A 69898-nucleotide genomic window follows, 5' to 3' on the forward strand; every position below is an offset into this window, starting at 1 on the left:
CACATTTGCCACAGGAAGCCAAGCCAGGCCTGCCAGCTCTGGTACAAAACAGAGACCCCCCAACCCGCATTAGACGAAATAAGAAGGACCGCCTCTTTGGGGGCTGCCTGTGGGGCTGCAGCTGGAGAAGAACCCCAGGGGCAAGAGCGGAACACGTTTGGCCCTGTGAGACCCTTTTCAGCAACACCCCCAGAAGGGCACTACAATTGGATCACTCAACTTCAGGGCAAACACTGAGGCCTGCTCAAGTTTCCCAGAAGGGAAGTGGGTAGGGGCCCGGACCTTCTGGGTGTAGGCTCTGAGATGTGGGTCCCTTTGCAAAGGGCTCAATCCCACACTAGAGAGGGGGTTATCTAAGAGGGGACAGAGGTCTGACATCCTCCCCCCCAGCATTTGCTAACTTTCGCTCAGAGCTGAAAGTATTTCAGAGTAAGAGCCTAGAACAGTTTTCAGCTGGCCTCAGTGTGCGTTTGGGGTGGGGGGGAGCTGGCAAAGCCCGGGGCGGGGGGCGGGCTGAGGTTAGGACAGCTTCCTAGTCCTCTTCCCAGGGTCTTCCTCCAAAGGGCAGGTCTCCAAGGGAGGCAGCCACCCTGGGGAAGGGGAGCAGAACTCAGGGGCCCGAATGCCCAGGCAAGAGGGGTGAGCAGGTTCAGGGGCTGAAAACTCCCACCCGCAGCCTCTGAGCCCTCAGCAGGGAACAAAGGCAGGGGAGGGGGAGGGGCAGAAAAGGGAGAGAGGGGTGGGACTGGGGGCTTCAGAACACAGCTTTCTTGCTTGGCACAGCCAGAGACAAGGGGCCTGGGAGGTCCAAGAGGGAGACCCAGACCCTTGCCCAAGCCCTGTCTGCAGCTTGTAGAGGAGATGGGACTTTGGGGACGCGGCTGCTGGGGAAGACCTCTGTCCCCCACCCAGCCCCCCACAACAGTGGCTCCCTCTGCTCAACGCCCCCTTTATTTTCCTGAGTCTGATTCTACTTTGTCTTCCGGCCCTCTCCCTTTCCTCCCTTTCTCTTTTCTCTTTCCTCTCCATCACTTAGGGGTTTCTTTTTGGTTTTTGTTTGTTTTTCATCTCCTCTTTCCCCCTCTCTCCTTTCTCCTCTCCCAACATCTTTCTTCTCTGTCCTTCCCTCTTCTTCTCTGCTCCCCCCCACCCTCGCCCGTGTCCCCCTCCCATGTCCCGTCTTCCCCTGTTGTATCCCCCCCCCACCCTTTCTTTTCTCTTCTTAGCTGTCCGTTGTCCCCTGTCCCCAGCTTCCTCTCCAAGGGCTCTCCAGAGCCTGGTGATGGGCGAGACCCTGAGAAACCTTCTCCCTGCGTGGGGACCCTGTCCTGGGGAGTGGGCCTCCAAACCGTCTCAACCAGGGGCTCGGCTGGGGCTCCGCCAGAGCCCACTACAAACAAGGAGGAGCGGGGCCCAGAAAGGGCGCCAACGAACCCGAAGTCCCTGAGCACACGCGCGGGGAGGAAGCCGGGCCCCAGCGCCCGGCCCCCGCCTCCCGCGCCCTCACTCACTGTCGGGGCTGAGGCCGTCTCCGTAGCCTCCGTGCGAGCGCGAGTACCAGCGCGTGGCGACGCCGCAGCCCAGAGCGTAGGGCGGCCCGGGACCGGGGGGAGGGCGGGGACCGAGGCCCAGCGCGCCGGGCCCCAGCAGCGCCCGGGCCCGCGCCTCCCCGCCCGGCCCGCAGCCCGCGCGCGGCTGTCTCCGCCGCTGCAGCCGCCGCCGCCGCGCCTGCTCCGCGTCCTCGTCCTCCGGGTCGTCGTCGTCGTCCTCCTCGTCCTCGCGGCCGCCGCCGCCGCCGCCCTGGGCCGCGCGCCCGGCGCCCTTGGCCTCGGCCGCCAGCAGGTTCTCGATGAGGAAGGAGGAGGCGCGGGCCGGCGTGGCGCGCCCGGGCTCCGTCAGCTCGTCCGGCATCGCGGCCGCGGGTCCGTCGGGCTCGGCCGGGCTCCTCGGGGGTCCGGGCGGCCGGGGCGCGGCGGGTTCCCGGGCCCCGCCGGGGACGGGGGCGCGCGGCTCCCCGGCGCACGCGCGGGCCGGGCCCGGAGCCGCTGCCCGGAGCGCTGGCGTCGGGCCCCGCGGGGCAGGCAGCGGCCTCCGCGCCGGACGGGGCTGGGCCGGGAGCGGGTGCGCGCCGACAGCCGGCCGGGCAGCCGCCTCGCTCGCCTTTCACGGCGCCGCGCTGGTCGCCGCCAGGGCCGGCCCCGCTGGGGGCGGGGAGGCCGGGGGAGGGGCCAGCAGGGGCGGGGCGGGGCGGCGCGGGCCCGGCGGGCCGCCCGCTCCGCCCGAGGAGGCAGCGCTGGCCCCGAGCGCGGCCGCCGCTCCGAGACACCGCTCGGACCCGGGCGCGCAGGCGGTCGCGCGGCCGAGGGCGGGCGGGCGGCCGGGGGCCCAGGCGGGGCTCGTGGCCGGCCCGGCCCCGCGAGGTCCCTTCCCGGGGCCCAAGCCCAGCCGCGCCGGGGAGGGGGCGGGGCCTCGGCCGCGGGACCGCCCATTGGCTGCGGAGCCCCCCTGGGAAACAGACTGGCCAATCACCGCCCGGCGAGGGTCGTAATTGCCTCGCGGCTGGGAGCGCGTTGGACCGCGAGCGTGAGGGGCTGTGTGCGCGCGCGCGCGCCAGTGTGGTATGTGCGTGTGTGCACGTGTGTGTGCGCTTGTGTGTACTGATATTTGCGTGCGTGTGTATACCGGGGCGGTAAGACCCCGGGGCTTCCAAGAAACCGCGAGAGAATGGGTTCGTCATTGTTTTAAGGACCCCGGGTGTCAAGGCTACAAAATTGTGGTCTATTGTAACGTTTACACCTAACGAAATACGCTTTTAATGCCAAATGTAGAGCGACAGAACTCTCTAGTTCTCAGGTTCAGTCTCAAGATGTAAGAAAATGCCAGCCCCACCCCCCACCCCCGTGGCCTTGTCGGCAGCGCGCCCGATGTCACGCTGAGTGAGAGCGGGTCTCCGCCGTCCCGCTCCCTGGGAAGCCGGGCCTTGGCGGGGAGGGAGCCCCTGCCCCTGGCCGCGGAGGTCTAGGGGGCAGGCCCGACTGGCAAGCGGTGGGGAGTCCCCTCCCACTTCTGCAGCTGCGAGTGCGGGGACAAAAGTGCATCCCGGCGCACGCCGTCGCCCTCGGAGCTGTGGCCACTCCAGAGGAACCGTCTCACCGGCTCCCTCCGGGAGCGGGCGACGGCCGAGGCACCGGGCCGCGGCGCGGACGCACGGGCGCAGCCGGCTGCACCCGCCGCGGGTCATCGCAGAGAGAGACCTCCAGCCGCCCGGTGCTGGCCAGGCGCCGCGTCCATCCGAGTGCCGCCCGCCGCCTCCCTTGACTTTTCAGAACAACCACGGTGGAAGGAGCACCAACCCCATTTTCCAGAGAGGAAAACAGAGGCGAGGAGACTACCCCAGATGGTAAGTGGCTCTGGCAGGCCTGGAAGTCCCAAGCTCTGGGCCTAGGGCCCTTCCCACAACTACAGCCCCCGGAGTCCCGAGTCCAATGGGAGCGGGGAGGAGAGCCCAGCAGCGGGTCCCGGAGGCCTGGTGGGGCTGAGGCCTCGCACAGGGACCTCGCCAGCCTGTGGCGGCAGAGACAAAACCGTGGGCACTCAGGGCTCGTCTTCTGGCTGCTTTGGGAACCACCCCCTTACCAGCCTGAGCTTCCTACCCGCGGCTGCCGGGAAGGACCTCTGGTGCCCAGGGGCCTCGAGACCTCAGGAGGGGAGGCGGGCTTTTCTGTAGACTCAAGGACCCGATGCTCGACCCGTCTCTGGCCCTCATATCCCGCCCCAGGAGAGGCAAAGATGACCAACCACAGGGACTCGCAGGGTTGTTTAACTCCAGCCTGGAGACAGACAGAGATGGGGGCTTTCCCTCCGTTGCCTGGGTGAGGACACAGTGGGCAGGCTGGGGTCTTAAGGAAGAGCTGTGGTCTCCCCAAGTACTGCTCCCTGGTGCTGCCCAGGGTCAGAGGGACTCCAAGGTAGAGGCACCCCAGCCAGAGGAGGGTGGGTCAAGGGAAGACATGACTGCCCCAGTCTGTTGCGGAGAGAAGCGCCGGCCTCAGGCTAATCACACCACCGAATTTGAGGGTGCTTCTGAGAGATGGAGAAACTGAGGCCAGAGAGGTACCCGGATGAAAAAAACAAGGGGTGGGGAAGGTGCCTTCCAGATGACCACCTGCTATATGCAGGTTCCCTGGGCCTGCCCAGGAGGGGCTCCTGAGCAGTTTCTGGAACCACAAGCCTGCTGCCCCTCCCATGGTTTCTGAGCACTTTCAGAGTGGGGGTTTCCTCAGAGCCCAGGTTCGAATCCTTCTCCTCCAGGGCTGCGTAGCCCTGGGCAGGCTGCCTCGCCTCGCTCATCCTCCGTTTCCTCTCCTGTACACCGCGGGTGCCAGGCACCCCTCCCTGTACCAGGCTGTTGGGAGTGGAGACCGGGCTCGGCCAGGCATCGTGCTGCTGGATGTCTCCCACTGCCTCTGGGGAGCACGTGGGGGGTGGGAGGCCAGGGGACAGGCCGCACCGAGCGGAGGAGAGTAGGCCTTCCTCCCAGGCACCGGTCTTTGGGGGCTCGGAGGGTGCCTTCCCAGGCACCCCACGCTGGGTCCCGGCACTGCTGGCCCCGGGACGACGTGGCGGCAGAAGGGAAGCCTCAGCACCGGGCCTTGGCGAGCGGACAGAAGGTCACTGCGGAGGTGTAGGTCGGTTAGGGAGGCACGAAATAGCCACCCTGGCGTTCACCCTGGCCGCCACCTCTGTGCTCCGCGGGATCCCGGAGCCAGATCACCGTCCCCCTTGGAGGTGACGGGAGGCCGAGTTCGGAGGCGGGATTGTCGGCAGAGGCTTGGCGCGTTCGGACCCGGCTGGAGGCTCCAGCTCCCAGCAGCCGGCTGGCTGCAGCCCCAGGGTAGCATCTGGCGGCCGGGATGCTCTCCGGAGACTGGCCCTGAAGCCTCGCGGCTCTGAGCAGGCTTCTGGGGCTCCCAGGACCAGAGCCCAAGCTTCTGGTCACCTTTGGGCACTGGGCAGAGGGACTCCCCCGGCAGAAGAGTGGCGCCTGGAAGTCAGCAGGCTGTCACCTCTCTGTGTCTGCGTCTCTGAGGCACCCCGCACCCCCCAAGCCACAGCCGCCCTTCCTTCCTGCCCCATCCACCCTCGTCTTTCCTTAGGCTTCGTCCACTGCCGCCTCTCCCCTCGGTGGCGGGACCACCAGAGAAATCCCCAGCGAGCAGGCTCTCCTCAACTGGACAGTGAGAACCTTGTCACCTGTGTCCCCAGAGCCTAGCTTAGCGCCGGTGTCCAAAGATGCCCCATGAGCCAGGGTGGGGGGACGAGTTTGCGGGAATAATCCCAAGAGCGTAGATCAAAAGGCAGCGAACAGCAGCAGCCGCCGCCCGTTGTGTATTTTTTAATAAACTTTTTCTTTCGGAATAATTTTAGAGAATGCCCCACTTAAAATTTACATTTGATCTTCCTTTTGCTTCTCTTGATCCCTCATCCCAATTCCATGCATCCTTACCTCGCCCCCAGGCCACCCCACATAGCTGCTCTCCTGTATGAACTTACAGGAGCACTTTTCCATGATACACCTCTTCCATCTTGCATTTTTTCACCTTAAAGCAGGAATTTGGTGCTGATGAGTGTAGCAATGATCTTCTCACCACCCGCCAGGAACCCAGCAGTCACAGATGCCTTTGTTCCAGTTACTGTGGTCAAATCACACATTTCCCCCAAACTCAGGGTGTAAAACCACCGTTTATCGCTGTGCTCCTGGGATCTGTGGGTTGGGGCGGCTCTCTCCACTGCAGGGTGTCTGGACCTCAGCTGGGGGTGGGGGCAGGACTTATCTGAAGGCACTCCGGAGCCTTTATCTGGGGGCTGATGTTGATGTCAGCAGAGAGACCCCGCCTGGGGCTCCTCTGGGTGACCCGGGCTTCCTCGCAATGGGTTCCCAGTCCGAGTGGGTGTGGAGGGGACATGGAGTGTGGCCCGGGGATTCTGAGCCGTGCTCTGCTCTGTCAAGTATATGCAGCTCCCGTGGGGTGCAGAGGGAGGGGCTTGGACCCCATCTCTCAGGAGGGGGATCGTCAGATTGTAGGATGAGCAATCCAGGGAGAGACATGTGCCCCTAGGGTGAGGGACTTGCAGGTTGCTGGCAGCTCTCTGCTAGTGCAGTGTGTCAGGATGAGCAGGCCTGTGGGCGGAGAGTCATCTGGCGGTGACGCCCCCAGAATGGGACTTCTGGGGGAAGGGTCTATGCGGAATCTACATCACAAGCACTTCAGAGAGACTCTCCAGAACAGCTGCAGCAGGTTCTCTTTCCTCACCTCTTTGCGGGCACCTGGTTTTATCAGACCTGCATATGTGTGGCACCGTGATGTGTGTGAGAAGGAAATCAGGGTGTTTTCGGTAATGATTCTCTGGTTGCTAATAGGGTGAGGTTGGTGCGCTGTGCGGCCAGAGGCAGAGGCAGGGAGATGAAAGGGCGGCGGGGGACACAAGAACAAGGGTGTGATTGGATTGTGATGCCTGCGAGCTAAAGAATACGGTTCTTAGTTGGCAAGGCAGTGGGGAGCCACTGAAGGTGATTGAGCTGGGGAAGTGCCAGGACTAAAGTTGGGCCTTGGAAGGAGTAACCTGAAAGCACTAGCACGTGCAGGGTGGAGGGAGATGGGTGAGGTCCAAGGAGGGTCTCGCCACCATCCTAGCCCTGAGCAGCAAAGCCCCAGGAGGGCAGTGGCCATGCAGAGGGGCTCCGTCTCAGGTGTCCACCTGGTGGTGCACAGGCCAGGGCAGGGGCGGGGCGGGGCAGCCTCAGGGCATTCGTACTGGCTTGTCAAATGGTCCGCTTCCCACATCACAGCCATGTGACGTGTCCTTGCAGCTGTCCAGATGTGTAGTCAGGCACCAGGCTCCGTCCTCAGCCCAGTTGCCGAGTCCACTGTGGTCATGAGCAGGTCACTGTCCTCTGGGGACCTCACTGTCCTCAGTAGTAAAGTGAGAATAACAAGCCCACCCAGCGCACAGGGTGGTGTGGGATTGAGTGGATGTAAGCGTGCGGGCAAATCTTTGGCATATATTTAAAATGTTGGCTTTGAGAAAGACCAAATGTTTGGAAGTTATTTTGGCTGCCTTTTGAGAGTCTACCCCCTTCCTTCCTAATGAGTCTCCCTTCAGACCCTGAAAAGAGGAGGAAGGTTTTCACTAAGTGTCCAGTGGATGCTTCCCAGAGTTCCACTCCCTGGGAGCGGGAGGGGGGAGGCAGGGGATGGAGAAGGAGGAGGAGGAGGGGGAGAGAGGAGAAGGGAGGAAGAGCAAGGAAGGGAAGGTGAGTGCGGGGTGGGGAGATGGCTGCAGAGGAGAAAGGGAGTGGGGAGGATGGGGAGGGGAGAGGGGGAAGAGGAGGAGAAAGAGGAAGAGGAGGCAGGGGGCAGGAGGGAGGAGGCGGGCAGTGAGAGGAGTAAGATGACGTCCTCAGCATCCCTGGCGCTCAGGAGGGAGGAGCGAAGGGAGCCAGCCAGGAGCCTGTGGTTCTGCCGCGTGCGGTCTCAAGCACCCGGCGCACGGCGCAGCGTGTGCGCGTCGCCGAAACCGCGTTCCCTGAACCGCGTTCCCCCGAAGCGCAGGCGACTCCTTCTCAGCCAGCACGGCCTGGCCAGCCGAGAAGACCCCTTCCCCGTGGGAGGGCCCGGGAAGGGTCCCAGCTCAGAGCCGCCGGGAGGCTGGGGCAGAGAAGACGTGCCAACCCCTGTCCCCTGACAAAGCCACCCCCAGGAGCGGCAAGCTGTACCAGGGAGGCTGCTCCCACTCCAACCCTCAGAGCCTTTGCCAGGAGCGCCTGCCCTGGGCCAGAGCCGGTCTCTCGCCCTCTGCTCACCCCCACCCCAAGCTTGATCACTGGGTCAAGTCTTGTACCCGCTTGGGGCAGGCACCCACCAGACCCCTGTGTGCACGTGCTCAGCCAACATTGGACCTTGCCAGGGGCTCTCATTGGTAGAGGGACCCTTTCTTTCTCTGCATGTATATTCCCCGCTCCAGCATTTTATTTTGAAATGATTGGCCAGGGAACACCCACATACCCAGCATCTAGATTCTTCCATGAGCATGTTGCTTTCTGTGCTTTGTCACGTCTGCCCATCCCTGCATCTCTCCATCCATCACAGTAATGCGTGCATTTGGTCCCAGCCCTGCCGCGGGCCAGCAGTGAGACTCAGTGCTGTTGCTGTCCCCAGTCTCCACCTCCTCCTCTGGAAATGGACATCATAAGGCTCCCTGCCCTGGAGGGCCTGCCTGAGAAATCTGCGCCATGGTTGGACGCTCTCAAGATTATTTTTTAATGTGATGATACAACCTCACACTTGATTTCTTCATGTGACGTCCGCACCCTGGCTCTGCTTTCTGGATGCTGTGTTTTCCTGTCTCAGGAAAGATATGCAAAGTTGTGGTGGCTGAGGCTCGGGGTGCAGGAATGTCTGGCTATAATGTGAAGGGCACCTCGAGGTGGGGGCAGGTTTTGCTTTCCACAATGGAGCACGGATTTGTGTTTGGAGTTATCCAAACCACTGGGGACCCTCAGACAGCTCGGGCTGCCTGTGACCTTGATTGGAAGTGACTTGGGGTCGGAGAAATGAGGCTGGAACAAAGGGCTGGGGTGACCACAGCGCAGGGAACCTCTACCCAGGAGCTGGAGGGAAGTTTCTGGAAACCTCGTCTGGCCGTAACGGGAACCCTGCCAGTCTGGCCCGGCTCACCCCTCTAGGTTTTGGAATGGATGCCTGTGGCCTAGTGGGGCGTGTTTGGGGGGAGGGGGGCAGCTCAGGGTGCCGGCTGGAATGTTTGGTGTGGGAATGGCAGCTGCACTGCTCAGTTATCCCTGCCACGGGCGGGCGGGGCTGGTGGGGGCTGAGTGAGGAGGCCCCTCCCCCAGAAACAGCTGAGTCCGGACTCCAACAGGTTCGGCCAGCAGCTCCCAGCCTGGGGCTTGCACGGGTGAGCTCATCGGACTCAGAAGCCCTGTGAGGACTTCTGGGGAACGACAGCACTGAGCGGATGCGGCTGCTGGACTCGTGGCCGGGAAACCCTGAGCTGCCCTCCCTGCAAGCAGAGGGCAGCGGGTTACGTAAACAGGGACCCATCTTCACACTGCCTGCCATGCAGCTGGGGAAAGAGTGGGCTGCTCTTGATAGGGGCCTCCCGAGGGTCGAGGGTGGACCGGGAGAGGCAAGCAAACGGGTGCAGGATGTGTGCCAGAGGCGTGTAAGGCGGGGATGAACAGAAGCAGGCGTGCTACCACACACGCACGCTGTCCTAGTTCATTCATTTGTGGTGGTGTGTGTCCACGTCTGTGTTGGGCGGAATTGTCTCCCCAAAATTCGTATGTTGAAGCGCGAACCCCCGATGCCTCAGAATGTAGACCGTCTCTGGAAATAGGGCCACTGCAGATGTCGTGAATGACCACGGTGAGGTCACCCTGGAGCGGAGGGGCCCTAATCCAGTATGACTGATGTCCTTATAAAAGGAACGCCCTGCACAGAGACCGCATCACAGGGGAGAACGCAGGGCAGCGGCGGGGAGGTGCTGCCACGTGACCCCACAAGATGGGAGCGGACCCCCGACACTGGGAGAGAGCCTGGGACAGACCCACCCAGCACCTTCAGGGGAGCACAGCCCTGCCCACACCTTGGTCTTGGACTTCTGGTCCCTGGACAGTGAGATGATTAGCTTCTGCTATCCTGAGCCCCTGGCAACCCCAGGACGCAGTGCAGCTTCTGCATCTGTGGGAGGAGGCCCGGGGGCCTGGTGGGAGGGTTCCTCCGGAGAGACCTGGGGTGAGAGGACATCTCAGGTCCATGCTCTCTGCACTGAGTTTTGTACCCGGTGCAGGCACTACTTAATTTAAAAAAATGAGGTGGACAAACTTAAAAATCCTCAGAGTGATGCCCTGGGAGAGAGGAACGTTAAGAGCATTTGGCAAAGAAGCCGACTGAGGCTGGGGGACCGAGGCTGCTGGGCTGTGGAATGAGAGCAGAGGGCTCGGGGGGGGTGTGGAGGGGACGTGGAGGGAATATGGGGGTCCTCCTGGGCTCAGGTGTGCATGTGATGGAGGTGGGGGTGGGAACAGCAAGTGGAGAGGGGCAGGCTGACCCTCTGAAATGGGGGGATGGAGGGGAGGTCCACGTGGGCAGGTGGTCCCTGGAGGCCGGCATGAGGTCCCAGGGTTGCTGCCTCCCTTACCCGAGGCGGCAGGGAGGCTGGACGCTGCCTGAGGCCCACCCTGGACCACTCTCAGCCTCGACTCCCTCATCTGAGGGAGAAATGAACGGCGCCCAGGCCAGAGAAAGAGATGCTCACGGACCACGCTGTCCACAGGCATCCCCTGAGGGCACCCCTGCCCAGCCCCCAGCCCAGGCTCAGCTCAGAGTGGGGAGAGGTAGCCAGCACCAGACAGACTGATGACTCAAGACTGTCACTTCCCTGCCACTGGAGCTGGCCATCCCAAACCAGTGAGCCTTTCAGCAGGTCCTGGAGGGAATGAATTCTTTGCCCCATGGAGGGGTGAATTTAAAGCAGCAGGTCATCTGCGCTGAAACCTTCTCCAGAGCTGCTCAGCCAGGGAGGGTTGGCCTGGGGACGATCCTACAGTCCAGCGTGCTGGCACCCCAAGGCCCTCGCCCACTCGGCCACTTCTTATCACAGGGCATGAAGAAAACATCTGTTCTGGCATTTGTGGGATAAGTTTGATAACTGAAGTGGGAGAAGGAGTTGAGGGGGACTAGACAAGGGGCAACCTTTGGCTTCCTCCCTGCCCCCCCAAGCCCTGCCCCCCAAACCCTGCCCCCTGTGTTTCTGTGCGGACCCGAGGGAGGGGAGCAGTCCTGCGGGGGGGCCCCAGACCCCAGCAGGGACCCAGGGGCACCAGAGCGAAGGCCTTTCTGCTGGGCCCCCGCAGCTGCAGCCTGGGCTCTGAGGGTCTCCAGGACACTGAGTTTTGTCTGTGAAACACCAGGGACCGATCCACGGATGTCTGGTCCTAGCACTGCTAAATCAGCACACACTGGGGAGCTTAAAACCACAGAAGTTTATTCTCTCCCAGTTCTGGAGGCCAGAGTGTGCAGTCAGTATCACTGGGTTGAAATCAAGTGTCTGAAGGTCCCGGCTCCCTCCAGAGGCTCTGCGGAAGGAGCCTTCCTGCCTCTTCCAGCTCCTGGTGGCTCCAGGCCTTCCTGGGCTGGTGGCCTCCGCCTCTGTGTCTGTGTCAAATCTCCCTTGATCTCTAGCTCATCAGCATACCTATGACGGCAGCTAGGGCCCCTTGGATAACCCAGGATCTTCTCAAGGTCCTTAAGTAATCCCAACTACAAAGACCCTTTCCCATATCAGGTCACATTTATAGATTCCAGGGATTAGGACCTGAAGTCCTTGAGGACATTATTCAGCTCATGACGCCACCAAGTCCTCAGCAGCCTCCAGTGCAGTAGCTCAGGCTCGGGTCCCTCTGTACCTTTTGGGGGCATCAGTCGTGTGCTCTTGGGGCCTGGGTGAGGCAATCCCAGGGTCTGCAAAAAGTGGGATTTTAAGCCATAACTAAAATATTAGTTCGCCTGGAAATCAACCTGGGAAATTAATTCAAAGGGAGGGTCCCAAACAATGCCTCAGTGTAGAAACCTCCTAACGGGGATCAATCTAGTTGCTGCTTGCACACCTCTCCTAACAGGGAACTCACTACCACACAAGATAGCTCATCCCATCTTTTCCTGCTCCTTCCACCCCCTCCCTTAACTTACCCATGTAACGATGTGCAGAAAGATTGTGCTTCTGAGAAGCTGCTAAGATTCCAGCTTTGAGAGAGGCTGGCCAGAGCCTCCTTTGTGTGGTCAGGGACAGGCAGGGTCCAGCAGGGAGGGGGACTCTCAGTGGGGGAAGCAGTTGGGTCTGGCACGCTGGTCACCTGACTCCACACACACCCCAAGCCTGTGTCATCGAAGAGGGTGGGGTTGGGTGGTGGCAGTTCTTCTGAACGCTCTGTGCCTGAGGGGGTGGGTGGGTGGTAGTCTCACCACCAGGTTCCAGGCCGCCTGAACCTCTCAGAGAGAGGTCTCTGTCTACACACACCCTCTTGCACAGACAACAAGCCCAGACATCCAGCCCCCCATACACACACCGCTCTCTGCTCCTTCGCCTGTGGCGGAGCCCGTTAGAGAGAGGGTCCTGCATCCTGGCGGGGCTCTGACTCCGTTTGGCCCCTCGTGGCCTGCATGGCCACTGTGACCGATTGTTAGCCACTGGTGAGGTTTCTTTTTGCCCGCGCCAGCCTGTTCTAAGGACCCCGGAAGCATCTGGCCAGAGTCACGAGGCGGGAGCACAGTTGACTGTCCTGTGTCGTAATAAGGCAACAATCTCTGGGAGCGGTTTGCAAGGTGGACCCTGGCTCTCAGTGCACGAGCCCCCAGTGGTCCCCAGCACGGACACGGTGAATACAGATAGCAGCTTAAAATCACTCTCGAGTAACTGTCCCAAAACATTTAATGTTCAAGGCATCCAACACTCCATTCTTGGGACCAGGGGAGGATGTGCGAAAACAAAACATCTTCTTGGAACTGAATCTATAAATGAGCCAGATTTCGCTGGAACGCACTTGCCTCTTTCGCAGGGAGCACAGTGGAAGTCCTCATCCAAGGCTAATTCATTCTCAAGGCTTGAAAAAGCAAAAGCAATTGGGATCCTGGCCCAAGAGCGCCACCGTGAGGAGACTTCTGGAACTGTCTTGAAGTAACAACCCAACACCCTCCTTGGGCAGAGAAGTGGACATGTTTTGCCCCTTGAAACTCCCCTGCACCCCCACACTGCACACATGTTATATGACAAACGTGATGTCCTAAAATAACATCTCCAGGGTGGTTTCAGGCCTACCATGAGGCAGAACTGAAGTGAGGTTTAAAGATACCTCTTCCCCCTTCCCCCAAATGCTTGTTAGACTCTCTCCAGGAGAACTCCACACACACAGTCTGTCCCCGACACGTGCCACTGACGCCAGACAGTGTGGCTCAGGAAAACCGTCAGGGGGTGGGGGCAGTGCGGCTGCCTGTGCCTTCCTGGCCCTCCCCACCCGGGCCTGGTGAGCCTCCGCCCACAGACGGGGGACTCAGGCACAGAGACGTGCAGGCACTTCATTTATCTCCTCAATCATTTGTCCAGCCACTACTGGTGTGATGCAGTCGAGCACCCAGGCCCAGTTCTGGGAGACAGCCCGACAGAGCCACACCCATCGTTGCCCACGCAGGAAGACAAGACAGGACCCTGTCCACCTATCACGGTGAAACGTCACCCAAGTGAAGGCTGTGATGGACAAGCTCAGGGTACTTCTCCTGAGTAGGGGACCTACCCCCACGTCTCCTTCTGGCCCACGCTCTGTGGTCCCGCAGAGCCGGGGAAGACGAGGATGCCCCAGCCCCCAGCAGCTGAGGCAGCCTTTAGAAGCCATCAAGGATGGTGTTTACTGCCAAGTCAGACCCAAGTTCAAGGAGGCAGTGCCCAGCCTGGCCTTTCACATAGACATCTAGGTGGAATTAGCTCACTCCCTCACACCCCTTTCTCTATCTGGAATATTTCCCTGATGCCCTCATGGGTCTGAGGATAAACTGGGCCCCAGCCGTCAGGGTCCGTAGGAAGAAAGGTGCAGGGAAGCACAGAGAAGAACATGCCTCCTCAAACAAGAAACAGGCGCAGAGGCTAGAGGACTAAAATGTTTCCCCACCAGGGCCCGACTAGCCAGGAGTCACTTGCCGGGGCCCTGGAGCACCTGTTTCCTGAACTCCGCTCTTTCCCCTTTGTATATAAGAGGAGTGTCACTTAATGAAATGACAATTAAGAAGGCAGGGGCTGGAGAGGCTCAGAATCAGCGAGGGTGGGAGGTGCAGGGGTCCCTGAGACTTTAGTCCAACACGGTCCGTCTATGGGAGGGGAAAACGGGCCAGGGAGGAGCAGGGGATGACCGGCCAGTGCCTTGGAGGGCAGACTCCCTGTCCCGCCTGGGAAGCAGCCACTCACTCTGCCCTGGACACCCGTGGGTCTGCAGCAGGCAGCTGATGCCTTGACCGAATCCAACTGTAAAGAGTAATTCCCATCACAACGTTGTAAATTAACTATACTTCAGTTATAAATTAATAAATAAATAAATTGTAATACCCAGACAGGGAATGTGAGCAGATCGCCGTCTCCTGGGCGGTTCCTTCTGGTCTGCCTGCTGATGGGGCGGGGCTTCCACCTGGGGGCGGGGCTTCCACCAGCGGGATCAGCCTCCGCTGCGCCTTTCCTTGATTCTGCTTCATTCAAGGCACCAGGACGACACCAAGAGGTAGGTGTCCGGAGGAGTGTGCTGAGCCGCCATTGGGTCACAGCCCCACAGGGCATCACAAGGCCAACTCAGCGTCTCTGGAAGCAACTCAGGTCCCTGCCCCTGCCCGCAAGAAGTCTCTGTCCTTGGTGGGAGATACGATGCCTTAAGCTACCAAACCACCATCCATTTGGCCCCTCCGCTGCCCGCACTGCGTATCAGTCTCGGGCTTCAGGATACCCCAGGTTGGTAAACTCCACACCCAATCACCTCTTTAAGCCTCAGTTTTTCAATGGAAAAATGGACACGGTAAGAAACCGACCTAGCCAAGTTGTCGCGAGAGTGATAGGGCAGGAGGGGACCGGGACCCCCAAGAGGAGCCAAGATGAGGACCGGCGCCCGCCCCCTCCCGGGCAGCCGACACACCAGCAAGAAGGTCCCGGATTGCCTACGCACTGCGGGCCGCGCACCCCCACTCCTGCCGCAGCTCACTGGAGACCCCTGGCTCTGCCGCTGTGGAGACGTCAATTTGATCGTTTCCCTGAAAAGGCGTTTCCCAGCGAGAGCAGGGGACATCTTCCCTAATCTCAGAGGAGAGAGAGCAACAGAAATCCCCCGAGCGGCAGGCCTCGGGCGCGGGGGTGCGCGCTGTGCCTGGCGGGGCCGCCAGGCTTCCTGCCCCACCCCGCGGACACTGGGGAACCCGACTCCTTCCCGTGCCTTCTCCTGGCCAGGCTGACATAAAATGACCAAGCCAATCACCACCTCTAGGAAGCAACTGGAGAGCTGGCCCCTCTGAGTGAAGGACCAGGGGCAGGGAACTTCCATCACCCAGCCCGGGCTGCCTGGACCCGGCGTCTGAGTCCCAGGCACCCCTCTTCCCATGGACCTTGGGGGGAAAGCTGAGCCCCTGAGAGGAGCTGATGGCCCCACCGTGGAGGCAGAGCTGGGTTGACCTCACACAGCCACAAACTCACCTGGAGAACGGGAGCCTCAGTTTCCCCAGGCCACAGTGGCGGGAAACCCACCTTTCCTCGTGGGGTTTCACCTAGCATTTGAAGGGAGACAGCTCTGCAGAGCAGAGTGGAGAAAGGGGGGGAAAGACAGAAAGGCAAGCCCTGCAGCACGCCCTTGACCGGGGACTGACCGGCAGCACCACTTCCTCGGCTCCAGGATCCTTGTCTTGGGCCACGTGCTCTGTCCTGCCCAAGGAAACAAAGGAGTTTATTAAGTTCCTAGGAACAGTCCGGAGCCTATAAGGATCTGGGGGCCCCTCTTCATCACTTCTCAGATGTACTTCCCTCTTGCTGCTGTGGGGCCTGGACCCCCAGCAACTTGCCTCTATTCTGGGCCCTGTGGCACAAAGCTGGTGCAGGGAGTGGGCTGTGGGGGCAACCGCTGCCCACACAACCCAGAGCCCCCAGCATCCTGGTGGACACCTGGATGCTGGGTGTCCCAACCCTGCGGCCGCTGTTGAGCTCAGTTTTCCTTGAACTCTCTCTGTTGGGTCTAGTGATGGGTAGGGATCCTCCCCACCCCTTCCTTCCTTCCTTCCTTCCTTCCTTCCTTCCTTCCTTCCTTCCTTCCTTCCTTCCTTCCCAACTTGTCTGAGCCAGGCCAAGTGTGACCTGTTGGGGCTTTAGCTGTGTACAAGGCAGAAGGGTCTGCAGACCTGAAAAGAAATGAGAAGCAGGCACACAGGATCGGGCTACCTGTGGCCAACACGCAGTCTTGGGCGAAGCCCAGGCTTTGCCAGGAGAAGCAGAGGCCTGGGAGGTGGTGACACTCCCTCACCCAGGGCCACCCACTGGAGGTAGCAGCGCTGCCTCGGGGGACTCTGAGGCCATCCCCCTGACAGCTTCCAGGGCCAGACAGTTCATCCCCTTTAAAAGTAAACAAGAGCCACCCACCAGGGCGGGGGGAGGAGGCCATGGAGGCCAAGAGGACAGGGCCAGCCCCATGCCAACTGTCCACCGAAATGGGAGGGAGAGCAGATGAGCTAAGCCCCAACCCAGCACACCCACCACGTGGACACGCCCCACAGGACCTAGCTGCTGAGACAGCCCAGCAGAACACCCTTCCCACGGATAAGCTGCCGCTGCCTCCACTTTTACAGGCGAGGGGCTCACAACATGCCCAGGCAGGGCTGGAGCCCGAGGAGGGAGGGGCATCTGGAACCCCACACACCACACCGTCTCAGTTCAACAGGCTTCGCCCGCTCCCCCGCGCGGGCCAGGCGGCTCTGCCAGGCGCCCTGCAGGCTGCCCTCCCTAGACGTGCCCGTGAGGCCAGCCAGTAGGGGTGTGGGATCCCAGGCTTCCCCCGGGGTTTTCCCCAGGGCTGTGCCCAGCGACAGCCGTGGCACCTCCCCTTCCGAATCGCCCACGCTGCCAGGCTGCGCCAGGGCAGAGGCCACACTCAAGCTCACTTTGGGCAAATGCTGGCCCTGGTGGGGTTCAGGCTCCCCAAGGTCAAGCTGCCCCTTGGACGAGGAGGCCTGTCCCAAATGGTTCGACCTTCTGGTTGACCCCAAGGTGGCTGCACCCCCTTCCATTGTGGTTAACCCTATTGTGCTGAGTGGATCCTCCGTTTCCGCATCTGGAAACAGGTACGACAATGATCCTGACTTCTCAGGGCCGCTGTGGGGACCACGTCCCCACCCCCCCGCACCCGCACCGACCTAGGGGAGGTTGTGGTCAAGGGAAGGGCGAGGCCCGGCCGCCCCACAGCCACAGCCTCACCGGCATCTCCCTCTAGGTGGTGGCGGGGCAGCCAGGGCCTGGGCTTACTGAGAAAACCCTGCAGCAGAGGCGGTCCAGAAGCTGGGTCTCAACCTGCCCCCCCAAAGCCTGGCACCCACACATCCTGGTCACAGGGACCACTGCCTCTTCCCAGGTATTCTGACCACAAACCCTGTGCTTCCTCAACTTCTGTCCTGCAAACCCCACATCCACTGGGTTCAGGGCTATCATGTCTACCCCCATCACCCCAAGCAAGAGAATAGCTTTCTTGTGCCTCCTCCCAGCCGCCTTCCTGACCTCAGAGGGTACAGGGTACATTCACCAAAGTGCCGACTGCCCCCCCAGCCCCCCCCACCCAGCTCCCTGGTGGCCACACTATCCTGCCTATCCCCAGGGCCTAGAACCCTGCCCCGCACAAAAAATGTTTGCTGACTGAGGCAGTGAATCCCGGTTGGCAGCTTCACACGTTAACCCCACAAAGCCCTTTCCCACTGGGGGACCCGGGGGGGACACTGGAAGGGTGGATGGAAGGAGGAGACACACAGCACCGCGATTAACCTTCACAACGCAGCCTGTGTGTCACTTCCTCCGGGCAGCCCTCCCCGCTGCGCCCCCGCCCCAGCTCTTCCATCCCAGTTTCCTTTGTGGCGGGGCACTAGGCTGCGCCCGCCTCCAGTATGGTTGGAGCTGTTCCCTAAGCGCCCGGACGCGCAGAGCGCAGACCTGTCTCGGTGAACAGATCGGGAGACTGCAGCCCGCGAAGCTGCGGCTTTGGGTCTCAGGCCCTCCTGGGGCTGCGGGCGGCTCGGCGAGAAGCCCAGCGAGGCCTCTGCGCCCCGCGGGCCACCCGGGTTATCGCCGGGGACACTGGGGCTCGGCCGGTGCTCCGGGCCCGCGGTCGCACCGCGAGCGCAGGCGCTTTCGGAAGGCGCCGTCCCTTGCCCGGCAGTGCCTGCAGCGCGGCGATCGCGGTCACCGGCCCTCCCCCGACACCGGCCCGCTCGCGGTGGAGAAAGGCGCTCGGCGGGCAGCCAGGGACTCGCGGTGCCCGGCGCGGGAAGCCAGGCCGAGCAGGCCCACGCCGGCTTCCCGCTCCGTCCCGGCCCGGGTTCCGCGCGGGACGCCGCTGCCTGGGTGCGGAGGGCGGTGGAGGTCCCACCGCGCGGCTCCGAGCGCGGGCGCATCCCGCGCGGGACATCTCCGGGGCTTCCGGCAGCCTCACCCGTCCTGCCTGCAGCCTCTGCGCATTTTAAGCTGCATAAAGCGCCTCCCCCTGGGTGGCCTAGGTTTCTTTCCCGATTTCCTTGGGCTTCGTTTGATCTCTCCAGGGGGGACACTTATGGCCGCGCCCCACTCCCCGACGCTGCAGGCGCAGGGACTGCATGCTGCTCGGGGCTGGCGAACCGAGAACCACCCCCAACTCCGTAGGAGATGCTTCCTTCCGACTCTTGGAGCAGATCGTGTTAGCGAGGGGAACCAGGCAGTTCGCTGATGCGACGCATCTGAAGAGACGCAGGCCGGTGGCCTCGCGCTGCTGCGGGCGCGCAGGGGGTTGAAGGCTCCCCGGGGGACACAGCGCCTGTTCCGAGACCGCCTGCCCTGGAGGGAATCGGCGTCCCTAGGCCCGAAGCCCCCAGCCCCACCTGCCGTCCAGGATAAGGCCAAGAAGAGAAGGCGCGGAACCGAGCGAGCAGCCCCAGCGCCGGGTGCGGGCGCGAGTTGAGCTTTAAGCCGGTAGAAGGAAAGCGCGCGAGCCGGGTCGGGCTTCCGCGCCAGCGCCTCGGTTCCCGCCGCCGCCGCTCTGCAGGGCCGCTGGTTTCGAGGTGTCCACGGTCCCCGGGGAGGTCTCCTGGCCCTGGCGCCCGCCCTCCCCGCCAGCCCTGGAGGATCCGGTGCCCCCAGTGAAGCACACGCTGCCCCACGCCTTGGCCGGCACCCAGGCCCAAGGGTCCCGCCACTGAGCTTTGGGGGCCTTCCAGAGCAGGGATTCCTGTCCCAAGAATGGGTGCTCCCCTAGCGTCTTGACCTTTAAAACTGGGGTGCGGGGCCAGAGCCGCGCGGTCTCGGGGAGGCCTCGCAGCAGCTCTGCCAAGAGCCACCTTTGGTCTCCATTTCCCGGACGGAGAACCTGAGCCTTAGCCGAGGGGAGGCTGAGCGGTGAGCGCCGCAAGGCTGCAAGTGCAGACCCACCGCCCGCCTCAGTATCCCCCAAAGACCTCGGGTAGCAATACCGACTTTAAAACGGGCGCAGGGCAGGTCCCCGGGCGACCCCCGCCTACGCTCCCCGGCAGCAGCGGAGCGCGGTGGGCGGACCCCCCAAGATGCCCCGAAGCCCAGGTGGTGGGGAGCCCGGGTCTCCCCGACACGGACAGTCTGCGCGCCACGCGCCACGGCGGACCCGGTGGAGCCCGCGCTGCCCTCGCCCAGCGCGTTACCAGCGAGAACAAAGTCCCACCTTAACCCCCGACGCCCTGCTTTTTGCCCTTGGGTCGCGGCTGTGGACTCAGGGCTCAGGGGCCTCTGCTTCTCCCCTTGGTTTTAAATCCCCCAAATGAAGCCACTCCCTCCCACCCCGGCGGCCCCGCAGCTTCTCCGCGCCTGGGCTCCGCGGGCCCTGGTCCCTCCCCGCCCGGCCAGGGTGGTCCAGGTCCTACCGCTGCCGGCCCTGCGCTCCCGCCGCTCCGCGCTCCCCGCTCCCCGCTTCTCGCTCATCACCCCGCGGCCCCGAGGGCGGGCGGCCGACCCGGCCTCCCGACGCGCTTCTGCCCCCGCGGATTACTTCCCGTCCCCCATCTGGCCCCGGCGGAGGACACCGACTCGCCCCAAAGCTGGGAACGCTGGATCTCCGCCGCCCAGCGCCGGCCCCCTCCGCCGCCGCCGCGTCTGCTTGTTTAACCTTCCCACCGAGTCGTGACCCCGCACCCCGCCAGGCGCTGCCAACCGGGTCAGGCGGGGGTTGGGGCTCGCGGAGGGCCGAGTCCCCGCGGGGAGTGACAGACCCTCCTCGCGTCCCTCCTGCCCCGCCTCTGAAGCACGGGGTCGCGGTTGGGTCCAGGCCGGTGGCGCCCCAGGCCCCTGGCGCCTGCAGCAGGGCGGCAGCCGCTCCCCCTTTGACATCTTGAGGGGAACTGAAGCTCCCTCCCCATCTCACTGCCCACTGGGGTGCCCAGATCCAGGCAGCTCTGCTTACAAGTTCTGTGGCCCAGTCACAATGGAAACGTGGCCTCTTTTCACAAACTTGAAAGCATTAGGACTTTCAAGGCAGTGACAGCCAAGAGAAGCCTTCCTGAGCGCAGGGCCCCATGTGGCTGGACAGGCCCCCACAAACCCATGAAGCCAGCCCGGCCTCCAGGACCCGGGCCCTCAACAGGGCCCCACCTGGGCCTGTCTCAAAGCCTTTCCCTCTCCCGGCACTAGAGCTCAGCCCTGGGGCCCTCTGCTCCCGGGGGCGGGGCGCACGGTGGATGACCTCGGTGAAATTGGGGTGAGACAAGGCAGGGCAGGGGGGTGGGCTGGACAGAGACTTGAAGGCCAGGCCCAAAGATGCACCTGTGAGCTCTTTCAGGTCACCGGCACTCGGACACCGGCACTTGGACACCGCCAAGCCGCCCCCAGGTCTCCCCCAGCCCCAGCCGGGGTGGGGGGGGGGGTGGGCAGCTTGGCTGAGCACAGACTGGGAGTTCAGTCTTAAGGGACAACGCACTACACACAAGCCACAGGGCGCTGGGCAGCGCTGAGGATCCCGGGGCTGCGGCCATGGCCAGCCCGAGAGCCCCGGGCAGCTCAGGTCCAGCCTGCTTGCTCTGAAACCCCAGTGCCCCAGAGAGCTCTTCAGGCAGGGGCTGGCAACCTATATTCAAGGGCAGAGTCGCTGTGTGCCCTGAGGCCCTGGAGAGGCTCAAGTTGGGTGTTCACCAGGGCCTATGTGTTGTCAAAAAAGTGCTATAGTCCTATATTTTTCAAATGAGAGCCCAATGAGTGGATAAATTTTAGGACCACCTGCACCCAGCCACTCCTGTGCATTTCTGGGTGTTTCTTGCATGCTAGGAGCTTCAGTCTCTGGACGATGGGGACATAATGTGGCCTCCAGGTGTGGAGGGATGAGCGGGGCTGGGGACGCTGGGACCTCTTGCATCCCCAGGGGCAGCCTGTGCTCAACCACGTATTGATTTTCCCATTTTAGCCTCAAAGTACTGCCATGTCCTTTCAGGAGACCGAGAAATGGAGGCCCAGAGGAGCTGGGAAACATGCCCCAAATGCTTGGCTGAAGCTGGGCTGTGGCCCTCACTCCGTGGTCCACACCAGCCAGCGGGTGGACAGTGGGTTGCGTTCAGGCTGGACATCTTAGACTTGGGGACCCAGTGAGGCTTGAGAAGCCAGAGGGACCCAAGACAGGGTCTGTGGAGACCCGCAGCCAGGCCCCTTTACCAGCCTGGGTGGAAACAAACATTGCTTCTCTTTGCAGACAAGCCTGCCTCAAAGGAAGGCGGGAGACACTTTGGAAGCAGCTGAGGCCCCCTCCATTCCCCCACTCCCGAGCTTGCCCCGACCCCTCAGCTGTGCCCGCAGAGCTCACATTGCTCCTGCGCCAGGAGGTGCTTCTCTTCTCCGGCCCCTGGGATCACATCCCAGCTCTGCGGGGGAAACTGGCCCAGGCGTGGGCCCCTCTGGGCGTCAGTTTCCCTCACTGTAAAGGGGCTGTCAGTTTTCTGGAAATTGAGTTGAGGCAGCCACAAGAGGAAGCAGACGTTTTCCCTGATATGTTTCCCAATCCCCCTCTAGGGAAAGGGTGTGTGTGTGTGTGCCTAGAACCTTCCACACCCCACCCCCTGGCGGACAATGCTCCCCACACCTCCCCTGAGGGATGCAGATGCGAAGAGGTCTCTGGGTTCATGGCGGTTCCAGGAAGTACCAGCGGCCTTCGACAGGTATGTGCCAGGGCTGACAGGGCCCGGGGATCTTGGAATCCGCTGGCCCAGCCTGACACTCCATCCCTGCAGCCAGGAGCCTCGGGAAAAGCTGGGTCCCCACTGGCGGCTGGCCCCTGACCCAGCCAGCTCTCCCAGCCCGCCGCTGAGCTGCAGGAAGTTGATGGGACAGGAAGGGCTGTGTGTGCACCCGGACCTGGACTGCCTCAGCGACACCAGTTAGGGATGGAAAGTCCCAGGGATAAGCTCCCAGGATAAAACATCATTTTCCCACTCTCCATGGGGAGGTGGAATGGGGGGTGCGAGGAGGATTCTTCTGCAAATCTGGTGACTGAGTTTTCTCAACAACCTTGTGAGGTAACAGGCTACCCACAGTCCATTGAGTAGGAAACAGAGGTGCAGAGAGGTTAGGGAACTCATGAAAGCCACACAGCAGCGGGGAGGGTGGATTTGAATCCAGGACACTGGACTGTTCTCAGCCACCGGCCTCTGCGCGGGTGCATGAACCCAGAGATCTTGGAAGTGCAGGCAGAACACCCATCCCAGAAGATGTGAATGCGAACACTTTTCCTTTGAGCTTTGACTGATTTCCCTTCAAGAGCTCCTGCGTTCTGCAAGGTCCAGGCTCTGAAGGGTAGCCGATTTAAATGGAAATAAGTCCGGGAAAAACAAGTCAACACAGCCCCAGGTTCAATTCTCTGGAAAAGCGCTTCCCAAGCTCTGATTAAGTCAGGGCGTCGTAATAGGACCAATTTAGAGACAACTTTGCAAAGCTGTTAACCCTTCTTCCAGGGGTCTCAGCTTCGGAAGATGTCTCCAGCATCACTGGGTCCTTCATGAGATCACTTCCCATCCCAGATGAAAGCGGATGTTACCAGGGAAACTAGAGGGTTTTAAACTTTTCCCCCAAAGGAGTCTGGTTTTTTTCAAATGAGCACTTTTAGGCATATCTCACCCAGAATGGCTTGGGGGTTTGGAATCTCAGGCAGCATTTTCCAAGTAGCTCCATTTTCTCTGCAAAAGGCAACACATATACCCCTCTCCCCCATCCATACATCTCTTCCTTTCTTCCTTCCTGCTTCCTGTTCTTCCTCCTTCCCTTCCTTTCCTCCTTCTCTCAAAGCATCTTTCCTGGGTGCCTGGGATAAGCCAGTCACTAGTGTGGCTGCTGGGCAGTGAGCACGAGCTCACCGCAGTTGGCCTGTGAGGCAGCTTGTTCACTGTTCTCCTTTTAGAAACGCGAAAGCTGACTCCCAGAGTGGTGAGGTGATCTGCCCCGAGTTCACCCAGCAAGTGCGTACGTTCCTTAACGTGACACCAAACCCTCCGCTCCACGTCCTCCTCTCCAGCTCCTCTTGCAAACCTCCCCTCCCCCACTCTGCGCTCCGCAGGTCCACCACTGGGCCAGGCTGACCCCACCTGCTGTGCCTTTGCTCCCACGGTACCCCCTCCCCCTCCATCTTAGGAATGTTAAAAATTTCAGCGTCACTGAGAACATGTGCATCCTCTGTGCATGGAGATTCTCCAGCCTCGCACCTGCTCTGTCCCGTCGTGGTCTTTGTGTGTCCCTCCCTCCCTCCCACTCACCTGCCCACGGCCCCAGGGCTGACCCAACTCTGTGCTGGATCCCAGCCCGGAGCAAGCACAGCACCAGGCCCACATGGCTGTCGTCACTGTAGACTGACCAGATGAATGAAAAACTTTTGAAGCAGAAAAGGACAGGTAAGGGATGATGAGAAAGAGGAGGCGTGTCTGCTGTCCTGTGGGGACCAAGATGGCATTTAGGGGTCTCAGGAGAAGATGACCATGGAAAGGTATTGGGGCCACCTGGGGCAGGCGGCTGGCTGGCGGCTGGCTGGCTGAGGAAGGAAGAGAAGTGGGAGCCAAAGATGGAGTTTTAGCCAAAGAATGACATTCCCCTGTGTCGACATCACCCACCGTGTTTTTAATTAGATTCTGGCACTTCCCAGCACCCCTTAGGAGCTAAAAGTACTTTGGTTTACATCTGCTGATCAAACGTGGGAGGAAACCCAGAAAAAATGACATCCATATTGTTGTCAGAGCACGTTCTTGGCTCTCGATTAGCATAATATTTGTCTAAGCTAATGACAGTAAATCTTTCCTGTCTGGAAATACATTAGCGATATTTAGGAGAAAGTGTCTTTTGATGGAGGTGAAGCTGGTTCCTGCACGAAGGTTAGGCTTGCTCAGAGCGATTTTATTTTCATTCGTTTTCTCGGAGGAATCACAGGGAGACATCTGGGTCCTGTTTATCATCATTTAAAAAATATTTTTAAAATATTTCTAAAATATGTGCTCCCCCAACCCGAGAGCTGCGGAACTGTGAGGACTGTATAGAGCCAGCACATTGAGGGCTGCTGGCATCTTTCTCATCATGAGCCCTTGAAACCCGGTGTTCAGTGACTTAGCTCTTCTCTTTCCCACAGGTGAGGAATTACTGAGCCCATTTTACAGCTGGGAAGATCAAGCCTGAGGCAGAGTGGCCGGTGGACCCTGGAATGGTAGCCAGGACCCTGCTCTGTCTTGACTTCACTTCCAAACCAGTGTTGAGTGTTTCCTGTCTTCGCTGGAAGGGGGCCAGCTCTTCTGGGGCTGCTGGGTGGTCATCCAGGCTTACTGGACTAACAGACATTGGGTCTAGAGCTGGAGTTTTGTTTCCGTGAAACCAGCTGCCGTGAAGGTGCTGGTGCTCAGCTTTTCTGAACCTTGCTATTTTCTCTTGGGAATCCTGCCTGGTCCACTCTCATTCAGGAGGGAGGGGAAGGGGAGGCCCCTCTGACCATATCTGACCTTGTCCTCCCTGTTGGCCCCAGAAGGAGCCCAGGGCTGGGGGTCGGTGGGGGGCACGGTCCCTCCCTACCTCTCTCTCTCCTCCCCGTGGTGGGCCTCAGTTTGCACAGCCTCAGACAGAGACTCACCATCCAAGGGTTGGAACAGACGTCCACAATGGTGCTGGCCGCACGGCATCCAGGGAACAAGCCCCGCGACAGCGCAGGGGTCCAGGCACCTCACAGGGAGACAGAGGCCTCAGCAGGAAGGACCGTGAGGAGCCTCTCTCCTCACAGATGGCAGGTGCCCGTGGGTTGAGTGACCCCTGCCGGACTCAAGGCGGACCCTTGGAGGTGAGATTCCCATTGCTTCCCGACTCACCCCAAACTCGGAGGGGCCCCCTTGACACCCCAAGTCTCGCTTTGCGGAGTGTTGTCCCACAGGGCTCCTCGGAGAAAGGGTCTGGGAGGTGTGCGGTGCCGGACGTGCCCACCCGCCATCCCCCCGTGCCCACCTGTGTGACGTAGGCTGAGTGAGCACCCTTGTCCTGAGCGGTTGGGGTCCACTCAGGAGCAGAAAACACACTGCCTCTTTAACAGAGAATTTCCTGTAAAGAACTGCGAATCAGGATTCAGAGAACGGAAGGGGCAAAAAGAGACTCCAAGATGCTGGGAGGGGACGTGGATGCACCTCCGGGGCTGGGACAGCGCGGGGAGAGGAGGAAGGGGCAGGGGTGAGGTGGGGGAACCCGCAAACCGGCCTGGGGGTGGGGCAGCGGCGGGAGGGACTTCAGGGCAGCGGTGCAGAGCACGGTGGACACAAGGAGCAGCTTTCCTCTGCATGGACGTGGACGTGGCCCCTGCAAATTCCACCTAGAAGCTTCCATCACACGGTGAGCTGCCCGGCACGCATCTGGTACAAACCCAGCATTCGCCAGGTGCGTTTGGTTCCTGAGGCTGCAGTCACAAATTACCCCAGACTCAATGCCTGAAGCAACAAAAGTTTCTTCTCTCACAGCTCTGGAGCCAGAAGTCTGCAATGGGGGTGTGAGCAGGGCCGAACTCCCTCCAGGAGTGCTAGGCGAGGAACCTTCCTGCTTCTTCCAGCACCTGGCAACTCCAGGTGTGCTCTGGCTCTGCTACATCCCTCCAATCTCTGCTTCCATCACAGGCCTTCTCCTCTGTGTGTCTCTGTCCAAATCTCTCTCTCTTTTCTCTTAGGACACCAGCCACTTTGTTTAGGTCATACCTTACTCCAAGATGAACTCATCTCAAGATCCTTAATTCCATCTGCAAGGACCCTTTTTCACTCACAGGTTCTGGGGGTTAGGACATAGACCTATCTCTTTTAGGGGCACCAGTGAACCCCCAAAAGAATGCAAAGGACCAATGCAGGATAGCTGCTGAATTTGAGGCCCAACTTGGAAGTCACCTTCACCATGAAGCCTCCCCTCACTCCCACTAACACCAGTCCCCCTCTTCGCACTTCTTTAGAGCATTGCACACACCTCTGTGACGATACTCATTCATCCACCCATCCTTCAATCCATCCTTCCTTCCATCGCTCCTTCCATCCATTCATCCGTCCATCTATCCATGCATCCATCCATCCATCCATCCACCCATCCATCCATCCATCCTTCCATCACTCCTTTCATCCACCCTTCCTTTCATTCATTCATCTATCTTTCCATCCATGCATTCACTCATGCAGTAGCCTCCATTCCACACTTACTAAGTGCAGCCTCTGCTGGGCACCCAGCTGCTGCCAGCTTGAGCCAGGAGCCCATGAGTCAGGGTGCCTTAGGAGTGCAGGGTGGGCGGCACCTCCAGTCCTCTGGCTGATGGCTACAGACAAGGAGCCCAGGGCTGTTCTCCCCTCCCTATCTCCCAGCTGTAAACATTCAGCTTCTCTGGGCTTCTTTCCTTTTCTGTGAAATGGGTTGATGATGTTAGCCCTCCTGGTTGCAAGTGACCCTCAGGGGGGTAGTGATTGGTCCTAGGTGCTCAACAGGAGGTCCCCGTGCTCCCAGCCTCCCCTGTGCTCAGCCTCACCCCCCCCCACACCCCACTATGCCCTGCGGTGCACCTGGGGCTGGTGCGAGCATGCAAGCAGGGCTTCCAGGGTGCGCTCGGTGGGAGCTGCGACCAGAGAAGGGAGGAAGAGGAGGACGATGCCTAGAGCGGCTGCTCTTCTTCTCGGACCTAAGGAAAAATCTCAGACACCCTGAAATTTCTTTCTGTCTCAACTTTGAAAAGCATCAAGTCTTCAGGCATCTGCAGCCATTTCAGCCCTAAAGGCCACTCCCATCCCAGGGACTGCACGGGGAGAGGCCTCCCCCTCTCTTTGGGTGAGTGGTCTGGACCATTCAGAAACAAATGGCCTGGAGCGAGAATCCCTGCTGTCCGAGGGCTTTAGGATCAGTGGGAAGCCGTGCCCAGGCACGGAGCCTGAGGGGCCAGGCAGGGGTGAGGCTGCCATCACAGAGGCTGGGCTGGCCTCGGGCCAGCACCCCACCCAGCCCAGTGACCTCAGGAGCCGAGCCAGGGGCTGGTGGAGGGTGCTGGGGGAGGGGAGGGCTCCCCGCTGAATTCCATTCCAGCTTTCTTTCCCAAAGGCCCGGGTGGGGGCTGCTGATGGATGGCTATGTAATCTGTCCTGAATGGAGTGGAGAGGACCCAGTGGCCCGTGAAGAGTCCCTTTCCGCACCCCCTCCTCCCCACCCTCCCCAGAGTTTGCTTTACAAATTAGAGAAGGGCATCGGGGTCACATCCGAGAAGCCAGCTCAGGGGCAGAGCAGCCCATGGGAGCAGGACTCAGGGCTCCGTCCCCGGTGGGACAGCCTGGACCAGCTAGGACCCAGCCTGCAGAAGGTTGGGAGAAAGAAGGGGAGAGAGTGCATGGTGGTGGGATTGGGGGTGCAGACGCTGTGTGGGGGTTGGTCTTACCCAGGGTGTCGCTAAACAGGGCTGGAGAGCGGGCTGGTCTGACCCCACGGCCCTGGCTCCTCCCTCTGAGTGGCAGCTACCTAAACTCAGGAGGCTCTAAATGCTGAAACTTTGATGCAGACTCTTGTGTGAGATGGAAAAATGTCTGCCGTTTCCTGCCACCCCTGCACGCACCCCTCTGGCCCCTTTGCGCTGTGACTTTGACTCTCTCCCTTGGGGGTGGAGCTGGCCTAGTGACTTGCTTTGACTGACAGGCTACAGAGGATGTGACGGTGAGGGAGTTCTGGCCCTCTTGGACCCTGAGACCATCGCATCCAGGAGCCTGGCCAGACCCTGTTGCCAAGGAGAAGCTAGACGTACTCAGACCGCGCCTGGGGAGACGGCCCCACCAAGCCCACGGACTGTGAGTAACAGCGATCACAGCCTCGTGGCACCAGGTGTGGGGGTGGTTTTCCTGCAGCAATAAGTGACTGATAGACCTTCTCTCTTGGTCTTGGAGACTGGGAGAGTTTTCCTCCTGTTCCCAGGGCTCTAGGAGCCCTTTGGACTGGAAGAGAAATGTCAGGGGTGGAATTGTGTCTTCCAAAACTTCATGTTGAAATCCTGATCCCAAGTATCTCGGAAGTGACCTTATATGGAAATAGGGTTGTTGCAAAGGTAGTTATTGGGTTAGCCAAGAAGTTTGTTCAGATTTTTCCATAAGATGTTATGGAAAAACTCGAACAACCTTTTTGACCAACCCAGTAGTTAACACGAGGTCATGCTGGAGCAGGTGGGCCCCTACCCAATATGAATGGTGTCCTCATAGAAGGGGAAATTGGGATGCAGACATGCACACGAGGAGGAAATCACGTGGAGATGAAGGCGGAGGCGGAGGTGACATAGCAGAAGCCAAGGAACCCAGAGACTGCCAGCGAGCACAGACGCTCAGGCAGAGGCCTGGAAGGTTCTCCCTCAGCCTCAGAAGGAACCAGCCCTGTGACTCCTTGATCTTTGACTTGTGGTCCCCAGAATCACGTTTCTACTGTGGAAGCCACCCAGCTTGTATTGTGGTATGTTGTCACAGCAGACCTAGGGAACTGATGCAGGAAAATTCAAGTGATCAAGGACATTTTCAGGCCCTGGCTTCCTGGTATGTCTGTTGGGAGTTCCCACTGTCTTAAAGAAACTGTCAGGAGAGGACTCCCCGTTCTGGGAGGCTCTCTCATGGCCAACCACCGGATACTAGGTGAATCAGAGCAGTGCTGAATTTCTAGCAAAATTACATGCATTTACGCTTTCACTCTGCAAGGCTGCTTCCAGGGATCTACTCCAGAGACACGCAGGCAGTTACAGAAAGATCTGTGCCACACGGCTGTTCTTTGCAGGACGCGTCTTGGTGTCCGGGCAGAGGACTGTTTAAGGTTTCTCATGAGTCGTTACGTCTTTGGCGGGAAAATCAAAGAAGTGATGCTTGTGCGTTGTCATTGCATCTGACAGTGTCCATCACTGGGGGACACTCACTTTGATCGCTTGGCTAAGGTAGGGTCTGCCGGGGGTCTCCACTGGAGAGTGACTCCTTTTCCTTTGGAAATCAGGAAGTATTTTGTCAGAGGTACACGGAGACTTGGTAAATACTACATTCTTCGTCTGGCTGACAATTCACCATTCATTACGCTATAAGAGTATGGCCCATGGGTTCTTGTTTTATTCAATAGGTTACAATCTGTCATTAATCTGACTTGTTTTACGGCTCAGATCATCCCATATTAGGCTTCTTTACCCTCCTGGGCTGTGACTCCCCACCCTGGGCCCCCACGCCGCTCCCACCTCGGGACTGAATTGTTCAGGGCAGAACGGAGGAAGGGCAGGCTCTGCAGGCTGATCCCGTAGACTTTCACTCATCAGACCCAGCCCCGGCCAGCCCAGCTTCAGCAGGGGGAGTGGACACGGGCCCGCTCCTCCGGGAGAAGCTGCCAGGTCCTGTGGCCACGCTGTCCCACCCTGTAGCCAGCAAAGCTAGAGAGTGAGCAGGGATTGAACGCTTTTAGGCTAATAACAACTGGGAAAATAGCCGCTGAGGCTGTGATTTTACACCATCACCAGCCCCTCACTCAGGGGGCTTCAAAAAGCACGCGCTCCCGGAAGAGGCAGTGCCCCCGGGGCTGGGATGCCGAGATCCTGGGAGCTGCTGCAGCTGCTGTGTCTATGGAGGCAAAATTCACATAACGTAAAATTGACCGTTCCAGGGGGTACAGTTCAGTGGCATTTAGGACATTCGCACTGTTGTGCCACCTCCCCTTCTGTCCCGTTCCAGAACGCTTTCTTCATCCCGAAGAAACTCACCCCTATTAACAGGCACCGTCTACCCCCTCCCCCAGCCCTGGGCAACCATGAATCTACTTTCTGTCTCCGTGGACTCTGGACATTTCATGTAAGTGGTCATTTCATGTGACCGACCGTTCGTGAGTGGCTTCTTTGATTGGCGTGATGTTTCCGAGTTCCATCCGTGTGGTAGCCTGAATCAGTGCTTCGTTCCTTTTCGTGGTTGAATAACATTTCATAGATTTGGTATCTGGATATACCCGGTTTTTTTGATCCATTTATCTGTTTCCACCCCCCCCCCCGGATTTATTGAGGTATAATTCACAAATAAGATTCTATACACCTAAAGTGTACGATGTGATGATTTGATATACGAATACCTTGTGAAGTGATTCCCACAATCAAGTTAATTAACACATAGGTCACCTCACACCGCTACCTTTAAACAAAACTTTCTTTCGGTGAGAATGTTTAAAACTACCCTCTTAGCAAATTTCAAGTGTACAATACATTAGTAATAACTGTAGTCACCATACTGTACACTAGATCCCCAGAATGTATTCATCTTAGAACTGACAGTGTGCGCCCTTTGACCTGCATCTCCCCATTTCCCCACCCGCCCCCCAGCCCCTGGCAACCACCATTCTCTTCTCTGGTGCTGTGAGTTTGACCATTTTTTTTTTTTAGAATTCACGTATGAGTGACTCCGTATACGGAGAAGTATTTGTCTTGTTCTGCCTGGTTTGTTTCACTTAGTATCATGCCCTCCAAGTTTGTTCTTGTTGCAAATGACAAGATTTCCTTTCTTTCTATGCCTGAATAATATTTCATTGTATCTATATATGTATCCACATAAACACATATATATGTATAGGCACACACCATATTTTCTTTATCCATTCATCCTTTGACACACTTGAGTTGTTTCCATATCTTGAGTGTGCTAATATGCTAAAGCTATAAAGAACATGAGGGTGCGGATATCTCTGCGAAATACTGATTTTGTTTCCTCCGGGTACACACCCAGGAGTGGGGTTGCTGGACCACATGGTAGCTCTATTTTTAGTTTTTTGAGGAACCTCCATACTGTTTTTCATGGCAGCTTCACCAATTTACATTCCCACCAACAGTGCACGAGGGGTCCCTTTTCTCTGCATCCTCACCAATACTTCCTATCTCTTGTCTTTTTTTTTTTTTAAGCTCTTTATTGGAATATAATTGCTTTACACTCTTGTGCCAGTTTTTGAGGTACACCAAAGTGAATCAGCTGTACAGGAGTGAGGTGATATCTCCTCATAATTTTGATTTATGTTTCTCTGACGATGAGTGACGTGGAGCACCTTTTCGTTGTACCTATTGGCTATTTTTTATCTTCTTTGGAAAAATGTTTATTCAGGTTTTTTACCCATTTAAAAATTGGATTACTTGGTTTTTTGTTATTGAGTTGTATGAGTTCCTTATATATTTTATATATTAACCCCTTATCAGATGCATAGTTTGGAAATAATTTCTCCCATTCCGTAGGCACCTTTCATGTTGTTCATGGTTCCCTTTGCTGTGCAGAAGCTTTGTAGTTTCATGCAACCCCACTTGTTTATTTTTGCTTTTGTTGCCTGTGCTTTGGGTGTCAGATTCAAAAAATCATCGCCAAGACCAATGTAAAGGAGTTGTTTCCCTATGTTTTGTTCTAGGAGTTTTACAATTTCAGGTCTTACATTTAAATCTTTAATCCATTTCCAGTTAATTTTTGTAAATGGTGTAAAATAGGGGTCCAGTTTCATTCTTTTGCAAGTGGATATACAGTTTTTCCAATGTTATTTACTGAAGAGACTATCTTTCCATATCTGTGTCCTTGGAACCCTTGTCATAAACTAATTGACCACAATTCATGTGTCAATTAGTATGGGTTTATTTCTGGGCTCTCTATTCTGTTGCATTGGTCTATATGTCTGTGTTTATGCCACTGGCATACTGTTTTGTAATATGTTGTGATGTAGTGTAATGTTACTTTGCTATAACTCTGTAATATACTTTGAAATCAGCAAACATAATGCCTCCAGTTTCACTCTTCTTTCTCAAGATTGTTTTAGCTGTCTAGGGTCTTTTGTGGCTCCATACAAATTTTAGGATTTTGTTTCTATTTCTGTGAAAAATGCCAGTGGAATTTTTTATAAGAATTATATTGAGCCTATAGATGGCTTTAGGTAGTATGGACATTAATTTTTGCAATCCAAGAACACAGAGTACCTATTTATCTGTGTCATCTACTACTTCTTCCATCTCTGTCTTACAGTTTTCAAAGCACGGGCCTTTCACCTCCTTGGTTCAATGTATTCCTAGGTGTTCTGTTCTCTGTGATATTATTGCAAATGGGATTGCTTTCTCAGTTTCTCTTTCAGGTAATTCGGGTTAGTGTATAGAAATGCAACCGATTTTGTATGTTGATTTTGTATCCTGCAACTTTACTGAATTTATTAGTTCTAACATTTTTTGGTGGAATCTTTAGGGTTTTCTATATATAAAGTCATGTTATACGCGGAGGCAATTTTACTTCTCCCTTTCCAATTTGGAGGCCTTTTATTTCTTTTCCTTGCCTGACTGCTCTGTCTAGAATTTCCAATACTGTGTTGGATAATAGTGGGCATCCTTGTCTTATTTCTGACCTTAGAGGAAAAGCTTTCAGCTTTTCACCGTTGAGTATGATGTTAGCTGTGGGCTTGTATATATATTAAAAGCCACATGTAGATATAATTTATATATATATTATTAATGTATATTATTTATATTATTTATATATGATATATGTATCATATGTAGATATTATTTATATATATATTTACATATGTATGTATGTTATTTATATATAGTTATATATTATGTTTAGGTACATTCTTCTACAGCTAATTTGTCAAGGTTTTTTTTTTTTTTTTGCTGGGCACTGATATTTATTTTTTATTTTTTCCTTTTTTTCCCCATTTTATTTATTTATTTATTTTTGAGGTACACCAAATTCAATCATCTGTATTTATACACATATCCCCATATTCCCTCCCTCCCTCGACTCCCCCCCACCCTCCCGGTCCCAGTCCTCTAAGGCATCATCCATCCTCGAGTTTTTATCATGAAAGGCTGTTGAATTTTGTCAAATGCTTTTTCTGCAACTGTTGAGCTGATCATACAATTTTTATCCTTCATTCTGTTAACGTGGTATATCACAGATTGACTTGCGTATGGGTTTTTTTTGAACTTTGTTTTTTGTATTATTTTTATTTTTTGGCTGCGTTGAGTCTTCATTGTTGTGCCCGGGCTTTCTTTAGCTGCAGAGAGCAGGAGCTACTCTTTGTTGCTGTGCGCGAGCTTCTTAGTGCGGTGGCTTCTCTTGTTGTGGAGCACGGGCTCTAGGCGCACAGGCTTCAATAGTTCTGGCACGTGGGCTCAGTTGTTGTGGCTCGTGGGCTCAGTAGTTGTGGCTCATGGGCTCTAGAGCACAGGCCCAGTAGTTGCAGAACACAGGCTTAGTTGCTCCACAGCATGTGGAATCTTCCCAGACCAGGGCTCGAACCCGTGTCCCCTGCATTGGCAGGCGGATTCTCAACCACTGTGCCACCAGGGAAGTACCACGGTTCAGTCTTATTAGTTGTATGTTTCTAGGAATTTATCTATTTGTTCTAGGTTGTTTAATTTGCTGGCATATAATTGTTTAGTAGTTTCTTATGATCCTCTGTATTTCTGTGATATCCGTTGTAACTTCTCTTTCATTTCTGATTTTATATATATATGTGCATATATGTGTTTGAGTCCCTGCCATATACACTTGGGAGCTTTAGTTTCTGCACAGGTAAAGCAGAGGTGTTAATGCCACCAGTAGTCACAGGGCAACTGGGAAGATGAAACAAATGCAGAGTGCTTGACCCGGAGCAAGCAGCTGGTAAAAGTCACTGTTCACAAGTGGTGGTGTTTCCCGCTCACAGAAGTTGGACACTTAAAATGTGCTCAATATTCTACATGTATTTGTTTGTTTAATCTTCGTGGCAACCTCATGGGGGTAGATGCTGTCCAGACTCACATTTTACAGACGACGAAACGGAGGCTCAGAGAGGGTAAGCAACTTGCTCAAGACCACACAGCCAGTGAGTGGCCGAGGCAGGACTCAAGGGAGGCAGTGTGGCGCCCACGCCATGGCCACTGTGCTGTTAACCAGAGTCTGCAGCGGAAGATGCAGAAGTGAGGCTTTGCAAAGCAGCTGCTGGACGAGGCAACGGAGCCCCACCGGTGACGCAGCTTTCGTTCATCCGAGTCACTCGCAGACGATGGTCAGTTCTTGGTGGAAAGAGCCCGGAACACCTCAACGGTTTTAACGGCCACTTGCTTTTTCCACTTATGGCATCTCCGGGAGAGCCCACCTTGCCAGGGCCTGTGGGGCTGGCACATCTCTGGGACAGGTGTGTTGGGCACAGTTCTGGGGGGCTGCATGGGTTCAGGAAGCGGGGCTCTGGCCAGTCCTGGGACCAGGCCCCTTCTCGGAGCTGAGCCCCACCCCACGCTGTTCTGCTCTCCACCTCGCCCTCGTGGGTCTCCACCACCTGCTCCCTCCGCAAGGCTCCAGGTGGGCGGGTGCTGCGCCTGTTGTGTGGGTGGGGGAGGGGAACCCCCCAGGGCCTGGGGCCAGAGAAACAGCAAGACAGCCCCACCCCCGCTGAGGCTCCAGAGGCAGGAGGGCCCATCTTTCGCCCACATGTGCCTGCAGACACCACACCAAATGTTTGAAGCCTCCGTCCTCCGTGGGGTCACGGCCCAGGCCGGCAAGCACGTGGGGGTCTGCAGCGTGTCTCTGCTGGGCCGTGTTTGTTCTTTATCTGATGCTGAAAGGAGTTTGGGGTGAAGAGTCCAGGCCACCTGCCTCGCTCTGGACACCTGAGAGGCTGATGGCTAATAATTTGCACATCCCTCTGTTCCTTATCCAAGTTCTGGAAGACCAGCCCACGGTGTTTGAAAGGAACCTGCTGGAACTGGGCAGGTCCACCCCCCACAGAGACCTCTCCCCCTGGCCCTGGGCAGATGCTCCTGGAGCACCTTCGAGCCCCTCGGCGCCCCTCCTGTGCCCCTTCCCAGAGAGCCACGCCCCCGCGACCCTTTCTTCCACCCTCCTTCTCCCCGCCTCCCCTCCTTGTTTTGCTTTAACACTTATCAAAGTGTTGCCTGCGTGAGGCTGAGCATCCTTTCTAAGGGCTCAGAAGGAGAAACTGGGCGCCCATCCCACCGCCCCACCCACCCGCTCCACTGTCCTTCTGGGGTTACCTTCCGTATTCCGTATTTTCCTCCTACGACTCTCCTCTCACCTCCTATGCTACGGCATCCTTCCTTCCAATCTCTGCCCAGTGCTCACCGCCTCCAGGAGGTTCTCCTGGCCCTTCTCCCATCCTGGGAGCACTACTTCCTACTGCAGTTCCACATGCATTTAGGAACTCATTTGGTCCCTGTCCGACTCCTGTCCTGGACGCTAAGCCTCAGGGGCGGGGGAGGGGGTATCTGCTTGGCGCCCTGGTGTTCTTAGCGCCCGGCCTGGTGCACAGGAGCAGCCCAAGAAAACATCGAAAACATCTTTGATGCACACAGGGCAGCCTCCTCACGGGCCCCCGGCTCCCCGCATAGCCACCACGCCCTCTGTGGCTGGGGCAGTTTGCAGAAACCCTTTCTTACTAGGCAATTTCTTGGCATCAACAGGCCCCGTGGCCTTGGGGCTGCATTCAAACCCCTCTGTGCCCTGGGCCAGAACCTCAGGGATCAGAGCAGCTGTCCATCCTCAGTCCTGCCCGTCCCCCTAGCAGGATGTGAGCGGGCGCCACCTCCCCGGGCACACTTCGTAGCCTGGCATGTACGGCATCGCTGTTTCCGTTCACCTGGGCCTTTTCTGGGGCCCCTCACGTGGGAATTTCTGCACCTGCCCTGCTGGGACCTGGAGGCAGCCTCTGTGTCCTGGGCTCTCCCGGGCCCTTGGTGGTGGGAAGATGGCCCTGGCCAGGCCCCCCCACAGACAGGAGGATGGGTCAGGGCAGCCAGGTCTGGCAGGGAGACATCACTAGAGTCTGTATAAGGAGGGTTCTGCTGTACTGAATGAAAGACGGACAGACGGCAGGATGCAGGGGGAGAGGGGAGGAGCACGGGGAGGACCTGGGCCCAGGCTTCCTCCTGCCCAAGGTCTCTGGGTTCTGTGGCCTCAGCCCAGCCCCCTTGAAGGCCTTCCCGGCTCTGGGCCCAATTCAGTTCCTCCAACAGGAAGGCCCGGGCCTGGTTTGGTTCCTCCAACAGGAAGGTCTAGTGGCACCCACTCTGACCCTCAGGGGCCCCACCCCCTGAGCTTGTGTGAGCCTCACATCTCTCCCACAGCCCACCCCTCCGGCCTCAGTGTCCCTGCCCGTGATGCGGGTTGAGGACCACGCATGTCCGGCCGCCATCTGGCTCTCAGACACTGCTGTTTCTTTCCCTTTTAAAGGACCCTCTCTGGGGTTGGTTGGATTTTCAGCAGAACAGATCTTGACCATCCAACCAGACCACAAGCTCCAAAGTCAAGGCTTGGATCATCCTGGGACCAGGGTGAAGGCAGGGAGGAGCAAGAAACATATTGGCCAGTGTATTTGTTTCCTACAGCTGCTATAACAAAACTCAACAAATGTAGCAGCTTCAAATAACACAAGCGTCATCTCGTACATCCCGGAGGCCAGGAGTCCTCAAATCAAGGGGTGGGCAGGGCTGGTCCCTTCTGGAGGCTCCAGGGGAGAATCTGTTTCTTTGTCTTCTCTAGAGGCACCTACACCCCTTGGCTCATGGCCTCTCCTTCGTCTTCCAACCCTGCAGTGCAGCATCTTCTCTCCTCTGACCCCCTGCCTCCTTTTACAAGGACCCTGTGACTACCTGGGACCCACCTGGATAATGCGGGCACTCTCCCCATCATGAGATCCTTCCCTTGATCACACCTACAAAGTCGCTTTTGTCCCGACAGGTAACAGGTCACAGGCTCCAGGGATTCGGGTGTGGATAGCTCAGGGGTGGCACTGTCCAGCCGCCACAGCTGGACAAAGGCACACGTGCCTGCAGGAATGAGTGATGGATGACGACATGGGGGCTGTTTTCTCCTTTTTCCCTTACTTCGAGTGCCGGGGGCCTGGCTCTGTGCCAGGGACAGAGAGGACCTCCGTGGGGGGAGGAGGGGATAGACGAGGCTCCCGTCTCTCCGGCCACAGCCTCCCCTGACTCCCTTCCCAGCCTGCAGGGACGGACCGTTCAGGTGAACGGCACGCAGACCCCTGCGCTGCTGGGTCCTCCCAGGGCAGCAGCCCTGGCAGGTCTGGTCCTCGCGCCACAATGCGACACTGCACGGTGGGACGGTTCCCACCCAGCGCCTGCCTTCCTCCTGAGTCCAGGGGCCAGCGGAGCCAAGGGAGGATGAGAGCACGGGGCTGAGCTCTCCTCAGGCAGTGGCGAGGAGCTCCGAGCCTCTCCCAGAGGCGGAGCAGAGCTCCAGACCGAAGCAGCCTCAAGCAATTACGGCCAAGGGCTGGTGAGCAGCTGTCCCGGCCCCGCCAAGCGGCCAGGCGGCCAGCAGCTGCGTGCGGCCCAGGCTCAGGCTGGAGGTGGGCCCGCAGCACCTGGCGGAACGCGGGGACGGGCGCTGGCTTATCTGCTCTCTGTGCGAGCCTTTAGGAGGCTCACCAGTGGCCTCAGGTTGGCAGCCCCCCGGCCGCCCCTTGGCCTGCTCTCTTAACTGGGGCTCCACCCGGCCAGGCATGACCCCTCCGCTGCCTTCCATGCCGGAGGGCATCCGGGATGGAGAGGTGATGGTACCTGCCTGGGGTCATCCAGCTGGGAGTCACCTGGGGGGAGCAGAACCCACACCTGTTTGTTCTCAAACCTGTGCTCCTTCATCCTGCCGGGGCTGCCCCCACTATTTAGAGAAATCTGCTTAAGGAGGCCCCCCTCACGGCCCCGGGTGCCTCTGCCCGGACACAGGGAGGCCCCTGCCCCAGGACCCCTGCAGCAGAGATGCAAACCGCCCAAAAGCACCCTGGTCCTCCCGCCCAGGGAGGAGGGGCCCAGGCTCTCTGGTGTTCCTGGTCTCCTGCAGCAGGAGCAGGGCCACAGCTTAGAGGGCCACCCCTTCCCCTCCCGGGCAGACCCCGTCACCCTAGGGGCGCATGGACCGGCAGGGACCACGACGTGCGTCAGAGGGGAAGGTCCCGTGAGTGTTCATGCCCTGACGATCGACCCCGGCTGGTTCACTGAACGAAGCAAGCGGGTCCCGGCCGGGCCTGCGGTCAGTGGCTGACGCACCGTGTGGGGTGGGGACAAGGCCCCGGCCTCCTAGAAACACCGGGGGCAGGGGTGGGGGGACGGGGCCCGGGGAGGCTCTGCAGGTCCAAAGCCTCCAGGACTCGAAGAGAAAGGCTCAAGCACCTGGAAGAGGCGTGAACACAAACGAGACGGGAAAGCTTTCTCCAGAAAGTCGGTAAAGCTCCAATGTGCTGCTTAAACTGTAATTTGCCAAGACAGTTTGGAGCGATTCAATAAAGCAAGTGAGAAACTGCAGAGTCCCGGTTTGGACTGACATCAAAGGTGCCTTATTGTCAACTCTGAATTTATCTCTTAAGGAACTGAGGAAAAAACTCAGAGAAAATGGCCGGAATGTAAAATCAGGGCCACAGAGGCCAGCGGTGAAGCCAGTGGAAGCCACTCCGACACTGAGAAGCAAATTAGATCCAAGAATGTGCTCAGGCCAGGCCCAGCGTTCTGAAGAGGAGATGCCTTTCGAATAAAAGGAACAAACAGCTCTTGGACTGTTGAATAATCCAATTAGCAACGAGGAGCGAATCCTGGGAACGCCCTGGAAGAAACTCAGCGATTTTCTTGTGGTTACTGGTAATGAGTTGTGAAGCCGAAAACAAAACAACAAAACAAGGCAACTTTTCTAAATCAGCAGTTATCAGGAACAAATTTAAATCATGCTTGATAGCAGGAAGTCTAGAGTTATCTTTCTGGTCTTTATGTAGAAAATGAGATTACAGGATTGTTATGTCACGTGGTCATAAGGAAGCAGATGTAGAAACTAGGAGAAAGTGTCACTCATGCTCTCAGGCAGGTAATAAAAATCATGTTATTTTCCTGGATTTCTTAGTATCCATGGTATTTGTCCATGTGAGACAAAGGATAACTTTCTGTGATTCTTCCTGTTTGTCACTTAATATTCACCTTTGCTCTTACATTTCGCGTTCAGAATTTCGTGTCTTTTTCCTTAAAAAACGCTCCAAATTGCATCTGGGCCAGGCCTGCGATTCGGCCCCACCTCGTTCCCACAGGTGTTTGTGAGGCTGAGACAGGATGCTCTGTGGGAAGCAGGGCTCCGGCGCTCACCTTATTCTCCCACTGCCATCATTTCTTTTTTCAGGCGACCAGACCCGCTGACCACTTGGTCCCCTAGGCTGGGGATCAGGGGCTTCCGGGCCACCGGCGTGCGGTGGCATCACTCCTAGTGACACCGCCCTCCTCCACATTGGAGCAGCAACAATCCTCCGTCGCACGGCACCAGGGGACCCTGACATCAGGGACCATGACCCCCCGCCCCCCGGCCGGTCCTGCCCAGGCCCTGCTCCAGCTTTGCGCCACCTTACGGAGGAGAGAGGCGCAGGGGGAGGAGAGGACCTCGAGGCCGCAGAGCCTGAGCAGGCGGTGCACAGCGGCCCCTGGCTGCCGAGCGGGCGGGAGCATGGTGACCATGTGGGGACGCGTGTCCACGACCGTCCGGCCTGCTGGGCCCTCCTGTGCCGGCGGGGCCACGGCCTCCCTCACCAAGCACCTTCCGCTCGGCACATGGGGCCCTCGGCCCTGCCCCGGCGTGTCATCTGAAAATGGCCCCGTTCAAAGGCCTCCACGTTCTATCCCTGGACCCTGCAAATGTGGCCTTATTTTTTTTTTTTAAAGAACGGTCTTTTAAGGATGTTGAGATGGGGAGGGTGTCCGGGAGGATCGGCCGGTGGGCTCTGAGCGCAGTCAGAGGGTCCCTATAAGACAGGCAGGGGAGGGTACAGACAGACAGGTGCAGGGAAGTAAGTGGCAGCACTGCTGTGCTTGCAGCTCCGCACTCACTGGCGGGATCTCGGAAGCCGTCGCCAGCCCCTGCGGGCAGCCCTCCCCACTGGGGCCCCTCTGGGAGCATCTGTTCCCCGTTATACTGGGGGGGGCCGACAGGACATATGGACGCAGCCCCATCATCTCACCGCTGGAGGGTGGAGGCCTGCGGCTAAGCATGGGCCCAGACCCATCCTCGCTCCACACAGAGGGGAGGAGAGAGGGGAGGGGAGGCGGGCGCTAGGGAGCTGGCGGGATGCTGCCACCGCACCCACAGGCTGAAGCAATCATCATTCCTGAGATTTTTATCACACCTTGCCTGGGACCAGCCTGCCTCCCCCTCCCCTCCCCCCACCCCCCAGCTCCCCCTGCCTGCTCGCCTGGCCCGCAGGCCTGGCTCGGGACGGGGGCTGTGGATTCCCACCTGGGAATCTCTGACCCGGAGACAGAGGCCTGGAGGGTGAGGGCGAGGTTCCCCCGATGGGGCTTCACCCCATGCTCTCTTGGGAGCTCAGCTTTCTCTTCTGGAAAGTAGAAAAAGTGCCTCCTGCCACCCCAGAAGCGTGTCTGTGAGTCTCCAGTGGGAGACGGTAATTGGTCACCAAGGCTGTGCCCGCCCGCAGGAGCCAAAGGCCAGACCTGCAATAACCCTTCCTCAGCCTCCCACCACCTGGCTCTCACTTTACGTGGCCCCAGCTTTGTACCCATCGGTGCTTTTCACTATGTTCCCAGTGGATGGCTGATCAGATTCACAACTCTTGCATGCCTCTGGGGATGGTGAGCTCACTACCTCCCAAGAACGCCCTTCCCACACTTGATCGGTGCTGACTGCTATCTGCCTCCCTAGAACTTCCACGTACCGGTTCTAGCTGTGTCCCCCAGACGGAGCACACACGACGTGCTTGGGCCCCTTTGTCCCCATGGCAGCCCTTCAGATGGGTGGCAGCAGTGACCCCATCTCCCGGACCTCCTTTCCTTCGTTCCTCTGATGACAGGACATGTCGGCCTCTATACCATCACCTCCCCCTGGCTGTGCTCTGGTTTCACAGAAGATGTTGCTGGAAAAAGCAGGACAAAATTGAATACTTCCTATAGCAAGTTACTGCAAAGACACCGAATCTCCCTGAGCCCTTCCTGATGGAGTTGTCCAGTGCATCAGAATATTCTGGAATCCCAGGAATGAATGACAAGGTGACCAGTGCAGTCCCTGTGTGGTCTGGGTCTGGACCACATACCTTCATGCATTCATTCATTTATGCCCTGTTCGTGCGGCAAATGTTACTGGGTCCCTATGAAGTGCCGGACAGTTACCTGTTGTGAGCGTGATTCCAGACACGACAAAATGCCTTGGGGGAAAGCAAAGCTAACTGCATTCTTCGTGGGGCACTGTTTTCTCAGCTGAGTGGGTGGGTCTGAGCAGTAAATGACACTGAAAAATCATTTTTCTATTTCCGAGTGCACTTGTCAGCTTAATGGGGGTTGTAAGTGGTGCGCTGCACTTGTGTCGTGCAGAGAACAGAACTTAAAAAGCCACACTCGCGCTACATCGATTCTCTTTCTCTTGTTTCATCCTTCAAAGAAACCCATCATCCACCGCACAGAATTTATCAAACTTTCTTGCCAAGACCTTTGCTCCTAACACACTAGGGGTGCATCTGGAGGGCCTCCCTCCTTTGCCACAGAAAAGCCACGTGTCTCACGCGCACATCATCCCGAGGAGAGACGTGCCCACCAGGAGGTCAGGTGTGTGGACCTGTCTGTGATGGGCTGAATTGCGTCCTCCAGAGCCTAACCCCGGGACCTCAGAATGTGACCTTACATGAAAATAGGGTCTTTGCAGATGGCATGAGTTAGGTGAGGGGCACATTTAACTGTCCTGCGGAGGGTCCGCTGGGCGGACTGTTACACACCTCAGTCTGTTCCTCAGAGCATATTTGAACACGCGGAACGCTTCTGCCTTCCTGCTTGGGCAGCAACGCCTAAAGGCTGGCATGTGCAGTGTGAGGGAGATTGTCATACAAAACCCAGTCTCATGGATGCAATAATCAGACTAGCGAGAGGAATAGACCAAAAATTGTTTCCAAACAAGGGAACCCAAGATGCTGCCCTCTTTCCAGCAGGCAGTGGAGCTCTTCCAGGCGCCCCTGACAGGTGCCCACTGGTCAGGCTCCAAAGCTGAGCGCCCAGGGGGAGGGGGCCCTCTCGGTCTCCAGCCCCACCCAGGGCCCTCAAGCTGCCCTGACTTCCCCTCTGCACAGACTCCTCAGCCCCAGGAGGATCCATCTGTCTGCTTCTCGGCTTCCCACTTTCTGGGGTCCCTGAGCTCACCTCTAGGGGCTCCACACAGTACCCCCGAGCCCGCTGAGGTTGGCCCCATTCTGTGCGTCTCGATAACTGTGACACCCTCAGCGGGATTCCAGGCTGTGTGCCCCCTTCTCTGCCCGCAACCCTCTTCAGCATCCCTGACTTTCTCAGGTGGAGCCTTAGGGCCCCGGCCACAGGAGCGGGGGTGCCCTGGGCCAACACAGAGCAGCCGTGGTTTGTAACCACACAGCCTCCATGTTTTCGTCTCTGTGATGAATTGTTTTCATGTGGGGTGTCATGGAAACCAGGTTGCCCCTTGTATGACTTCCACAGAGGACTGTCTGGGGAAGGAGCAGATCGGGAGTCCCAGGACAGCTGAGCAGTGGGAGGCAGGACGGCCCCGTGGTCAGTGCCTGGCGTCCGGGACCAGACCAGGGTTCAGATCCCAGCTCTGCTGCGTCCTGGCCCTGTGATGTGGGGGGAGCCCCCGTGACTGTCTGGGCCTCAGTTCCTGCCACTGTAAGATGAGGACCGCGTGCAGCGTTGGGTGGGTAGTGTGAGGGCAGCACTCAGCGCTCAGGCAGAGTGGTACCCAACTACGGCATCTCAGGGATGTCGGGGCACGAGGATGGAGCATGGTGGGATGGGGCAGGGGTGTGGCTGTCACCATGTCACCGCGGCAGAGGGTCTTCCTCTGTGTCCCGCGGGACCTCAGAGCCGCTGCCATGGCCGTGGGAGGCTGACAACAGGGGTCACACCCATGGGGGCCGCTGGCCATCCTTTGGCCCTGCTGTGCGCTGGGCCCTGCCTGGCCGCGTGGGGGTGCTGCAGTGGGGACCCGCAGGCGTGACAGGGACGCAGACCCTGGTGGAAGCCCAGCCAAGGAAGTGGGTGTGACCCCACAGCCCGGGGCTGCCTCAGGAGAGGGGGTGCCCTGAGGAAGGAAGCTGGGGCTGGGGGTGAGTCATTGCCCCCTCATCAGGGGGATTTCAATACGCAAGAAGGAGGGACATGGCGGGGGCGGGGACAGAGGCGGAGTGGGGTGGGCTGGGGAAGGAGGACCTGGAGACAGTGTGCAGAGCTGTTGGGGGCACGGAACTTTCCATGTGGGGCTCCGGTTTGGGGCACACCTGGCCGCTGTTAGGGTCCCAGCTTGGACACATGCCTGGTGGCTGGACTCTGGACCCCGCAGATGCCCGCGTCTGCTGAGGGCTGGCTCCACACTGCACGCCCAGACGGTCAGCCCACGGACAAGGCCACAGACCTTGGGGCCACGGGGATGTCTCTGAGTTTCTCAGGACGGAGGCCAGCCCCGCCCCTTCGTGGATACTCACCCAGCTCACTGGTCCCTCCAGCCCAGCCCCATGGCTGTGGTGCTGCCCTGACATCCTCCACACCCACCCCGTCTTCCTGGGAGCATGGGCACCCTGCTCCCGCAAGGCGCCAGCTCCAGCCCTGGGAGGCAGCGCCCTTCTCAAGCCGGTGCGTGTCCCCCACCGTGCGCCAGCCCACCTCCCTGCCTCCGCTTCTGGGGACTTTCATGGAAAATGAAACAATCAGAGTGGCATTTCCGGGCTGGTGGCAGGCAGCTCAGCCTGCATTATTCATGCTGCCACCGAGGCTCTGGGTCTGATATTCCATTAAGGAAATGGGTGGGCAACGTGGCCCCCTATGCAGGTACCTTTGGTCGCAGAGGCCCTGGCCCAGGCCAGCGGGCTGGGGGGCGTCCGGACCCCTGGACGTACGCAGGCCCCCTGGAGCTTCCTGCAGGTGTGGGAGCCACAGGCCAGCAGAACCCTTGTACTTGGGCCCTGTGATGGAAAGTGGCCTTGAAGAGTGTCTTCTGAGCCCCCAGGCCCCTGCCATCTGGGTTTGGGCAGAGCTCAGGGGCCACATGCAGAGAGAAGGCCAAGGGACCTCCTCCAAGGCTTGCTAGGAAATGCCACACGCATGTCCTGTCCACAGCACTTCCCAGTGTACTGAGCCAGGAAACAGGCCTGTCACCCTGCAGCTGGGGAACTGGGTCCTGGGGCCATTTGTCCAGGTTGTACAATCAAGCCGGTCCATTTCCCGTGACCTGTGGGGTCAAAGTTGGCAGGAACCGTCTCTCTGGCCTGTGCTGAGACGTCCGGGTAATCCCATTCATTCCTCTGTGCACGCCGTGCATTCACCAGTCCCCGGGTCAGGGTCCCTGACTCAGCGTCCGCGAGCCTGTGCTCCGTCCCGCGAAACAGAGCATGCTTCCAAGCTCACGTTTGCCGTGGAGAGCAGATGAGTCAGTGCCTGAAGCACTCGCAGCCTCCCCGGGACACAGCCGGTGCTCCGAGAGGGAAGGCCAGTGCGCTACAGAGCTCTTCCCCCACCCCTGGGCCCCCAAGCCTCCTGGGCCCCCGCCCCTGCCAGACCCAGGCTCAGTCCTACCAGCGAACCGTCACGGGGGGAGACGGGGCCTGGGGGGCTGTGTGCCTGCCCAGGTCACAGGGCTGGGGACCCACATGACAGGTGCCAGGGGAATGGAGGCTGGATGGAGGGGGAGACCCACAGACAGGCAGACAGACAGACAGACAGACTGTTGTACGAGAGAAGCAGAGACGGAGAGAGAAGGGGGGAGAGAGGAGGCAGTGGAATTCTTCTGGGGGTGGGGAGATGAGCCCCACCCTGCTCTGCCCTTTCCTCCACCCCCTCAGTGCCTGGGGCCCCCCACCCTGACCTGGTGAGTCAAGGAGGCCAGGTCTGTCCCAGGAGGGCTCCACCTGCCCAGGTGAGGGGCTGTGTGGCAGGGGAGCCCAGGCAGCCCTGCGGGAGCCTCCCAGAGCACCCTGCCACCTGTTGTGGTGCCCACGGGGACCCGAGGCCCGGAGAGGGTGCCCGGTCCCAGGCCCCAGCGCAGTGGTGGGGAGTCAGGACTTGGTGGCAGGAAACACGGAGGACCCGTGTCTATGGCCCAATGGTGCCACCTCGTGGCCACTCTCCAAATTGCAACTGCTCCCCAAAAGGCAGCCCCGAGGTGGTGGGCACGTCCCACCAGCATCTGAGACTCAGGGGTCCGAGCGGGGACCCCATCCCACCCCCACACCAAAGGGAGGCTTTCTGGGGTGGGAGTGGGGTCTGCCCCTGTGAAGACCACCAAGCAGGGCTGAAAGACACTAAAAGCACAGGCCGCTCCGCTAAAGGTGAATTTCAGATGAGTGAGGGATACTTTTCCTCGTGTGATTACGCCCTAAATATTAGCGGCACACTTACGCTAAAAATCATTCCTCCTTTGTCTGAAATTCACACTTAACTGGGCTTCCTTAGCTTATCTGGCAGCCGCAGCCCCGAGTGACTGCTACAGCGACAGAGATTTGCTGCTTTGGGGTAAACACAGCTGCGCTCGGGGGTTCAGGGTTCTGTAGTCTCCTGCCTGTCACCCCTCGGGCTCCAGAGCGCAGAGAACAGCAGTGCTTCTCCCGCCCCCGAGAGCTTCCTGCGTGCCAGGCACTCACTCATTCTTTCATTTCATCCTCATGTGGAACTCCATGTGGGGCAAGAACCATCACTGCCCTCACCTCACATGGGGAAACTGAGGCCCAGACAGGCGGAGTCACCTGCTCTCAGCTGGGAAGGGCTCTAGGACCCCTGCCCCCTCCCTGGCACAGGGACAGTGGGTGGTAGGTTGACATCTCAGGCTCGGAGAGGTGAGGGGACAAGCACCAGGTCACGCAGTAGCCTCAGAGCCGAGACCAGGACAGAGTATGCAATGGACCATTCCGGAGGATGGTGGGACACACCCTTCCTTCAAGGAGAACAAGTCAGAGAGGTGTGGAGACTTGCTGAGGTCACACAGCTGGTGGACAAGACACCAGGCCCAGAGCGGGCCTTGGCTCAGCTCCCACAGAGCCCCTGCACTTTCTACCTGCACCGTCCCCAGAAGGCAGGCCCTAACTTCCCTGGGAAACCAGCAGACACCTATGGGTAAGTTGGTCCTGGGAGCCAGTGGGCAGAAAGCCGGCCGCCCGGGACACAGGAGAGGCGATCTAGGGCGTCAGACCCCTTGTTCCTCCTCCCGGTGACGGCTTGGCGAGCACCTGCTGTGCCAGGTGTGGGGGTTAAGGGGGTCCAGACAGGGGTGGGGCAGCCTTTGGAGAGTGGGACTGGCCATAAACGACTGTCCTGACCAGAGCGGCTTCGGGGCCTCCGAGGAGGGCAAGGGGTGCTCACACAGTAGGTGGTCACAGAAGACGTGGATGATGCGACTCCTGGAGGGAGAAGAGTTCCCAGGCAGCAGGCACAGCACGTGCAAAGGCCCGGGGGTAGGAGAGTGTGGGCTACTGCCCAGGGCAGCCCAGTGGGCTTGAGCAGAGGCACAGTTGGGGAGAAACAAGTCAGAGGGGCCCAGGTGTTATCTCAGAGCCCACCTGGGGCAGTGGGCAGGGGCTTGATCCCACTTATTTATGAGCAGAAACAGGGAGAACTTGTGAAGAAGCTGCTGGAAGCATCCGTGGCCAGCATGGGAGGGTGGAGGCGGGGAGATGAGCCGGTCCGAGGTCCATCTTGATCGCCACCGGGAGTTTCTGACAGGTCAGCGTGGGGACCCGAGAAGGTGAGGAGCTGAGGCTGATGGGAGGGTTGGAGCTGCCCTTACAGAGTGTCGAATTTGAGAAGCTCCTTGGACACCCACGTGAAGCGGTCAGTGTCAGTTGGATACACCTGGAGGAGTGTGGTGGGGTGGGGGGGCACGACTGGAACAGCACACTTGGACTTGGCAGGAGAGAGAGGTGTACACGCACCTAAAGGCTGATCTCCTTTCCCTGAGCTCCAGCCTTTGGTGAGGCCAGTGCTGTTGTCATAAATTCTTGCCAGTATTACCCTCCCCCATCCAAGCCCCACCAGGCCTGGAGATGGTTGTCATGGCAACCAAGGCAGAACAGTGACCCCAGAGACATCTGCCACCCCTCACAGCATCCTTACACCAGCTGGAGACTCCCAGGAAAAGGAAATCAGCCTCTCAATGGGTACAAAACTCTCTTCTTATAGATGGGGAAACTGAGGCCCCAGGAGGTGAAGGGAGCTGCCTGAAGTCCACTGGTGTTCTTTCTGGTTCTCCAAAACAAGGTGCTAGTTTCCTGTGGCTGTTGTAACCAGTCACCACAAACCTGGTGGCTTAAAGCAACACAATCTCGCCATTCGGGTCTCCCTGGGCTAAACTCAGGGCGTGGGCAGGCCCCTGCTTCTCGGAGGCTCCAGGGGAGAATCCACGTCCTCCTCCAGCTTCTAGAGGCCCCCGCACTTCTCAGCTCGTGGCCGCTTCCTCCAACTCCAAAGCCAGCAGTGTCTGGTCACAGGGTCACATCACTCCGACCTTCTCCACTGCCCCCCCGATTCTATTTTTAAGGAGCCTCGGGTTGACACTGGGCCCACCCGCTAATCCAACATAATCTGCCTATTTTAAGAACAGCTGCGTAGCCACCTTACTTGCAGCTGCAACCTTTGCCATGTGACCAAAATATTACCGGTTCTGGGCAGGCATCTGGGGGTGCCTGACACAGTCACCAAACTGCATCCTGCCTCAGGGCCTTTGCACCAGCTGTGCCCTTAGCCGGGAATGCTCTTCCCCTGATATTCGCCTGGGTTTCTCCTTACTGTGAAAGGCTCTCTGCTCACCTCACCTTTTCCCAAAGGCCTCTGGCTAAACGCCTGCACCTCCTTTACCTTCTTACCTGCCTCACTTTCCTTCCTGCACCCGTCACAACCTGGAATCATATATAAAGCTTATACATTTCATTGCATTTCTTTACTGCTGGCCTCCATCCAGGCTTAGGTACTATAAAAATGAGATTTTTGTTTTGTGCTCTGCTGTCTGTCAGGCGTCCCGAATGGAGCCTGGTCCGCTCAGTGATTCAGTGAACGGATGTGTTGATATCGGCGAGAAGGTGTGATTCTCACACAAGAGAAGGAAATTCTCCATCTCAGAGAGACGTGAACCTCTGGCCTCCCACCGATGTCCCTGCACTTCAGCGTGACGTGTGGAGGTGGAATCTGGAGGCAGACCCCCGCAGAGGCAACCTGGCAGAGACGGGCCAGAGCAGCTGAGCACAACTTCTCAAGGGCACAGAAGTAACCCTGAGGGAAGAGTGCACAGGTGAGGGGGGAGCCTGGGTGGCAGAGTGGACCCCCCGCTCCGTGGAGCCCCTCACCAATACCCCCCATCCGAGACAAGGTCCCCTGTCATTCGGGGATCTGTCCTGGGACCCACCTTTCCCAGGGGTTTCCGGGACCTTATCCCCCACCCCACCCAGCACCGTGCAGGGCCCCCCCGGCCTCCGAGGGTAACACAGTGTCACCAGACCTCCCGCATGAGGCCTGCAAAGGACAAATTGCGGGGACAGTAAATACGGGTGAAGAGCACTGATGTTGTTCTCGGCAGCCCCGGGTCAGTGTCTAGGGCCCACCCAGCCAATTACACAGACCCGAGGGGCGCTTGACACTCAAGGTGGGCAGGGCTGCCTCCCTCCAGAGGCTCCGGGGGAGGCTCCTTCCTGCCTCTTCCCGCTCTGGGGGCCCTGGGTGTTCCAGGGCTGTGGCCACATCCCCCCGGTCTCCTCTGTCCTCACGTGGCCTCCTTTGTTCTCTGTGTCTGTCTCCTCTCCTCCCCTGGAAGGACACCGGTCGCTGGACGCAGTGCCCCCGGATAATCCAGGAGCATCTCTTCATCCCAAGATCCTTAACCTGCATCTGCAGAGACGCTTTTCCAGATAAGGGCACAGCCATCCCCTCTGGGGTTCTGATGTAGACGTGCATTTCGGGGGGCATCATTCACCCCTCCGAAACCCCTGGCTCACTTACCTGCTCCCTTTCTGCCCCGAGTCCCTCTCCCCCTCCTTCTTCCCAGATATTCTCTGAGTATCTCAGTCTGTACTCAGGGTGGAGGATGCACAGAGGAGCCAGGGGTTTGTCCTGAAAGAAAGAAAATGCCCACGAGCTCCTAGAAACAGTCACCAAGACGGGATTGGACGGGATTTCCTGGGAGCCCCTGGGAGGGGGCCGGACCCTCCTTGGGGGGCACAGGGAGGGAGGGGTTGGTAGCAGAGGCTCAGACTCTAGCTCTGAGCCGGGGGATGGATGGTGGCGGTGGGGGGGTTGGTCCTTGAACCCGGTCACAGCCAGAGGAGGCCGACCCCCAGGACCCCGCTGCGGGAGCTGAGAGCCGCCGCCTGAGACCCGTCCTCGGTGTGAACACAGCCTGGAGTCAGGAGAGCAGATGCAAGGGGCATGTGTTTGGGGCTCATCGCACAAGGCTGGGGCCCACCCTGACATCCGTGTGGACCGTCTGCCGACCGCGGTCCAATGTGGAGTCCCTTGGGCAGGGGGGCTTGGTCTTGTTCTTCCGTCGAGCCGTCTCATGGAGGCGTCAGCGACTCCCAGCGTGTGGACAGGATGCAGCAGCAGGCTTGGCAGGTCCACACCCGGAGGGCCCTCCTGCCCCGCCCAGGGGCCCCCATAGCCTCGGGCTCGAGCCCCGCCCGGGAGCAGGCGCACAGCTCGCCAACCCCACCCCCTGCCCCGCCGTGGTCTCTGCCCTCCAGGGCCCTGGAGTCCTCAGTTTCCCCGTCTGTGAAATGGACTCGGTCTCCTGTGGCACTCTTGGGATTCTGGAGGGCAGAGTGACACGGCGGTCACTCTGATCCATCCTACACCGTCCAGAAGGCGGAGGAGCTGGCCAGCTCCGGGTCACCGCTTCCTTCCCCATCCACGCTCAGGGCCGTAAACCTGAAGCCTGGCCTGTGCGCGGGCTGACTCCATCTGACCCACAGGGCCTTGGGTGAACTGCTCGACCCACTTTAAAGCTGGGGGTGAGAGACCGAAGACGTCTAGCCTCTGAGGGAAGCCCGCTTGGGACTGGCAGCGCCTCACTGCAGGGCAGGGGCTCGTGCGCGGCTCTGGGGGGACATGGTGTTAACGCTGCGGTCGCTACCCTTCCAGGTAAGCTGTGTCATCCCTGTTTCGTAGATAAAGGAAATGAGGCCCAGAGATGCTGAGTAACCTACCTGAGGTCGTGCAGCCAGAATCCGAGCCCAGGTCTGTCCAAATCATGACCAGCTCTTTCGTTCAAGAACCCCTTCCCTGGGACTTCCCTGGCGGTCCAGTGATTAAGACTTCACTTTCTAATGCACGGGGTACAGGTTCGATCCCTGGTCGAGACGCGAAGATCCCACATGCCTCGCAGCCAAAAAGCTAAAATGTAAAACAGAAGCGATATTGTGACAAATTCAATAAAGACGTTTAAAAAATGGTCCACATCAAAAAACATCTTTTTAAAAAGACCCCCTTCTGCACCTTCCCCCTCCCCAGGTTCTTAGCTGAAAGCAGGTCCCACCTCTTTGGCACACGGCCGGCAGATGGCGGCAAAACCCTCCCTTTCTGTGCAGGGAGTGCCACCTTAGTCAACAGTAATAGCTGAGCAGGGTCTGGCGGGGGTGGCGTGAGTCTGCAGATCCGTGGGAAGAACCACCTGTGGGTGCCTTGGGGTGGGGGTCCGGACGGGGGGGGTGCCGTGCAGCAGGTCGGCTCTGCCTGTGCCCAGGCCTGGGGGGCGGGGGTCTCCTGCAGTCCTGCGGTCCTTGAACCCAGCCCTGGATGGGAGGGGCCCCAGTCCGTCCCGCTGGGACCTCAGCCCTCCCCCCACCCCCCGGCTCTTCCCACCATAGGGTCGGAGTTTCTGGATTGGGAAAGATCCCAGGTGGCACCTTATCTTTCTAAACGGTTTGCAAAGGCCACCCCCTGCATGCCGCATGTGGGGGGAGAGGGAGCTTCTGGGCATCCAGCCCTCCCGCCAGGCTCCACCACCCCCCGGCCGCCCAGGAGACTGCGGTCTCGGCAGACCGGGGCCCTGGAGGCCTCAGGTTCCCCATCTGTGAAATGGGGCAACTGCTACCCCTGCTCTGCTAGGGCCCTGAGCCAGGGGCTGGGGACCCCGAGATGGGGCCCCCGCCCATGTGCGTGAGTGGCCTGAGAGCAGCCTGCCCACGCCAGTTTTGGGGGGGGGCTTCCTGACTGTCCTGGGGTTGCCTCGCCTGGGTGCGTCTTGGAGGAAGGTAGGAGAGAGGGGACAAAGCTTGGCCTGGAGGAGCAGCGCCCCAGGCCCAGGGCATGGGGACTCAGCCTGCAGGATGGAGGGGCTTCTAGGAACAGTGGTCTCGGTCCAATTCTCAGCTGGCTGGCTACTGTCAGGAAGGTGACCCTTGGACACGCTGACCACAAGCCAATGGTAAGATTCACGGCAACCACAGAACAAGAGGGGCTGTTGAGCGGCCCACCTCCCCACCCACCGTGCTGCCACCCCCGTCAGGGTTCTGGCTTCTCCGTGCTTAACCTCAACTTCAAATCATATGCCCACCTTCCAATTTCCACTAATGCCTTCGGTGGAACTCGAGGGTGCACCCCTGACAAGGACCCTCCCCTCCCAGACCAAACCTCAGCCAGGCCCCTCGGAACCTCTTCCTGACTTGGCCTTGAGCTGGAAGGGTCCCCGGACCTGGACATCTCCTCTTAGTATTTCCATCTGCCCCATCATCCTTGTCGAATTTGGAGCAGGCCCAACCCACTCCTCTACTGTCGTGTCCTGAATAATAACTTCCTGCCATTTTAACAAGTGTCAGAATAATCTTTCTTTACCCCTCAGCCCCACTGACTCTCTCCCGGTCACCCCGGTCTGTGTTTTCACTGTGAGTTTCAATCACTGGTTGGTGATTAAGACAAACCACTCTGTGTGAAGCAGATAAGCAAGAAGGACCTACCGTACAGCACAGGGAACTGTATTCAATATTGGAATAACCTATAATGGAAGAGAAGCCGAAAAAGATACACAAACAACTGAATCACCTTGCTGTACACCTGCAACTAACACGAAATTGTAAATCAGCTATCCTACGATAAAAACCAAAAGACCCTGGAAACAGGCATCACTGAGCCAGGGCGTGAGCTCTGAGGCCTCTCCGCCTTCATGTAACTTTTCTCTCTATGACTCAGCCGTTACCTTGGAGTTTTGTTTCCTTGGCCTGTGTGCTGATTTGTGGTTATAAATGGTAATTTTATATTCTCGTAATTAGGGATACTGGGCTACTTTACCAAAACATCGGTGTTTTTCTGGTGTCATACCGTTGTTTCAGTCCTCTAAGTTCTGAGGCCTGATTCCATTCCATGGGCCCAAGAACAGGCAGAACTGCCCTGAGCTGCTAGGAGTCAAGATCAGGGTCAGCCTGGGGTGGGGAGGGGGCCGAGGGGCTCCTGGGGCAGTGGTCACGCTCTGTCTGCGTCTTAATCTGGGCTCTGGTTCCTCGGAAGCGTTCACCGTGTCATCTTCATTGAGCGAACGCTCAGGCAAGCAGTGTGTCTAGTTGCACAGCCCCTCCTCTGAACACCTCCTTCCGCCCCCAGTGCTCCAGCAGGTCAGAGCAGCCTGCCCACGGCTGCCCAGCAGTGCTTCTCCCGGTGGCGCCCAGACACAGCTCCCAGCCCGCTGTATCTCTAATTGTTTTAACATCTTTTCTATTTTCGATGGCTTTGTCTTTTGGTCTTACCTTCTAAGAGATCCCCTCACATTTTTCTTCCAACCCTTCCACTAATTAAAATTTTTTCTAAATATATATTTATTTTATTTTATTTATTTAATTTATTTATTTTCGGCTGCGTGGGGTCTTAGTTGCAGCACACGGGATCTTCGTTGAGGCATACGAGATCTTTCATTGCAGCGTGGGCTTCTCTCTAGTTGTGGTGTCCCCTGGAATCAGCCCTTCCTCCCTGGGGACCCACTCACAATTGGCGCGGGAAGCAGCCTCAGGACACACACCTAGGGCGCTGACTGGCCTCCACTACAGTTTCAATCAAGCGCAGTAATAGAGCCGTAGTAGGATGTGGGGGTGGTGGGAGGGTGGTGGTTCTCCCTCTGCCTGGCCTGGCTCAGAGTATGAAGGCCAGGGGAGGGAGGGAGAGCAGAGTGTCAGGGACTGCCTGCCTGGCTCTTATAAGGGGGTGGCCACCTGTCATTTATAGCAAGGGTGGGGCCTGGACTGATTGGGAGGCCATCCCAGAGTAGGCTCTTCCCCACACAGCTCGGCAGGGCTGCTCTGAGTCCTGGGGCAGCAGCAGGATGGTGAACAAGGGGACACAGTGTGCTCTTCTGCCTCTGCTGCCTGGCAGACCCTACTTACCCTCTGATTCAGGGTTTGTGCTGCCTCCTCCAGGAAGCCCTCCCTGATAGCCCTGGGTTGGGCCACTGCCTTCTTGGAGCTTCTACAGTCTTTGGGGCCATTGTCCAAACATTTCAGTGCTATCTGCTGGGGTGCTCTCTGCTACACCCGGCCCTACCTGCGCCCTCAGGCTAAGGGTCCAGCCCTCCGCCCCACAGAGAAGGAACTGCCCATGCTCAGAAGCTCACTGGCTGCCTTTTGTCCAGCATGTGGGAGGAGGCGTCCCTCCTCCCCAGGCCCTCTGAGAGCCCCCTGCCCCCTCCCAGGGCGTCTGCTCTGCGGGAGGAGGGCTGGCTCACAGTGGGTGCTTACTGACTAAGCGTGCCGCTGTGGCCACGCTTGTTCCAGGGCAGTGAGGAGGAGGGTGTGGTCCCTGGGGGGCTCCCCCACTGGGGTACGTCCCTCCCCCACCCTGTGCCTCTGCCCCTGCACCCCGCTCCCCACGCCCCCGCCCTGCCACTTCCTCAGGATCCCACACCCTGATTTTGGAGAGCCTGCTAAGGTGCACATCCAAGTGCCCAGGCTTCCTCGCCATCTGGGCTCTCAGTCTCCATGGCAACCCAGGGGTCCGCCCTCTCTCAGGGTGCCCTGGCTCCTCTCCAGCTGTCCCCACCCCACGTGGGCCACACCTTCTCAGCCTTCTCCACAGAGGGCTTGGCTGGAGGTGGGCAGGGGACCCCCAGACCCAGGCCCCCCCAAAACTGCTGGCAGCTAATTTGCGGAGCCCCCCCAGCCCCCCCCACCCCCCTCAACTACTACAGAAGGCAGGTGTGGGCCCAGGTGGAGCCTGGGGGGGTGTTCCTGGCCATGCCCCACCCAGCATCCCCACTCTCCTCCCCCGGAGCCCACTCCCTAACCAGGCAGAGACAGTCGCCTCCCCGGAGGTGAGGCTGGTCTCTCCCAGCCCACCTCCCGGGGCCCCGGCCCTGGGCGGGCAGGCCGCTCCCACGCTGACGCCTCCACGGCCAAGGGCATTCCCTGTCTCTGGCCCCCGGATCTCCTCCGTCTCGTCCGACCCAAGTCTTTCTCATCAGCTTCTCTGTGTCCCCGTCGTCTTTCTCTTTCTCTCCCTGTCTCTGTCTCTGTCTCTCGGTGTGTCTCTCTCGGTCCCCATACCTCTCCGTGTCTCCTGTCTCTCCCTCTGCATATCTTTGGCTCTGTCTCTGAGTGTCTCTCTGCATCTCCGGGTGTCTCTCCGTCTGTCTGCGTCTCTGGGTCTGTCTCTGCGCATCTCTCTGTGTCTCTGCCTTCCTCCTCGCCTGCCCTCCCTCCCTCCCTCCTTCCCTTTGCTGATCCCGGTGTTATGCTGGGTGGGAGGCTGGGTGCACGACGGGCCAGGCCTGGGGATGCTGAGCTGGGTCAGAGAGAGACCCAGGAACCACAGGGTGGTGGGGCGTCGGGAGGGCACCAGGACCCGGTGGCCCAGAGAGCAGAGCGAGCCCCCTGCCTCTGCAGGGGTTCAGGGAAGGCTTCCGAGAGGTGGAGCTGGGGAGCACGGGCTCCGTGCTGGGACCACGGGGGAGAATTCCAGGAGAGGGCCGGCAGGCAGGCCGAAAGGCAGGGCAGCGGGGGCATCTGGGGGCCCGTGAGGGCCTCAGGGGCAGGTGGGGACCACGGGGCCGGCCCGTGTGAGGCTGAAGCTGATGACTGTCTCCTGCGCCAGGCCCCCGGCTGGGCGCCCTCCTGGACCAGCCTTGCTGACTCTCACCCAGTCCCGTGAGGTGGGAACTGTCGCCGGTCCCAATCTACAGGAGAAGAAACCGAGGCTCAGGGCGGCTCAGTAAGGGGCCCAGGGTCACACGGCTCATAAGGGGCCAAGCTGTGCAGGGGGCTGAGGGGGTCGTCCGGAGGTAAGGGAAGCCATTGAAGGCCCTTGAGGGAGGCGCACACAGCCAGGTCAGCCCGGAACACAGACGGTCGCACCGGGAAGGGAGGCCGGCACCCTCGCTCCACCGTGAGGGCAGGTGACGTGCTCCCCGGCGGGCAGGTCGGGGTGGGGGCTGGGACGGCCCCCTGACGGCACTCAGAAGGTGTTCGGTGTCGGTGTCGGAGGGCGGGGCCGGGGCCGCCCCTCCCGCCCCTCCCCCACCCGCTCCAGGCTCATCTGACTCCCGACGGCGGCACGCCCGCTACCCCCACCCTGCCCCCCTTTGTCTGCTGCCCACCGCACCTCTGGAGCTCCAGAAAGCTCCCTGGGCTAGGGCTCCCACGTGCGCACCCGCTATGTTCAGAAGTGAAACTTGGTTCCATTGGAAAGTCTTGAACAGTCAATTTTAATTAAAAAGTTAATGTCGTTAAAATAGGCCCATAATTTGCTGATGAAATCTGCGATATGTTCCCTCTGTCAACTGCTTTAATGTTTTATGACCTTTCAAAATATTGATGGTTGTACCGCAATGTTCTCCTAATCCGTGCCTGCCCGGAGCGTGGGGGTCAAGGCCGCTGTTCCTGCGGGACACCAGGTGGCCCCAGGGGGGCCGCGTTCTCCCCGGGAGCCCTGGCCTGGAGCCCTTGCCCTGGGAGTTCCTCATCTCCCTGTACCTCCTGGAGGGAGAGCCCGGCTCTGTGAAGTCCGCCCCAACACTGGCCAGAGGGCCAAGACCCCGAGGCCCATCCCCAGGGCATCGTGTGACCCGCTGTCACCGTACTGAATCCTCAGCCGCCTGGTGGGGTCGGTGGTCATCCAGGACCGCACAGGGCTCAGGCCTCCACGCTCGCTGTTCCCTCTGCCTGGAAGGAAGTCTGCTCCCCGAGGTCCCTGAGCACCCCTCCCTTTAGTGATTAACTTGCGACAGAGCCAAGGTTCTTCCCTGTTACACGTTGACCAACATCTTGCCGTCTCCCCTCCCCCACCCCGACAACCTCCATGCGACTCTCTGCTTTTAGGAATCTGCCTGTTTTTAGAGTCCCCATAGACGTGAGATCACGCAGTGTCTGTCTTTCGGTGTCTGGCTTGCTTCGCTTCGCATAATCTCACGGTGCATCTGTGATGTTGCAAAAGCAGGGTTCCCTTCTTCTTCAAGGCTGAGTAGTATTCCACTCTACCCATATACCACGTTTTCTTTAGCCACTCACCTGTCTGTGGACACATTGGTTCTTTCTCTACCTTGGCTACTGTGAACATGCTGCAGTGAACATGGGAGTGCAGGTGTCTCTTTGGGATGCTGATTTCATTTCCTTTGGATAAATACCCAGAAGTGGGATGGCTGTGTTTGCTTTTCTGAGGAATTGCCGTACTGTCTCCCACTGTGGCTGCCAGTCTACGTTCCCACCAGCAGTGCACAAGGTTTCCAATTTTTCCGCATCCTCACCAATATTTCTCTCTCTCTCTCTCTCTCTCTCTCTCTCTCTCTCTCTCGATAACACCCATCCTAACAGGTGTAAGTGGGGCGGTATCTCGCCACAGGTTTCATTTGCATTTCCCTGCTTACTACTGATGTTAAGCATTTTTTATACACCTGTTGAGCATTTCTGTGTCTTCTTTGGAGAAATGTCTGTTCAAGTCCCCTGCATTTTAGTTGGGTTATTTGCTTTGGTGGTGGTGGTGGTGTTTAGTTACTGAATTGTAGGAGTTCCTTATATATTCTGGGTATTGACTCCTTACCAGATGCATGGTTTGCAAATGTTTTCTCCCATTCCATAGGTTGCTTTTCTATTCTGTTGTTGATTCCTTTGCTGTGCAGAAGCTTTTTAGTTTGATGTAGTCCCACCCGTCTATTTTTGCTTTTATTGCCTGTGCTTTTGGTGTCAGACCCAAGAAATCATTGCCGAGTCAATTCCTTTCTTCTGTGGGTCTCAGTTTCCCCTTTTGTACATTGAGGGTAAAATGCCTGATCTGTTAAAGCAGGTTTGTTTGTGGTAACAGAGAGACCCCCAAACACCGAATGTCTCAACCAGGATAGATGTTTATTTCTTGCTCATAAAACCTTTCCGGGCAGGCTGTAGGCGGGCAGTGTTCTCCTGCATTGATTCGTGGACCCTCACCCTGTCGCCTCCAGACCCTGTCTTCCTCGGGCCCCCTTGTCACCTGCACCCACTGCGGGGAGGGAAAAGGAGAGTGCAGGGCAGGCACACTTGTTCTTCAAAGCCTTGGCCAAGAAATGGCACCCTTCACTTCCCCTTGCCTCCCTTTGGTCAGAACTCAGTCATGTGGCTGCTGCTAACTGCAGGGGAGCCTGGGAAATGTCATAGAGCTGGGTTCCAGGAGGACGAAGGGAATGTGGACTTTGACGGGCGGCTCACCATCCCTGCCACACACTGGGGATTGTGGTGACGATTAAGTAAAATAAATGAAATAAATTATGCAGACACATTTTTAGTGTGGTGCAGAGATCAGTACTCCTACATGGATCTCGAATAAATGCTTGTTTTAAAGTGAATGCTGATATATATAAAATAGGTAAACAATAAGGATTTACTGTATGGCACAGGGAACTATATTCAATATCTTATAATAATCTATAACGGAAAAGAATATGAAAAAAAATATATATTACCGAATCACTTTTCTGTACACCTGAAACTAATACAGTGTTGTAAATCAAATGTACTTCAATTTAAAAAATGAATCCTGAATAAGAGAAGCATTTTTATTGGGTGGATGGATGGATAGATGGATGGGTGGATGGATGGTGGATGGATGGATGGATGGTGGATGGATGGATGAACGGTGGATGGGTGGGTGGGTGGGGGGATGGATGGGTGGATGGATGGATGGATGGTGGATGGGTGGGTGGGTGGATGGATGGTAGATGGTGGGTGGATGGGTGGATGAGTGGAAGGACGAATGGGGGAATGGATTAAAGGATGACCCAGCATCCTGAGAAGGTGGCATGTGTTGGCTCCAGAAGAAGTGGCTCGACCTGAACAATCAGAAGACAGCAGAGTCCTGGGAGAGGAGGAGACACTGCGAGGGTGAAGTATCACCTTGGCCTGCGGAGGTCTGGATGGCCCGGTAGGTGGAAGTTCCTGGTGCACCTTCCTGCTGCCCCCCTGCTGGCTGGGCTGCTGCGTGTCCCTCCTTCATCTGCATTCCGTGGGTGGTGGGACCCAGAGTCCTTGGAGGGCAGAACGTAGGGCCTCTGCCTCGGCAGGAGAGAGCTTCAGAGCGGACAGTGATGGACGGTGGGGCAGCTCCTTGCTCACCCTGCCAAGCAGCTGGGGACCCGCAAGTTAAACATGAAAACGTTGAAATGTTATTAAGGCCCTGACACGATCTGACAGGAGCACAGGAACTGGACGGTAAGGGTGGCATGTTGATAAAGTCCTCCTTTCCCAGCTCTGGAGCAACACAAGGGCTGCCCCTTCTCCAGGGGAAGCAAAGGCAGAGATGTGATGCTCTTCCAGGCAGAAAGTCCCAGAATGGATAGCAGGAGCCTTGGACACGATCACTTTAAACCCAGCGCGTCTCTGGGCCGGTAGCTGCCCACAGGGCGGAGCGCGTCGCGGTGCCCTGCCGGGGCTCCCTCCCCAGGAGACACGTTCTCTCCAGCCCCCCGCCCCCCTGGTGCGCACGTCACTCTCCAGGTTTCCCTGACTTCCTGGCGGGTTGCGGGCCCATCACATCCCACGCCTGCGGCTCTCGCATCACGGGCCCGTGACCCCGTCACCAATCCTTGTTTCTTCACTCACTGTCGTTTGTTGAGCCTGACCCGGTGGCCCGGGCTGCGTGCTCCCGGCTCAGACGTGCCCCAAGCAGAGTCCAGGCCTCTCTCCTGCCCCCAGGCCCCCAAGGCGTACCCACCCCGGGTGCACTTGATGACTAGTGCCCACCCCTCCAACTCACGTCTTTCCGGACCCTCAGAAGGTGACTTATTTTGAAATAGGGTTTCTGAAGATGTCGTAAGTTGAGATGTGGGGATGCTGGATTAGGGCAGGCCCTTAGAAGAAGAGAAAATGGAGACACGGAGACAGACACACACAGAGAGGAGGCCAAGTGAAGATGGGGGCAGCGATGGAAGTGATGGGTCTTCCAGCCAAGGATGGCCGGCCACCACCAGGGGCTGAAGAAGGCAGAGGGAGGCAGCTGTGCCCACACCTTGATCTGGACTTCTGGGGTCCTGAACTGGAGAGAAGGCATTTCTGTTGTTTTAAGTCGCTGTGTGTGGTACCTGTAACGGTGACCCCAGGACACTGGCACAGCCCCGGTCAACTGAAATGACTTTATCTGCCCAGACAGCGGAGGCTCCGACCCTGCTGCCTGGGCTCTTTGCCACGGCTCCATCCGCCCGTCTCTGCCTCTCCTTCTCCCGCCCCCTCTTCACACTCGCCCGGCCACACTGGGCTTCTCCTCACCCTCCTCTTCCACCTTGGCAGTGACGGAGGCGTCTCTGCAGGCATCAGCCCTCTTGCACACGAACCCATGGCTCACCTGTCTCCACTGGGCCACCTGCATGCCCTCCCATCGGCTCAGGGCCATTGTGACAGGAACTCAACCCGTGGGGTCTCGACCAGCCCTGTAGGCTGCCGTCGCCTGCTGCTCCAGGGGAAGGCCCCTCGGGCAACGCTGGTGGGTGCTGGGCAGTGAGCGTGGCCACGGAGGTCTGTCGGGTCGGGGGTGCAGCCAGCGACACCTGAGGGGACAGCAGACGGGCAGGGATGTCAGTGCTCTTCTTGGCTGAAGGTCCTTTAGGAGAGGCCAGGCCACCAGCTCTGGAACACAGTGCAGGTCCAAGGCTGCCCAGACTGGATGCAGGGGACAGTGCCCAGGATGGACATTCCACCCTGGGGGAAAGGCAGACTCGGGGGAGACACTCCCCTCCCTTCTTGGCTGAGCAAGGCCCGGCATGACAGGTTGTCTGGGTGGGGGATTTCCAGAGCTGGGACAGGCTGCTGGGGAGGGAGTGGGCCGTGTGCAAGCCTGTCCTGGCAGGCAGGGGTCTCTGGGACATGGGGGCTGGGACCTGAGAGCCTTGAGGGTCCACCCCAGCACCCGCGTGGCGATCCCAGATGGCCCAGCCGCATCCCTACCTCCGGCCTGAGCGAGATCACATGAACCCCAAACATGGGCCTAAGGAAAGGGGACAAGGACCCCTATCACCCTGCAGCCCCTCTGTGCACTGGGCCCCCTGCCTGGTCTCCTCACCCTCAGTTGGAGGAGGGGCTCCGAGACAGTCATGCCGTAAAACCCTGGCAGCTCCATTCTGCAGATGAGGAAACAAAGGGCACTCTGGTCTGTTCCCATCTTAGAGACTCAGAGAGGCGAGGAGCTTGGGCAAGAGCCCCTGGGCGGGGGCGTGGGGACCCCAGCTGGCTGACTTGGGTCATGAGCGAGGTGATGAGGACCTTCTGGAGATGCAGCCTGGTCACCCCTGAGGCGCGTCACCCACTCTGGGAGGCAGGGCAGGCTTTAGCCACTTTGTAAGAGAAGCCATGGGGACCCAGGGGGGCTGAGGGGCCTGCCCAGGGTCACGCAGCAAGGAGGGTGGACTTGCAGTTCTCCTTCTCAGGCTGGTCCCCCGGCCTCCATCTCCTCGGCGAGGGGCATCCCCTTCGCTCACGGAGGCCAGGTGTGAACCGCTCTGCAGCCGTGCAGGGCAGGTGTGGACGTGGCAGGAGGGGGCTGACCCTCCGGGAAGCAGGAACCCGTCGTTCCAGGCTGTGGATTAATCACAGACATGAGAAATCCATCTCCGGCCGCTCTGGCCTCATTACCCATGCTGGACCAGCGAGGGGGAGGCTTCTGGCCCCCTGGCGTGAGGTGGTGCCCGCCCTGCCTCACCCAGGCCCAGGCAGGGGGGTCCCCGCACGTCCGCCACCAGGAAGGCTGCGTGTCAGGGGCTGAGGCACCCCCGGGGTCTTGTGTGCTGGATTTTGGACACCAGTGTGGCCTCGCAAACACCGCTTCACACACCTGGAGTGGGGGTATGGTGATGGTCGCCCGGTGAGGCAGGCCGCCCGGGACGGTCAGGTGGGTGCTGGAGGACGCGGAGGGGCTCAGCAGACATCAGCCCCTGGACGTGGCGCTGCTGGGCGGCCGCGCTGCCAGACGTGCGTTTCTGGAAGACGGCTTTGTCTGAAGTGATGGGGACAGGGAGGTGAGGGAGGCTAGAGACCAGGAAGGGCTACTGCACCACGGGAAAGCCACGGGGGCCCAGCCACGGTGGTGGCCATAGGGACGGTGGGAAGTAGGTAGGCTCCAGGCTGCCAAGGAGGTGGAATCAGGAGGCCAGGAGGACGGTGGGGAGAGGGAGGAGGGGGACGCGGGGTGGCAGGGGGAGGGCGTCCACTAGTCTCCTTGGTGTCCCCTGCCACAGCGCAGCCACCGGGGCCCGGGACACCCCCTGAAGCTCCTGGCCATCCGCCATCCGCAGGGGTCCCCGAGGGCCATGGTCACTTCGAGGGATCGGGACTTTGTCTGCAGGAGCTGAGGTGGGGGTGACATACTCTGCCTTGAACTGAGAAAGTTCCGTCTGTCTGCCATGTCAGGGCGAGGCAGGTGGAGGCAGGGAGGTTGGGCGAGGCTCTCCCTGGCCTCCCACTCACATTAGCAAAGCCAGGCCCCTGCTGGCCTGCAGCTGCTCCGATGGGCCCCTGGTGCCTGCTAATCATGTTCACTGCCTGAGAGACGGGGTCATGGAACGACTGGCCTTTTGAAAAGGTCAGCAGGCCTGGCAAGTTCTCTGTCTTGTCCAGTTCAGGGCCGATCAATGCGGACTCCTGCCTGGACGTGACAGCCCTCCACCGCCTGTGGTCAGATGGGCGTCACTGAGGTTGGGTGGCAGGAGGGCAGAACTGATGCGCCGTGATCCTGGGGAGGTGAGCTGGATGCAGGCACAGCCTCAGGAAGCCGTTGGCCTCCCCCCGCCCTGCCCCCGGCAGGGCCCTGCCCCTTGGGTGCTCGGGTGAGCGCTCCAGCTGCGAACCGGCATCACGTCCAGAGAGCTGAGGGCCTGAGGAGGACGGGCCTGTCCGTGCAGTGGCTTAGGGCAAAGCAGGTCAGCCCAGGCCCCCCGCGCCCTCCCTGCCCTACCCGCTTCTCCAGCCGCGGCCCCACCGCCGCCCAGCTGCTGACTGCCAACACAGCCTCCGCCACCCCCGAGGTGTCTGCTCGCAGCGTGTGGGCTGCCGGGCGCAATGGCAAAGTGCGGGCCCGCCTGGCGGTATTTTCATTTTGAAAGATTAGACCCCAAAGTTTTCACGATGTCAAGAGATGAAGCTGTGATGGGGGCATCTCCAGAATGCACTGCCCGGACCCCCCTCGGGGCAGAGGGTGTCGCCCCGCCCAGGCAGCTCGGGGGCCCGGGTATCTCCAGGCCCCGGGGCCCTGCCGAGGCTGGCGGCTGTGAGGTCTCCCTCCATGGGATCCTGCTTTTCCCTGGGTTGGTGTCCTGGGGCTGCCGTAATAAACCATCAACAACCAGGACCTTCACTGGACAGGAATCCATTCTCTGAGGGTTCTGGAGGCTGGTAGTCCAAGGTCAAGGTGTGGGCAGGGCCCTGTCCCCTGCAGGCAGCATCCTTCCTACTGCCTCCAGCCTCCAGCCCTCGGCAGGGCTGCGGCTGCACCACCGGGCTCTCTGCGTCCCCCTCGCACTGCCTCTCCTCTGTGTCTCCTCTTCTCTCACTTATCAGGACACTCATCATGGAGTTTAGGGCCCCCTCGGGTAAGCCAGCATGAGCTCATCTCAGAATTCTTCCCTCAGTCACACCTGCAAGGTCCCTATTTCCACACAAGGTCACGCCCATAGGTTTTGGGTTTAGGACACAGATATACCTCATAGGGGGTCCTCATTCAGCTGCATTTCCCTCCTCAGTCTAGACCCCAGGCTCATTCCCTAACAAACATCCCGCTCCTCAAACTACACCCCAGAGTCTACACTCCAGGGGTCTCACCAGTGACAACCTGGGACCCCAGAAAGCAAGGGAACACACTTGCACCAGAGCCAGACTCCTGGCAACCGTGGGGAGAGGCCAGCGTGACTCAAATACCTCTGGCAGATCCAAGCCAACAGCCTTGCATGTGGGTGCGGGGTGGCCCTGGGAAGTCCTCACAGACCCCGCTCCAGGAGCTCTTCCCAGCTGGCTTTCCAGGAAAGGCAGGATCTGGGGGTTGCTACCTGGGACACAGAGTGAGGCAGAGTGCCCAGCTAAAGACACAGAGATGTGGAAGGAGGCAGGGTAGCAAAGCAGGAAAGGAGAGGACCAAGGGGTGAGTGAGTGAAGCAGGGGTGGGGGGATGATAGTGAGATAGATACACAGATACACAGGTGACAGAGACACAGATGGGTGGTAGATGGATGGAAGGATAGATGATATAGATAGATGATAGGTAGGTAGGTAGGTAGGTAGATGATAGATAGATAGATAGATAGATAGATAGATAGATAGATAGATAGATAGACAGATGGGTCTCCTACCAAGTTGGGAAGTTCTGGGTTTTATTTTATTTGAGGAGGGGATGTTTTAGGTGGCTTATTGTCCCCTCTTACAGGTGAGGGTCCTGAGAACAGCAAAATAGTTTTGGCTACAAATAGAAGAAAACTCATCTCAAAATGGTATAAACAACAAGGACTATGTCTTAACTCACGAAACAGGAAGTTCTCAGGGGAGCTGGATCCAGAGCTGGAGAATTCAGAGGCACAGAAAGAACACAAAACCCCAGGTTCTTCCCACCTCTCTGCTCTGGCCTCAGATACTCATACATCCTCCTCATGCCTACAGGGTGGCTGCTGCTGCTCCAGAAGTCACAGCGGATGCAGCCATGTTTGGTGGAAGAGCAGATCATCTTTTCCTCAGCCTTTTTGAGAGGAAGAAAATATTTCCCTGAAGCCACCCGTCGCCTCCACTCCCATCTCAATGGCCAGAGCTCAGTGCCCAGAACAGTGGCCACCCTGAGTGTTTCCACTGTGGGGATTAACCCCGTACCTGGGATAGGGTCATCCAGCCTTCCCAAAGTCAGTGGCAGGGGGATGGGGAACACCCAACAATATCCGGCCCTGCCATCAAGCAAGAAGGGTGGATGTGGACACCGGGGAGGTTATGTCCTGTGCCCAGGACTTCCCAGCATCGGTGGAGAAGCCGACGTTCAGACTCAGCCAGCCGGCTCTGCTCTGCAGTGTGGGCTGGGGTGCACTCATGCCTGACTCCCTGAGCCGGGTGGGGTGGGGGGCACGGGGAGACGGTGCCGGCCCCGGGGCCTGGGAGCGCTGGTCTCCCGCCCTGCCCCCGTCACCTGGGGCTCACAGAGAGCCGTGGTCTGGGCTGCTCTCTGGCATGGGACTCATTAAAGGAAATGTTCTCACCGGCATATTTCCAGCCCAGACGGTGGTGCTTTTAATATCCAGAACCACAGCGAGGAGGAACGGGCGGCCCATTCCTGCAGCCTGGCCAAGGGCGTTCGTCCTCCTACAATGGAGAGGAAATGAAACACGGAGATGTTTTCCTCCCCCAAACAATGTTGACCCGCCATCAGATCAGGGCACAGGCACGACTGGACCACGAGAGGCGGCAGCAGGGAGCAGTCACTCCCCCGCTGTGGGCAGGCTGCCCCAGCCTCAGTTTCCTCTTCTGTGAAATGGGGACAATGATAGTAAGCGGGGGGATGGTGCCCACCAGTGTGGTTGTGAACAGGGCACGAGGGTCGTGAGTGGGTGAGGGGGCTTCTCCTGGAACACAGCCGGGCCTCTACCCCGTCCCCCCATCACCTCCCCCCAGTAGGTGGAGGAGGGCTCTCGCTGGGGTGGGTCCCTCTCCTTGACCAGCTGAGGTGTCGAGTTTAAAGCTTCGTGTCCTGAGTGGGGGGTGGGAGTTGGATCTCTTTTTTCTTTGGTTTCTGCCCAAAAGGACACAGATGGCCATTCAGGCAAGGGGCCGGCTCTGGCCCGAGATCCAGGCGGGCGGGGGCAGGGCCAGCCGTCCTGCTGGTCCAGTCAACCCGGTCAGAAATAAGGCTTCGGGTCCTGCACTGGTGTCTCATTGCCCAGCTGGTCCCCATCCCCCGAGAGGGCGGTCCAGGTGGTCTACGGTCCCAGAGAGTCAACAGCCCAGGTCGTTCCCCTGTGGCTCCCGTCACCTGGGTGTGCACCGGCTCGCCGCCCCCGCTCCCCCACAGCCCAGCAGAGAGCGAGCCGCTGGGCGGGGCCGTCCTGCTCCCATCGGCGGGACGTGGCTGTGGACAGCGTGTCAGACGGGACAGGCCTGCCTGCGGAGGGGCACGGGCGGTGGGGCCTGGACAGCAGAGGTCGGAGTGCGGCCGCGACAGACACCCCCTTGGCTCCTGCCTCCCCAGCCCTCCCGCCAGGCCAGCGGCCGCGCCCCTCCTTCCTGCGGCCCCCCCCCATGGCCTCTGTCTCTTTTCCATCACTTCCATCCCCAGAGAACCTTCCACAGGACAGCGCTGCTCGCCCAAGTCCTTCCCACCCTCCCACACCGTCACTAGCCCGTCCCTCAAAGCCAACCGGCGGCGCCTCCTGACGCCCCCTCCCCGCCGGCCACCCTGCGGGCCTCTGCTCCTTCGTAGCAAACTCACTGAGCGCACCCTCTGCGCGTGCTCCTCTCTTAGTCCGCACTGGGCACGGGGGCTCCCACCGCTTCCCCAAAAACCACCTGGTGACCCCTGTTCTGCCAACCCAGCGGTCAGCTCTGCGCGTGGGCACAGGCTCTCCGCGCGGCCTGCGGACCCGTCTCTCCTGGGAGCCTCCCTCCCCTTGGCTTCCAGGTCCTGGTCTGCTTTCCGCCACCCTGGCCACCGCTTCTCACTCCCCTTCTGTTCTCTGCCTTCTCACCTTCGACCCCGTCTTGGACCTCTGCCCCTCTCTCCGCAGCCCCGGCCCCTCACCCCCTCTTTTTCTTGCACCCTGAAGCCGAGCCATTGCCCAATCCCGTTCACTTTGCCCCCAGAATTCAGCCAGAGTCGGGGCCCCTCCCCTCCGCTATGTCCCCCTGGCCCAAGGCCCCTCAGCTCTCACCTGGACCTGCAGCCCACCTCCCGGCCTCCGCCCGTCTGTTCTCAGGCAGCAGCCAGAGCTGCGGGAAGCAAGTCACACCACGGCCCCTCGTGCGCGAGTCGCAGAGTAGCCTGGAGTGAGCAGGTGCCGGGAGGCCCCGCGGGGCCCAGCCTGGTCGGCGGTCAGCTGTCGGGCCTCAGACCTTGTCTCCTGCTCCTCACTCGCGCCCCCCGCCCAAGCCCTTCACTGCGGCCCCCCGGCCCCCACAGTCCCGCCCTGTCCTCTGTCTGGAACCCCCACCCACACGCACATCACTTGCCTCCTTCAAGTCTTTCCTCCCGTGTCCCCCCTCCTGGCCGGCCCACCTCCCAAGGCCCTCAGACCCCTCACACCGACGGCCTTCAGGGAGGCCCGCTGACCCCTGTTCCCAGGGGAGGTGCCGTCCACTCTGCAGGGAGCCTGGTCTGGTTTTTCGCCAGCACAGCCCACGTCCAGACAGCACTGGCATGCTGGAGGTGCTGGGTAAACACTTCTTTTGGGGACACAAATGAACAAAAATGCGATGGATGGTCACGGGCCAAACCCAGACGCCCACCTCCCGTCAGCGGGCCCCCCCACGCCCACCGACTCTGCAGGGGCCTCCGAGGGCAGGACCACTGCCCTCCACCACAACCTGGAGGAATCAGCTTCCGGCAACATAAAAAGGCAGAGGACAGAGTTAGGATCAAAGATGCTGATTCGTTTCGGGAGTGGAACTGCCCTTGGGCCGTCGGCAGCCGGGGTGCCTGGGTGCAAATCCTCGCTCACTCGGTATCTGCGTGCTCGTGGCTCTGCTTCCTCATCTGTACAATGGGCACAACAATAGCTCCTCTTTCAGGGTCATCGTGAGGCCTGAACCAAGTCCATACGTGTGACGCGCTCAGAGCCGTGTGGGCGTGGACCACCATCATTCCTCACCACGAGACCCTCAGCCTGGCCTGACCCTCCGCCTCCCCTGAGCAGCCAGCTCGGGCCAGAGCTCAGCGGGAGGGCTCCCTTCCAAAGCCAGCTCTGGGTTTCCCCCACACCTTCCTCCCCACCCCACCCCCACCGCCCGGAGCCCCCGCTCATGGAAAGCCCACCCCATCCCTGCCGCAGCTGCCCGCAGCCGAAGGAGGCTGCCCGCAGGCTGCCCTGGCTCCTCCCATGACTGCTCCAGGAGGAGCCCCACCGACAAGCTCAGTCCTGCTGGACCCCCGGAGAGGCACACAGGCGCGATGGGAGGGGGGCCCCACAGCTCTCCGAGGGGACAGCTCCCAACGGACCCTCTGCTAGGCTTCCCCCTGGAGGGTGGGTGGTCACCAAGTGGGTGTGGAGCCCAGAGAGGCCACTGGCCAGGCAGTGACGGCAGAGTGACATCTGTCTGAGTCATCCTGTCAAGTGGGGCCAGAGTTTCCTAAAACAGAGGTGGGAGTAAGGGGTCTCTGCCTAGTTAAGTGCCCACAGGGGCTCCCAAGGGCTGCATACGAACAGACTGCAGTGAGGCCGCGGGGCGGGGGCGCTGAGCTGCCAGACCCCCGCCCCCCCAGCCCTCCACCCTCACCGTCTCGTCTTGCTGAACTTCCCAGGCAGGTGACAGATCCTGAGCCCGTCTGGTGCTTGGGCTGTGATGTCACCCCTCGGAACCCAGCTCCTCGCCGTGGAAAGAGTGGCGTTGGAACCCAGCTCTCAGGGCCTCAGCACCGCGTGTGGCTGTAATCAGGTACCGATTCAGTCGCTGGCAGAAGTAATTAGTTAAATCAGCACAACCTCAGTGTAGCCAAAAAAAAAAAATTGTTTTAGGTATTGGGGGGTGGGCTGAGCAAGGCTGCCTAGTGTTCATGGGAGAATCCCGGGGCGGCGGGGCCCGGGAGGCTGGGCGGAGACCCCACTTAAGTGCTGTGGGATCCAGACCCTGTACAGCTCCAATGCCTCAGCTTCCGTGTCTCTGCTCAAGTAACAGTCGTGTTCTCTGTGATCTGGTGTCTGCGCTGGCCATCTCCATGTTTCCCTGGGCCCCAAGGCTCCCCCTACCTCGCCCCAGTGTTCCTGTGCATGTGCTGTTCCCTCTGCTGTTCCAGCCCTTCACCTCCAGGCCAAAGAGTGCCACCTCCAGGAAGCCCTCTGGGTTGCTGCTTTCCTCCATCACAGCCTTTTCTGAGTGTGTCTTTGTTGCATGTGTGGCTACCTCTCCTCTCACAAGTCGGGGCAGGACCGGCCGTGTGGACTGGCCTGGATATGGTCAGGGTTGGCGAGAGGCCCTGTCCCTCATCGGGGAGGATAAAGAGGCCCTGGCACCTACAAACAGCCTCGGGGCTGAGCTGCAGGTGGTGGGGAGGGAGAGGGGGAGAACCAGAGACAAAGAGACACAGAGGAAGAGAAAAGCGCTGGCTCAGCCTGGGTCCCGTGGTGCCTCCACGTCCCCTCCATGAAGCCTCCAAGCCGTTCCTGTCCTGCCCTGGGGAGCCTTGCTGGGGGCCCCCTGTCGTGTTGCCCCATCCTGCTCTCCCGGCAGCCCTGGGAGGCTCCTGTCGATAGACCCGTTTCAGAGCCTGGGGCTCGGGCTGACGCTGCATGGATACACTCACCCGCAGGAGAATTTCTGCAACAGGAAGATGGAGGGTCCAGTCCCCCCTCAGGCTGTGAGGTGGCACCCATCCATCACTTCCACAGAGCCCAGCACTCAGACCAGAGCCCACTTGAGACTCAGGGCCGGGCAGGTGGGGGTCGGTGAAAGGCTCAGGACCCACGGCTCCACGACCCGAGGACAGGGTGGAGGAAGCCTGAGTACCCATGGGGCAGGGCTAGGGGTCATCATGACCGTTCACCACCTGAACTTGGAGAGGTTCGGGGGCTAGGTCAAGGTCTCACTCCTGGGACAGGCTGATTCCTGCACCGGCTCTTCCCCAGCCAGTCCGCTGTCCAGGGAGGGGTCCATCAGCTCCCAGCCTCAGTTTCCCCATCTCTAGCAAAGCTGGGCCAGATGTTCACTGACAGCGCTTCCCCCCGACAGCAGGAGGTGGCAGGTAATCGCGTAGTTGGAGGGAAGAAAAGAATAAAAGCTGGGTATTCAGTTTCTCCTCCCACCAGTGCCGGGGGTGCAGGCCTCCAGTCTATAATTGCACACGATTAAGATGTGAAGCTGCAGGTACAGTTCGGGGGCCTCGGAGCCTCCAAGATCCTGCAGGGAGCATCGCGGCACCCAGGGCACCTGTTCTCTTCCATCCACAGCTGTGCTCATGTTTCTATTTTGGTTTTTATTTTATTTATTTCATCAACTCAGCTCCAACTCTGGGAAGCGTGGCACTGTC

At 58.8% G+C, this 69898-nt stretch overlaps 1 protein-coding gene across 1 annotated transcript in view; it reads right to left on the reverse strand.

The window, feature by feature from the left end:
* Positions 1-1911, reverse strand: part of HMX1 (H6 family homeobox 1) — a 3907-nt gene extending 1996 nt beyond the window's left edge. Inside the window, exon 1 of the mRNA XM_057706549.1 lies at positions 1512-1911. Coding sequence (XP_057562532.1) covers positions 1512-1911 — 400 coding nt within the window. The remainder of the gene's footprint in view (positions 1-1511) is intronic.
* Positions 1912-69898: the final 67987 nt, after the last annotated feature.

Source organism: Hippopotamus amphibius, chromosome 13 (genome assembly GCF_030028045.1).
Source record: "Hippopotamus amphibius kiboko isolate mHipAmp2 chromosome 13, mHipAmp2.hap2, whole genome shotgun sequence".
NCBI classification, from domain to species: domain Eukaryota; kingdom Metazoa; phylum Chordata; class Mammalia; order Artiodactyla; family Hippopotamidae; genus Hippopotamus; species Hippopotamus amphibius.